This window comes from Chelon labrosus (assembly GCF_963514085.1).
Source record: "Chelon labrosus genome assembly, chromosome: 6".
NCBI classification, from domain to species: domain Eukaryota; kingdom Metazoa; phylum Chordata; class Actinopteri; order Mugiliformes; family Mugilidae; genus Chelon; species Chelon labrosus.
Window position 1 is genome coordinate 30,516,077 of NC_140342.1, and position 72,089 is coordinate 30,588,165.

The window sequence follows — 72,089 nt, forward strand, 5'->3', positions numbered from 1 at the left end:
GATTTGCTTTTCCTCCACTTGAATCTTCAGTCTAGACTCTTGATCAGTTACTTTTCCTGTAGCAGAGTGAGAGATCAGGAACTCTGGAGGTTTTCCTGGATATTGTCGATACCAGAAGAAATAATTACTACTTGACAGTTCAGGGTATTTGTAGGACAGAGTAACAGTGGTGCCTTCTAAACTGGACTCTTCATTGTTGTTTGGAGTGAGGTCTTCATGGCTGACACCTAAAGGAAGAGATAACTCTGTTATATCATGTTATAAATGTTTCAATACATCATTTACATCCATTCAACATTTTAATTTAACATCATTTTCCTGTATAGTGTAGCATACCTGTGAGAATGAAAAGAAACAGAGAAAACGTCCAATAGTCCAACGACAGCATGTTGAATAAAGGAAATGTTTCTGGTTTGTGTTTTTAACTCTGTTGAATCTGGAAGTTTCTCTCTCTTCTATAGTTCAGTAACAGCTCAGCTCCTCCCTGAATCTCTCCATCTCCTCTTTCATCTGTATTTTCTCTTCTCTCAGTTCCACTTCCTCCTGTTTAACAGACTGCTAGCAGCAGTTTGAATCTCTGTTAGGAGGGCAGGTTATTTTCATTTCATCACCATTATTAAACATATTAAGCCAAGTTTACTTGAAAATAAGAAGACCTACTGTTGAAGTCAGAAGTTTCCATAAACCTTGGTTGAAGTAATAAAACAGATTTTTTAACTACTCTTTTCATGTAAACAAACTGTTTTAGTAAGTCAGTTAGAACGTCTACTTTATGTTTTACTCAAGTAATGTTTTCAGCAAGTGTTTACAGATTTCTTCACTCAGAATTATCCATGTCACATTTCCAGTCGGTCAGAAGTTTACATGCACTCAGCTGACTGGTCCTTTAAATGGTTTTGAGAATGATGTCATGACTTTTGAAGCTTCCAATTGGCTCATTGACATCATTTGAGTCAACTGGAGGTTTACCTGTAGAGGCACTTTAAGGACCGCCTTCAAACTCAGTGCATCTTTTTTTCATGTCAAGTGAAAAACAAAAGAAATCATCAAAGACCTCCTCATCCTGAGGAGCAATTTCCATACACCTGAAGGAACCACGTTCATCTGTCAAACAGTACTACTCTCCATGGGACCATGCAGCCTACAGGAAGGAGGTGGAACACCTGGAGGGTTGGTGCAGAGAAAACAACCTCTGCATCAGCGTGAAGAAAACCAAGGAGATGATCATGGACTTCAGAAGGGGCAGACACCTCCCCTGCACATTGGAGGGCCAGCGGTGGACGTGGTCTCCAGCTACAGGTACCTGGGCGTCCACATCACTGACGCCCTCACCTGGAGCACCAACACTTCCTGCCTGATTAGGAAGGCACACCAGCGCCTCTATTTTCTCAGGAGGCTGAGGAGCACCGGACTTGGGACCTCAGTCCTGACATCCTTCTACAGATGTGTGGTGAAAAGTACAAATGAATCACAGAACAACAGCAAAGGATCTTGTGAAGACTCTGGAGGAATCGGGTACAAAAATGTCCTACATCAACATAATCTGAAAGACTGCTCAGCAAGGAAGAAGCTGCTATGGTTTGAAGCTGCACTTGGAGACAAAGATTTTAGTTTGTGGAGAAATGGTTCCTGGTCTGATGAAACAAAAACTAACAATGACCATAATGACCATGATTATGTCTGGAGGAAGCTGAAGAACACCACCCTAACTGTGAAGCATGGGGGTGTCAGCATTATGTTGTGGGGGTACTTTGCTTTCGGGGGGGGGGGGGGGGGGGGGACTTCAGAAAATAGATGCTATCATGATGTATTAGTGGCCAACACGAAGCCCTGACCTCGATCCAATAGAAAGTTTGTGGTGACAACTGACAAACTCTGTGTGTTATCAAGAAGGCCTACCAACCTGGTTCAGTTACACCAGTTCATTGAGGAGGAATGACCTAAAATTCCTACGACTTATTGTAAGAAGTTTGTTGACGACTGCGTGAAACATTTGACTCATTAAACAATTTAAAGCTAATTCTACCAAATGCTAACAGCATATGTTCTGACCCACTGGGGATGTGATGGAAGATGTATTTCTGCTTTAGGTTATTTCTCTCCACAATTATTCTGACATAAGCCCAGTGGTACAATACAAGATGATGTAGGATGTCATTCTATTGGAATCCATATTTAGACGTGGACTTGGATAAACTGTATTGATCCACAAGGGAAATTGCTTGGTCACAGTAGCTTATTGCACATAAAAAACACTCTTAAGAACCATAAGTAAAAGAAAGATAACATAAAGTAACCCTAACCCTAGTAAAATAAAATAAAAAAATAGTAAAACAAATTTTTTTTACAAGAAATAGAGACAGAAGAATATACATTATATACTTAGGGATGATAGTAAGGTGCAGTAGTGTCCATTAACATGACTAACATGGAGTTATCTGTTACAGAAAGGTGAGTTGTTGTCCAGCTGGACTGAGAATGGTATGAATGACGTCCTGTAGTTCACTGTGGGAGTGGAGCTGGATCAGTCTGTTAGAGAAGGAGCTCCACTGTCCCTCTATTGTCAGGTGGAGTGGATGAGATGGATTGTCCATGATAGAGAGCAGTTTGTCCAATCTCCAGCAACTTGCTGCATACGTTAAAAGACCTAAGCTTCCTCAGGAAGTAGAGTCTACTCAGTCCCTTCTTGTCCACAGCATCACTGTGGTCCCTCCAGTCCAGTCTGCTGTTCATGTGGACTCCCAGGTACTTATATTGGTCCACTACTTCCACCTCCAGACGCTGGATGGTAATGGGCTCCACTGGTGTCCTCTTCCTCCTGAAGTCAATGACCAGCTCCTTGGTCTTGTCCACATTCAGGAGTAGGTAGTTTGCCTGAGACCACTCCACAAAGTCTCCGATCAGTGTCCTGTACTCCTCCTCATGTCCATCTCTAAGACACCAACCACTGCAGAGTCATCAGAGAACGTCTGCAGGTGTCAGGACCCAGAGCTGGACTGGAGATCAGAGGTGTAAAGAGTGAACAGAAATGGAGACAGGACAGTCCCCTGTGGTGCCCCCACATTACTGACAAAAGTATCAGACAGGGAGCCCCCCAGCTGAACTAACTGGGGCCTGTCAGACAAGTAATCAGTAATCCAGGAGACAGTGGAGGAGCTGACACCCATCCTGAGCAGCTTGTCACTCATCAGAAAGGACTGAATGGTGTTAAAAGCACTGGAGAAATCAAAGAACATGATCCTCACAGAGCCCTTCTCTGGGGCCCTATGAGTGTGACTCCCTCTAGTGGATGTTGTGGAGTATTCTGTTGTCTTTGCTCCAAAGGTTTTTGTTCAGAGTTTTGGTGTTTCCTGTCACTGTGGGCGTCAGAGCACAGTAGTACACAGCAGAGTCTGACACTGCAGCAGAGGAGATCTCCAAAGGAACTGATCTGGCTTGGAGCTTAGCATCAAATATGTGTTTAGGAAAATCTAGAGCATTACTTTCAGATCCAGAATCTCGTCGTAAAATATACTTGGGGAAACCATTCGCTTCTTGTTTGTACCAGAATAAATACAGATATGTTGCGCTGGTTTCAAAAGTACAGTTGAGTGTCAGAGTGTCTCCTTCAGTAGCAATGACATCTCCTGGTGGCTGGATCACTGTGTCTTCTCCTTTACACTCTGGGGAAGAACAGAACATGCAGAGGAAGAGATGAATCAATAAAGATGATTGATTGAAGGAGAACAATCAGCTTTAAATGTCTTCAAGTGTCTGAAGAGGAAACATGTTGAGCTTTCTATCTTACCAAAGAAAAGAGCAGCAAGAATAATCCACAGCCAATGTTCCATCTGTACAACAAGGTTTAAATCAACAGGAGAAACTAGCTGATGTTCAACATTCAGTCTGACAATTGTTCTCTTCACAGCAGCAGTTATTATTGACACAATGGTTGAACACAGTGCAGAAGTAGTGCACCGCCTACTTGATAATGTCGCCCTCTAGTGGAGATAAAAATTTGAGTTCAACAGTGTGAAAAAAGGCTTCCAGCAGCTTGTCAGTGTGTCAGCTGGTGTTTTTGTTCACACTGTGGGTTTCCTGTCACTGTGGCCTCAGATCACAGTCGTACAGATCAGAGTCTGTCACTCCAGCAGAGGAGATCTCCACATCCATTTGTCTTCTCCATGGACAGGAGCACCCTCCCCAATCTTTGGAAACATTCCACTGTCATCCCTATCCCCCCGAAAAGTAAATCCAAACCTTAGAATGACCTTCGACCCATAGCTCTCACGTCTCTCGTGATGAAGGCCATGGAGAGGATCATAACATACCACATCATCAGAGCAACAGACCCCCTGATTGACCCATTCCAAAGACATTCATCATGGACAGTATCCGCAAACATCTGGAGCACCCCGACTCTTAGGCCAGACTACTTTTTGCTGATTTGTTCTCGACATTCAACACCCTGCAGCCCCACATCCTGGCCACAAAACTTTCCTCTCACTTCCACCTAGACGACCAGTTAATTCTGTGGATCGTGGACTTTCTCACCAACAGGTCCCAGAGAGTACTGGTCACCAACACCTTCTCAGACCTCTGTTTCACTTGGACTGGCTCCCCCAAGGGCTGCATGCTATCACCCCTCCTCTTCATCCTATACACTGATGACTGCAGATCCACACAGCCCAACTGCCACCTGGTCAAGTACGCTGACGACACAGTTCTCCTGTCTCTGCTGTTGGGACTCTCACATTACCACGGACCAGCTCTTTAGGAGTTCATAGAGTGGTGTGACAGCTCACGCCTGGAACTGAATGTCAGTAAAACCAAGGAGATGGTGGTGATTTATTCCAAGAAGCAGAGGGACCTGACTACAGCAGCCACCACCATCATCCATGGGAAGCCAGTGGAGCTGGTCGAGGAGTTCAGATATCTGGACACCATCTTTGACAACCTGCTGAAATTCTCCACCAACACTGAAGAGACCCTAGGTGCCAGCAACGTCTCTACCTCCTGAGGAAACTCGGCTCCTTTGGAGTCAGCAAAGACATTCTGCAGACTTTTTATTCCAGTTTTATTGAGAGCATCATTACCTTCTCAATAACCTGCTGGTTCCACTCCATCAGCCTCCACAGCAGAAACTGATTGCAGAGCACTGTTTCAGTCTACTCTAAGATCATTGGCCTGCCTGTAAGAACTCAAACACACATTCATGACCAACAGACACTCATCAGTAAAAATCATCAAAGACCCCTCACACGTCCTCCACTCAGCGCATCAGTGTGTCCCCTCTGGACGATTAGCCTGGCTCCGCCTGCCTACGTACTTCCGCTCATTTACATTCCCTACAGTACTCCGTCTGGAATAGCTTGATCCGCTTACGTTTACTCCGGCCAACTGGTTGGCGAACCAGTCAGCGAACAGAGGGCGGGTCTGAGAGCGATTACGTTTCAGTTGCGCGCGAGTTTGAAATGTTTACACAAACAATGGCGACGGAGACGGATATACTCGAAGCCTTTCGCTCCGTTGTGGATATATGGGGGATGGTAGAGTAACGATTTGTTTACTTGTTGCGTTCTTGAAAGCGGAAGTGCGAGGCAGCAGAGCCTGAAGGCTCCGGCGCATAACATACGTCATTACCAAACGTTAGTGATTGGTTAAAGGAACTCCAATGATTTTAAACCTCAAACTGTGCCCTCCCACCAGGAAATAGACGTTTGCCAATGGATCTAGGCCAGACTCTCTGCGAAGTCAGAGTCTGGTATCCAGGCTACTGGGCGATGGCTCCGCTGACCCGCCTGCAGAACTCAGAGCAGAAAAGCCACCTTCGTCACAAAAGCCATCCTCCTCCTCAACTCCTCCCCACAATCTCTCAATCTGACTCTCTCCCTCTCTCTGACTCTTCTCCAGCTCACACACAGCCATAGTACAGTCAACCTCCCTATGGCATGGTAACTTGTATATACTTTGTATTTTGTGTCCTGTTTCTGTTTCTTTGCTCCTTAAAATGTCTGTACTTGCACGTTCAGCTGCTCACTTGTGCTTTAAACAATAGTGCCAAATTTAAAGTAGTAGATAACAACGCAATAAAAATTCATAGTGCAAAGAGTAGGTCTCAGACTGAATTAAACACCAAAGACTAAAAATCAAATCAAATCAAGCTTCATTGTCATTTTGACATACATACAACTGTAAAACAGAGAGAATTAAATTGCGTTTCTCTCCGAGATCTTTGCAGACTTAGCAAAAATATCCAAAAACATGCTCATTAGGTTAATTGGTGATTCTAAATTGGCCGTAGGTGTGCATGTGAATGTGAATGGTTGTCTGCCTCTCTGTGTTAGCCCTGCGATGGACTGGTGAACTGTCCAGGGTGTACCCCTGTCTCTCGCCCAATGACAGCTGGTATAGGCTCCAGCAGACCCCCGTGACCCTTAACAGCGGGTATAGAAGATGAATGAATGAATTAATTGCTTAAGTTGAAATAAAATGAGTACAAGGTGCATGGTGCCCTTTCCGAGACAAATCAGTAGTTTAGCAGTCTAACAGCTTGTGGGAGTAAACTGTTCATCAGTCTGTTAGTCCTGCTGTTGATGCTCTGGTACCGTTTGGCAGCAGTTCAAAGAGTTTATTGAGAGGGTGGGAGGGGTCTCTGATGATGTTCCATGCTCTGGAAAAGTTCTTGAACAGGAGGCAGCACTACCCTCTGCAGGGCCTTCTTGTCTGCCACCGTTGAGCTGGAGTACCAAGAGGATATACAGTAGGTTAGCACTCTGTCCACCACCCCTCTGTAGAAGGTTGTGAGGATGCAGGTGAGAAATGAAGCCTGCTTCAGTTTCCTCACAAAGTACATCCTCTGCTGGGTCTATTTCATGATTGTGGTGGTATCTGCTGATCACGTGAGGTTCTCTGAGAGATGAACTCCAAGGAGCTTGATGTTGTTCACTCTCAACTGTAGATCCACTGATGCAGAGGGGTGTTTGCTCAGGTCGAGCCTTTCTGAAGTCGACTATCATCTCCTTTGTTTTGTCTGTGCTGAGCTCCAGGTTGTTGTCTCTTCACCAGCCCTTAAGATGTTTCACCTCATTTCCATGGATGAGTCCCACTACTCTGGTATCATCTATAAGCTGATCAGATTGTGTTGGAGGTTCTACTCACAATGCAGACTGACTGTGGTCTTTCTGTCAAGAAGTCCAGCACCCAGTGACAGGTGGTGGTGTTCAGGCTGAGGAGAAGGAGTTTCTCCATCAGTCTCTGGAGGATGCACCAACTTCTCTGAAGAGTTAAGTTATAGGGCAATTATAGTTACTATCGTCAGCCTACTTTATTACTTATGACTCAGGTTGTTGTTTCCCTAAATTTGATTTCTCTAAGCTACATGAATCTTTTTAATGAAGCAGTCACAGCTATGAATACGGTTTTGGCCCATTATCCAAAACCTATAGGCCTTCATGGTCCTTGTCAGCTGTACGTGGTGTCTTTTTTTTTTTTTTTTTTTTTTGGGTGTTGTTTTGTTTTTGTTTTGTTGTTTTTTTGTTTTTTTTTTACTTGACTGACCTGTTGCTTTCATTGGTTCCTCTGGCATAATGGAATCAGCTAAGGGTCTAAAAATTATTCATCTCAATATTAGAAGCCTTGCTTCCAAAATTGATTGGATAACTAGAAGTTGTCTGATAGTTGCATGAGAGTGTGACAGATTGTCCTTCTCTTCCACTGACTTCATCTTCTACAGGAGAGATTGTGTCTCCAGCTGTTAGTCCTGGAAAAAGTAGAGAACATGAAGCCATTAGACTAACATTGTCCATGAGGCTGAGAGGAGAAGACAGTGGAAAATGTCTCCTGTACAGTGTTACTCTGTGGACATTGACAAGAAAATCAACTGTAGAACTCTGTCAGTTCAATTTACAAGATGATGAAAAGATGATTTTCATTCTATCAGAGCAAAGAAACAAGAAGAGTTGTGAACTGCAGTCTGTATATCTGGTTAATGCAGCAGGTTGAACAAAAGTTGAATCCCTGTTCTTAAACTCACCTATAATGTGAGATAGAAGCAAAAAGAGGTAAAGCAACATGTCTTTGGAGTTATTAAAGCCAGACAGACAGCACATCAACAATGTTCTTCCACCAGAGTAGAATGAGGAAGAAATAATGTCATTGGATGAGCTGATGATGTGGAGTGGGCGGGGCCAGTTACAGTTGACTTCAAGTCAACCAATCAAATTCTTCTCTGCTTCAACAGCAGCTCTGTCTCAGATGTGAACTGCTTCATTTCTCTGTTGTCTTTGTCATCAGTCCAATGAGTCAGAAATCAGTAGTTTAACAGAGTGTGACTCCCTCTAGTGGATGTTGTGGAGTATTCTGTTGTCTTTGCTCCAAAGGTTTTTGTTCAGAGTTTTGGTGTTTCCTGTCACTGTGGGCCTCAGAGCACAGTAGTACACAGCAGAGTCTGTCACTGCAGCAGAGGAGATCTCCAGTTCTACTCGTCTCTGTGTTTTGTGAATGCGAGCTGAGAAATCTGAAAGAGTTGGATGAACTGATCCAGCCTCATTGATGTGGAGTAGGAACTCTGGTCTGGATCTCTGGTATTGTCGGTACCTCTGGATATTGTAGATAGTACCCTCATATTTACAGGTCAGATTGATGCTTCTTCCCTCTGCAACAACTTCTTCACTACTTTCCTGGTTTATGCTGTTCATTGAGCCCAGGGCTGAAAAAAAGAGTTGTTCATGTCAGTTAGTCTGGGAGAGATTCAAACATCAAGAGACTCAGTGGAGGTTATTCATTGTTTCCTTCTCTTCTCTGCTTCTTAATCAGATAAAGGTTTAGCTATGAAATGACCAAATATCTTGTCAGTTCAGTAGGTGAAATAAGACTTCCATCTCTGATCAAACACTCACCTATAAAGTGAATCAAAATACACAGGAGCAGGTGAAGCAACATGGCTTTGTAGGAGAATGGAAACAGTAAAGAGGCTCTCTGCTGCACAGCCCTTCACCTCAACATCAGCATGAATGTGCTTTGACTTCTGCACACACAATCTGATTGGTTGACTACATTATCAGTGGGTGGAGCCAGAATTTATTGTTATTTTTTTTTTTTTTTTACAATGAAACAAAGAGTTTTTTTGCCCCTCATAAAATTTGACATTTTGTCATAAAATTGATTCAGAAAAGTCCTGAAAGTAGACAGACACCCCAATCAAAGAAATGAAAAATAAATGTTATACTTTTGTATTTGTTTATTCAGGAAAATGAGCCAATATTACATATCAGAGAGGAGCTCCTCTAGGATCCAATCAGAGTCCATGCGTTCAGAAGTGTTTCCATCAATGTAATGAGACTCAGGTGTGGTTCAGTTCCTGGTTAGTTTCAATAAATCAGGGATTTGTCTCAGTCTGATCTTCACAACACATGTTTGTGGACAAAGGAGCTTTCTGAGGAGCTCAGAGAAAGAGTTGTTGTTGCTCATCAGGCTGGAAAAGGTTCCAGAACCATCTCCAAAGAGTTTGGAACCCACAAATAATCCACAGTCAGACAGATTGAAGACGACTGTTCCCCTCCACAGGAGTGGTCCACCAACAAAGATCACTCCATAATAGTCTGAGAGGTCCCAAAGGAACCCAGGGGAAGCAACTCCTGAAGCAAGCAGTTGATGTGAGGAAACCCACCAACATCTCAGAACTGAAGTGATTCTGTTCCGAGGAATGGGCTAAAATTCCTCCAAGCTGCTGTAGACCACTGATCAGCAGGTACCAGAAACATTTACTTGATGTTATTGCTGCACCAGGAGGTCACAGCAGAACCTAGGAACCGGTCTGCATGTTTGGTGTTTTTATTGTTTTTAACCCTTGGCTCTGTACAGATTGAGTCTCTGCTGATGTATGATCGCCAGACTCCCCTAGATATTTGACAAAATGCCAGTGATCTAGGTGCATTTGATTATGGTTGTTATGAAACTTTGCCCCCGCTACTGGCTGGGATTCCTACTCACCTTTACTGGGCCTCGGCCATCCGGCGGTAAATGAGGCAGCCATCTAGTAAAGTTGAAAGTCTGGCTGACGCTCTCATCATCCATTCTCCGCATGTTTCCTGGATCCCATCAATGCCAGTGTGGTACCTATCACTGGCTTGGTTGAGGGATGCAGCCCCTGCCCTCCTCAGTTTTCTCAGCGCTGGGTGAATCACTGGCTCCTGAAGACGCTTTCCCGGGATCCCCGATCCGCCAAACCACAGACTCCAGCTCCTCCCAGGATTGGCCTGGTGAACACCAGATTGCTGGCAAACTAAACCTTTATCCTGATGGATTTCTACAGCTCCCGTGGATTTCCTCTGTGTGACAGAGACTTGGATGGGTGCCGGTAACTGCAGCGTTCTGGTTGAACTTTTACCAACAGGTTGTTCTTAGTTCAACTTCTGGCAGACATGGGGTCGTGGTGGAGGAACAGCTAATCTTTACATAAATGCTTTTAAATGGAAGCAGCGTTCTGTCTCATCTTCAATCTCCAGCTTTGAAGCCACCTTATTTGAGGTGGGTTGCTCTGACCCGGTGCTGTACGCTGTCATTTACCGACCCCCCAAATACCATAAGGACTTCGTTAATGACTTCTCTGACCTTTTGGCTGAAATTATGTGTGATTGTTTCCTTTTTATTGGAGATTTTAATATTCATGTGTGTTGTCCTGATAAGGTGAAGGACTTTTTAAACATTATTGACTCTTTTAATTTGGTGCAGTGTGTGTCTGGTCCCACATTAGACCTTGTTCTCTCTCACGGTCTTTCTGTGTCTAACCTGGAGATCTGTGACAATGTGATTTCTGATCATATGCCTGTAGTGTTTGAAACTGCCTTCTCTTGTGCTGCAGTTACACTTGGTGCTCCTGCTCAGTTCTCTTCTTCTTTTTGCCCAGCTAAACCTGAGCCCTGGTTTAATGACAGAACTTGAGCAGCTAGACAGGAGTGCTGCAGAGCTGAACGCAAGTGGAAGAAGGACAAGCTGCCGGTTTCTTTCCAGATCCTGAAGGACTGTTGGAGACATTACCAGAATATTGTTAAAGAGGCCAAAAGGGAACACTTGGTAAAACTGATTGAGTCCAACCATCACAACCCAGGTGTGTTATTTAAAACCACTGACACTGTTCTTAATGCCCCACAGCCTGTTTGCACTGAGACATCCCCTGAAATGTTCAATAGCTTCCTGAACTTTTTTATTGATAAGGTTGCTACTGTGATGTCTCTCATCTCAGCTCCTACATCTGACCCCTCTGACCCTGTTCTTTGCTCTGTTGTGTTTGATGAGGTTGAATCGGTGTCTCAGTTGTTTTTAGAAGATGTGGTTGCCCATATTAAGCCACCAGGATTTCCCTGTGACACTGTCCCTCCTCACTTCTTTAAAGAGGTCTTTCCAAGTATAGGGCAGTCAGTTCTGTCCATTATTAACAGCAGCCTGTCCTCTGGTGTTGTTCCACTAGTTTTAAACATTCGGTGGTGCAACCCCTGATTAAGAAACCTGGCCTCCATCTCAGTGTGCTGGCCAAGTTCAGACCCATCTCCAAGCTGCTTTTTATCTCAAACATCGTGGAGAAAGTTGTGCATGCTGCTGGACCTGACAGCAGCCTTTGACCCTGTGGACCATAACATCTTAGTGGCTCAGTTACGACACCTAGTGGACATTTGTGGTAGTGCTCTGGATTGGCTCAGGTCTTATCTGGCAGACAGGACTATGTGTGTCAGCCTTGGTGGTTCTGAGTCCTGCTCTGCTCCACTGTCATATGGGGTTCCACAGGGTTCAGTTTTGGGGCCCCTGCTTTTTTCATTGTATCTACTGCCTCTGGGTTCCATCTTTAGAAAGCATGGTATCTCCTTTCACTGTTATGCTGACGATAGTCAGATATATGTGCCACTAAAGACGAAGGCTGCCTTCTCACTCAAACCACTCCTGTTGTGTCTTGAAGACATTAAAACCTGGATGGTCTTGAACTTTTTAAATTTTAATGAAAATAAAACAGAAGTGATGGTGTTTGGTCCCAGTGGTTTTTGTGAACCCCTCCCATTCTGTCCTCCCTCCACTGTCTGTCTGTGCATTTTAGAGTTCATTTTAAGATTATTTTATTTGCCTTTAAATCTTTAAATGGTCTGGCTCCACCTTACCTCTCTGAGCTTCTCCATCCTTACACTTCTGCTGGGTGTCTCAGGTCAGCTGATCAGCTGCTCCTAGAGGTACTGAGGTCTAAGCTCAGAGGGGACAGAGCTTTTTCTGTTGCTGCTCCCAAACTATTAGAACCATCTACCACTGCACATTAGACAAGACCCCTCACTGTCCATTGTTAAAACTTGTCTTAAAACCCATTTTTATTCCTTGGCTTTTAACCCAGCGTGAGACCCTGTTTTTGTTTAGTGCTTTTAGTGTTTTTATTGTATTTAATCGTTTGCCATGTGTTCTCACTCTGACCTATGTACAGCACTTTGTTTCGGCTGTGGTTGTTTTCAAAGTGCTCTATGAACTGAGTTGAGTTGAAAAGAAAGGGCTGAATGGTGTTAACAGCAGCAACCTTTTACAGCTGTCTCAGTGGTCAGCAGTATCACCTGGATTCAGGTCATGCAGTTTCTTTTCTGTGGCCTTTGGCAGAGTGTCCTTCACCTGTTAGTGAATATCAGAGAGTAGAGAAGACAGATTTACACAATAACACAACATTTCATCCTCACACTGACTAGTGTCTTTTAACAGGTCCAACTCCTGTTTCCATGGTTTATGGAAAGAACATTTCATAAGGACAGAGACCTCTCTGTGTCTCTGTCTCCATCCCCCCTTTTGACACATGGTTCTGACCATGAGTCCATTTAACATAGTGAGGATGTTGATGTTCTATCACCACTACAATGAATCTAGAGTAGACTGTATCCTAACCAAACATAGAAGTTTAACAGAGTGTGACTCCCTCTAGTGGATGTTGTGGAGTATTCTGTTGTCTTTGCTCCAAAGGTTTTTGTTCAGAGTTTTGGTGTTTCCTGTCACTGTGGGCCTCAGAGCACAGTAGTACACAGCAGAGTCAGACACATGAAGCTTCTGGATCTTCAGAGGAACTGATTTGTCTTGGAGCTCAGCATCAAATCTGTCTTTAGGGAAATCTGGAGAATTGTCATCTGCTCCATAGCTATTACGGTGCATCACATACTTTGGAAAACTATTTTCTTCTTGTTTGTACCAGAACAAATAGGGGTTCGAGTCACTGGTTTCAAAAGTACAGTTGAGTGTCAGAGTGTCTCCTTCAGTAGCAATGACATCTCCTGATGGCTGGATCACTTTGTCTTCTCCTTTACACTCTGGGGAAGAACAGAACATGCAGAGGAAGAGATGAATCAATAAAGATGATTGATTGAAGGAGAACAATCAGCTTTAAATGTCTTCAACTGTCTGAAGAGGAAACATGTTGAGCTTTCTATCTTACCAAAGAAAAGAGCAGCAATAATAATCCACAGCCAATGTTCCATCTGTACAACAAGGTTTAAATCAACAGGAGAAACTAGCTGATGTTCAACATTCAGTCTGACAATTGTTCTCTTCACAGCAGCAGTTATTATTGACACAATGGTTGAACACAGTGCAGAAGTAGTGCACCGCCTACTTGATAATGTCGCCCTCTAGTGGAGATAAAAAGTTGAGTTCAACAGTGTGAAAAAAGGCTTCCAGCAGCTTGTCAGTGTGTCAGCTGGTGTTTTTGTTCACACTGTGGGTTTCCTGTCACTGTGGCCTCAGATCACAGTCATACAGATCAGAGTCTGTCACTGCAGCAGAGGAGATCTCCACATCCATTTGTCTTTGACCATCACTCACTTTAACAGACAGTCCAGAGACTGGATCTGATATCAGTGTTCCTGTTCCTGAGTGACACATCAGGAACTCCACATAATTTATAGGATGGATAACGTTCTCAGGGCTGTCTCATTTAATCTCTATATAACTTGAATTTTATTCCATAAATCTGGGTGATGTATGTTAAGCTGTGATTGTTCTAACTGTCAATTGACTGTCTATGTCAATTTTAATTTATATGTTAGGCGTTAATAAAAACACTGAATGTATAGAATATAGAGTAGTCAAACCACGTAAAATTATATAAAACTTTAACAACAACAACTTTAACAACAGTGCCAAATTAAATGTAGTCGATAAAAACACAATAAAAATTCACAGTGCAAAGAGCAGCTCTCAAACTGAATTAAACAAAAAATATTAAAAATCTGATCAAATCAAGCTTCATTGTCATTTTGACATACATACAACTGTAATGCAAATTGCGTTTCTCTCCGAGATCTTTGCAGACTTTGCAAAAATAGTCAAAAACCACAGTTCAAAAAGGTTTAAAGACTCACTTAAGTTGAAAATAAAATGAGTACAAGGTGCATGGTGCCCTTTCTGGGTCAAACCAGTAGTTCAGTAGTCTAACAGCTTGTGGGAGTAAACTGTTCATCAGTCTGTTAGTCCTGCTGTTGATGCTCCGGTACCGTTTAGCAGCAGTTCAAAGAGTTTATTGAGAGGGTGGGAGTGGTCTCTGATGATGTTCCATGCTCTGGAAAAGTTCTTGAACAGAAGGCAGCACTACCCTCTGCAGGGCCTTCTTGTCTGCCACCGTTGAGCTGGAGTACCAAGAGGATATACAGTAGGTTAGCACTCTCTCCACCACCCCTCTGTAGAAGGTTGTGAGGACGCAGGTGAGAAATGAAGCCTGCTTCAGTTTCCTCACAAACTACATCCTCTGCTGCGCCCATTTCATGATTGTGGTGGTATCTCTTGACCACGTGAGGTTCTCTGAGAGATGAACTCCAAGGAGCTTGATGTTGTTTACTCTCAACTATAGATCCACTGATGCAGAGGGGTGTTTGCTCAGGTCGAGCCTTTCTGAAGTCGACAATCATCTCCTTTGTCTGTGTTGCGCTCCAGGGCCCGTATTCCTAAAGATTCTTATAAGAGTTGCTCCTAGTGGCCAAATTCTAAAAACATTCTTAGAATCAGGGTGTTTTCTTAGAGTAGATCCTAGTAAAGATAAAAGGTATTCCTGAAGAATCTCAGCTCCTCAGAGAGCTCCTAAGGTGAGGTCTGTTCAGAGCAGGGAGGAGGACTTTTAGGAGGTTTAGGAGTTTCTGAAGCAGAGGAGAACATGTCTGAAAGAAGAGGCAGGAGAGATATTCTCCAAACACTGAATGACAATCAAGCTTGTTACAATCACAATATCACCGGAAATGAAAGTCATCATAACACTGAGGTATTTAGCAACAGGACAAATCCAACAATGCAACAATGCAGCAGTGATGACTTGGAGCCAAATCTAAGTCTCAGAACACTTTTATTCTCATTGAACAGTTGATCCAGAAACTGTTGTATTTGTGTTAGATCTGAACACCAACCATCACTGCTTCTTCTAGGCCAGTTAGCAATCACAGAAACTGATGAAAGCTGAGACATTTTACCCTCGTTGATACCAGATGATGAAACATGACCAGCAGGTAAATGAATGGAAGCAGATAAATAGAACTATCAGCATGTGAATACTGTGGTATTTAATCACATGTTGTAGGATCATTTTAAAGTACTATTTATTTATTTTTATGTAGAATATTATTTATAATTATACAGTCTTCATAGAGATTAGATTCTATTATTAAGTCTATTGATCTGACGTCCATTCTAGGCCCATTATCACCAAAAGTGTATTTTTATCTAGCTTTTAGGATCAACCAATCACACCTCTTGAAATGAGACTCATACCTAGCAACGGGGTCAACCACACCTCCTCACTAAGATAAGAGTTTCTGTCCATTCCTTGATCAAAGTTCTCTGAGAATGTTCTGGAATCAGTCCTAAGCTAAGACTCCTAGCTAGGAGCTTTAAGGCTAAGTTAGGAGCTCTGAGAGGATTCTAGGAATCTGTAGGAATACAGGCCCAGGTTGTTGTCTCTGCATCAGCCCTCAAGATGTTTCACCTCTTCCCTGTACATTGCCTCCTCAGTTCCATGGATGAGTCCCACCACTGTGGTATCATCTACAAACTTGATGACCAGGTTCTCCTCCTGACTGGAAACACAGTCGTGAGTCAGCAGTGTAAACAGTAATGGACTGAGTAGACAGCCTTGGGGTGAACCAGAGCTCAGTGATTGTGTTGGAGGTGTTATTCACAATGCAGACTGACTGTGGTCTTTCTGTCAAGAAGTCCAGCACCCAGTGACAGGTGGTGGTGTTCAGGCTGAGGAGAAGGAGTTTCTCCATCAGTCTCTGGAGGATGATAGTGTTAAACACTGAGCTGAATTTAAAACACATGATTCTTCCATAAGTGTCTTTATATTCCAGATGGGTGAGTACAGTGTATAGAGTGGTGGATATGATGTCCTCTGTGGAATGACTGGGACGGTAGGTAAACTGGTACTGATCCAGAGATGCAGGTAGGCTGGATGTGATGTGTGGTTTGATCCTTTCAAAGGACTTCATCACTGTGGACGTTAAAGTGACAGGACACTCTTCATCCTCTTCAAAGCCATCCTAACTTCATCCTCACTAATCTTTCTCCTCTCCATCTCTTCTTTCCCTTTAGTTTTCCTCATTCATCAGTTCTTCAGAGTACTCCTTCCATCTCCTGTCTCTCATCAACACATTTCCATCACTATCTTTAATCACTCTAACCTGCTGCACATCCCTCCCATCTCTATCCTTCTGCCTCATCAACCGGTACAAATCCTTCTCACCTTCCTTACTGTCCAACCTCTCATACATGTCCTCCTTCTGTTTGACCTTTGCCACCTCTATCTTCACCTCTCACTGCATCTCCCTATATTCCTGCCTTCTTTCCTCCATCCTCTCACTGTCCCACTTCTTCCTAGCCAACCTCTTCCTCTGAATCCTCTCCTCCTCTTCCTCATTCCACCACCAAGTCTCCTTGTCATCTTTTCCCTTCCAGATGACACACCTTCCTACCTGTCTCCCTGATCACTTTAGCTGTAGTGACCCAGTCATCTAGAAGCACCTCCTGACCCAGAGCCTGTCTCAACTCCTCCCTAAAAACCACACAGCTCTCTTCCTTTCTCAACTTCCACCACTTTGTCCTCATCTCTGCCTTTGCTCCCTTCATCTTCCTCACCACCAGAGTCTTCCTACATACCACCATCCTGCCCATGACTTCCTCATCACCACTATTCTCTTCACCATCATGTCCATTCAAATCCTCCAGAGGGAAAACTCTGCATCAAATCCTCTAACTCAGTCCAGAACTTGACCTTCTTCTTTTCCTGACACCCTACTTGTGGAGCATAACCACACACAACGTTCAGCATCACACCTTCAGTTTCCAGCTTCAGACTCATCACCCTATCTGACAATCTCTTCACCTGGAGGACATTCTTCACAAACTCCTCCTTCAGGATCATCCCTACTCCATCTCTCTGCCTTTACCTGTAATGGTACCAACATTCAGAGTTCCTACTTTCAGTCCTAAACTCTTGTCTTCCTCCTCTCCTTCTTCAACCAACAGTAGCCCAGTTTCCACCAGTACCCTGTAGGTCAACAGCACCAATGGTGGTGGTTGTTAACCTGGGTCCTGACTGATCTGGTGTGGAAGTCATGTTTGTGATTCACATGTTTAATTAGACAAAGGTTTTACATCAGATGTCCTTCCTGACACAACCCCCTCTATTTATCTGGACTTTGGACAAGAAGTAGACTGGCTTGTGACCCTCAATGGCTGGACTGTTATGTGATCTATCAATACTGGAGTCAAATATAAAACACTGAATGTATCATCTAAATCACAGGTGTCAAAGTGATCCGTGAAAGGGCCGCTGTGGCTGCAGGTTTTCATTCCAACCATGCAGCAGCACACCTGACTTGGCTCAATCAATCAACTGGACTGCCTTCATGCAGTCATTTCAGGTGTCCTCTTGCTTGATTGGAACAAAAACTTGCCAGCCACACCCACTGCATGGGTGCTGCATGGTTGGAATGAAAACCTGCAGCCACAGCGGCCCTTTCACGGATCACTTTGACACCCCTGATCTAAATGATTCAAACAATAAGATATAAACAACATGGACTGTAAAGACCAATGTACAATAACCTTAATACAGAAACATACGCTGCCTTGGAGTTTTTATTTTGGATGTAAAATGATTCTGTTCATAGTCTCCATGGTGTTTAGTGTTTGAACCTTCAGTTGGTTTGTCACTGATGTGGATTTGCTGCTCATGTGAATCCTCCCACAGTGTTTCATTAGCAGCTGTAACCACAGTGACTCTGATAAAACAGGAATTATCAGAATCCATCTGATATGAAGCTGTGGTTTGAATACCACTTCCCTCCTCTTTGAAGAGTAGTCACATATCTGTGTTCAGGTTTTTGTACAGCCTCTTCTACACTTTGTATCACTGTGTTTCTAGAGCACAGTAGTAGAGAGCTGTGTCTGCCAGGGTAAGGTCTGTTATGGTCAGTTCAGTTGATGAATCTGATGTTTGGGATTTATAGCGTTTATCAGGAATATAATCATCTCTGAGAATAAACTGAGGAGCCTGAAGGTCAGAATGATGTCTGTACCAGTAAAGGTAAGCACCACTGTAACTTGTCGGATAGTTGCATGAGAGTGTGACAGATTGTCCTTCTCTTCCACTGACTTCATCGTCATCAGGAGAGATTGTGTCTCCAGCTGTTAGTCCTGGAAAAAGTAGAGAACACGAAGCCATTAGACTAACATTGTCCATGAGGCTGAGAGGAGAAGACAGTGGAAAATGTCTCCTGTACAGTGTTACTCTGTGGACATTGACAAGAAAATCAAGTGTAGAACTCTGTCAGTTCAATTTACAAGATGATGAAAAGATGATTTTCATTCTATCAGAGCAAAGAAACAAGAAGAGTTGTGAACTGCAGTCTGTATATCTGGTTAATGCAGCAGGTTGAACAAAAGTTGAATCCCTGTTCTTAAACTCACCTATAATGTGAGATAGAAGCAAAAAGAGGTAAAGCAACATGTCTTTGGAGTTATTAAAGCCAGACAGACAGCACATCAACAATGTTCTTCCACCAGAGTAGAATGAGGAAGAAATAATGTCATTGGATGAGCTGATGATGTTGAGTGGGCGGGGCCAGTTACAGTTGACTTCAAGTCAACCAATCAAATTCTTCTCTGCTTCAACAGCAGCTCTGTCTCAGATGTGAACTGCTTCATTTCTCTGTTGTCTTTGTCATCAGTCCAATGAGTCAGAAATCAGTGGTTTAACAGAGTGTGACTCCCTCTAGTGGATGTTGTGGAGTATTCTGTTGTCTTTGCTCCAAAGGTTTTTGTTCAGAGTTTTGGTGTTTCCTGTCACTGTGGGCCTCAGAGCACAGTAGTACACAGCAGAGTCAGACACATGAAGCTTCTGGATCTTCAGAGGAACTGATTTGTCTTTGAGCTTTGCATCAAATCTGTTTTCAGGGAAACCTGGAGCATAATATTTTGTTCCAGACTTGAATATGCGCATCACGTACTTTGGAAAACTATTTTCTTCTTTTTTGTACCAGAACAAATAATAGTTTGTGTCAGTTGTGTCAAAAGTACAGTTGAGTGTCAGAGTGTCTCCTTCAGTAGCAATGACATCTCCTGGTGGCTGGATCACTTTGTCTTCTCCTTTACACTCTGGGGAAGAACAGAACATGCAGAGGAAGAGATGAATCAATAAAGATGATTGACTGAAGGAGAAAACATGTTGAGCTTTCTATCTTACCAAAGAAAAGAGCAGCAAGGATAATCCACAGCCAATGTTCCATCTGTACAACAAGGTTTAAATCAACAGGAGAAACCAGCTGATGTCCAACATTCAGTCTGACAATTGTTCTCTTCACAGCAGCAGTTATTATTGACACAATGGTTGAACACAGTGCAGAAGTAGTGCACCGCCTACTTGATAATGTCGCCCTCTAGTGGAGATAAAAAGTTGAGTTCAACAGTGTGAAAAAAGGCTTCCAGCAGCTTGTCGGTGTGTCAGCTGGTGTTTTTGTTCACACTGTGGGTTTCCTGTCACTGTTTGTTTCATTCACACAGATATTTACTGAAAGTGCACTTTCTGCTCTTCTCACCATTGTTATTTCATTAAACGTAGATCGGTAGATAGGTTTTTATGTGTCACAGGCAGAGTTATACATAGTACAATGCACAGTGAAACGTATTCTTGTACCTGCTGTTACTGAGCTGTTTGAGGATCTTCTTGGCCCTTAACCTGCCACATTTGTATAAATGTCCTGCAGGTTGGGGAGGGGAGTTCTGATGGTCCGCTCCGGTGAATGGACCACCCTTTTGAGGGCCAGGAAGTCCTGTCTCGTACAGTTTCCCATCCAGGTGGTGATGCTCCCACACAAGATGCTCTCTATGGTGCAGGTGTAAAAGTTTCTGAGCACCTTGAGAGGGAGCTTAAAGTCTCTGAGGCATTTGAGGAGGTAGAGACGCTGTCTGGCCTTCTTCACCATGATGTTCAGATGGTGAGTCCATGACAGGTCCTGTGAGATGGTCACTCCCAGGTATCTGAAGGTGTCCACTCTTGCCACCTCAGAGCCACAGATAATAAATGGATGGAAGTCCCTCTGCTGTTTCCAGCTGAAGTCCAGTGGATTTGTAGCAAAATCGGCGATTGCTCTTCTGAGCGAGCTGAGCATACGGGGAAAAAGCCAGAGGACTGCGGTATGTAACATGTCTCGGGCAGCAGAGAGAGCGAGCGAGTGGCTATGGGTTCGTAGAAAGCATGCTAGCTGGGGAGCTAGATAAAGGTAAGCATGGCTGCGTGACGTTGGTGTGCTTGCAAATTATTATAGATGTGGTCGATTGGTTCGTGTTTCATTTGTTTGTTTGTGTCGTGTTTCAGCCCGCATTAACGGGGCGATTCACGGTGGATTTGTTTGTTTGGTTTGTGGTTCAGTCCGCATCAACGGGGCAAACCATGGTTGTTTCATTTGTTTCGTGATTCATAAAGGACTAGGCTAATTATCGAAATATTAGTTGTTGTCTAATATTAATGGTGAGAAAAACAGGTTTTGCAGTGGCAGCGTGGAGGGGGGTGACTCCAGGACGCTGGAATTTACTGTTAAGCCTTCTTGAGGTGTCGTGGGCCTAACTTAATGAAACATCGGTGAAGGGAGGTGCCCACTTGAAAACCCCATTGACATGCTGCATATTGCTGTTGTTGTTGTTTTGTAGCTATGGTTAGCTGCTGAGCGGGCCATACAAGCCAGCAGCGTTAGGTTAGCTTATGTTTCATAATGATTGAATTATCCTCTGCTGCTCTGTGGGCCTACAAGCCAGCAGCATTTACTTAGTTTATTTAGATTTTAGGTTAAGCTAGCCAGTAGCATTTTGGGTAACACTTTATAATAACCATCCGTTATAGCTAGTTAATAGATCATTAGTAAACTGTTAATTAATGAGTTATTAATGAATTGTTGAATGTTTAACAGTTTGTTAAGGTTTTATAATGAAGCCTTAGATAGTTAATAGATCATTAATAAACTGTTAGTTAATGCGTTATAAATGACTTGTTAATTGTATGTTAATGTTTATAACTATACCTTATAAATTAGTAATAGATCATGAACAAGCTATTAGTAAATTATTTATTAATGACTTGTTAAGTATCAGTTAATAGTTTATATATGTTATTGGGACGTTATTCTAAAGTTGCAACTATTCCTCATTTATTAACTGTTAGTAAATTAGGAATAGTTGCAACTTTAGAATAACGTCCCAATAACATACATAAGCTAATAACTAATACTTAACTATTATATTAACTCACACTTTACAGATCAGTTGTTAACAGTTTGTTAACCATCTACTAATACCAGTGAAACTTTGTAGAACAGCAAATGGGTGGAACACTTTCAAGGTACAGAAATTTGATGTGATATTTAAAATATCAAATTTTTGTACCTCAACCTTGTTCCACCCATAGGCTTTTCTGTGTACTGTATTTTACCAAAGAAACACAACAGATGAAATGTTGAACCTTTTGTTTAATGTACAGAAACACACATACTGAGCCATCACATGGCAGAACAGCAGTATACAACAGTATACAAACCTATGAGGCTTGGGCACTTTTTGTGCTAAACACTGGATAAACAGAATTTCAAAGGGACATTTAATGTCCATACATCACAGCAATGTCATGGATTATCCGTCCTAACGGCCCTTTGCGATGCTTACGGGCAAGCCACTCATGCCATTCAATAACTCTGAGATGGTCTACCAGTAACTCTTCTGTACGATTCCCCCTGAGTCTCCACACATTTTCCTTAACCGTTCTCCAGGCCCTCTCTATGTGCTGAGTGTGTGCACCTGTTTGGGCATTGACATATGACACACTGTGATTAACAGTGAAATGGGTGTAACCTAGCTGAGGTAAAGCATTCCGATAACCCCAGCCACTCATCACTTATAATTGTAGATCCCACTTTAACATGGTGAGCTATAAGTGGCACCAGATCTCTCCTTCTTCTTCTCTCGACTTAGTGAAGAACAGGCTTTGCATGTCTTCTCCCTCTCCGGTTCACACCTAGCATCCCAAACACCCACTTCTTCCTCTTCCAGCCGCCAGCCATTCATCCCCGTCCGTACTGTTGAAAACATAAAATATTAGGAATTATTCTTCTTTAAACAAAATGAATAATCTGTCATTCAATGTTAATTTGCATTACTATCTTGATAATAGTGCTTGCTGCTTGCCTTTCTTTTGTGTCTGAAGTGGCTCTCATCAACGGTGACAAACTGCCGCTGCCCCCCAATGTACTGGCCTCTTGCTAGCTGATATCTGTCCATCGCAGTAGTGCACACATCTCGCAGCTTTTGAGCCATCTTGGACAGGGTTGCTGAGCTTCGAGAAATGTCATCATTGATCATGTCCACTTGACGTAGATGCAGGCCTTGTGCAAATCTGATAGAACAAGGCAAATAATTATTATACCACAGTTCTTTTTGTCTTTTTGGTTTGATACACAAAGTTTGCATCTACTGCACCCCAGGATATGACAATTGTCCACTACTGTGTAGACAAAAACAGCAGTAATGATAGAAATTATGTTTTGTGGTATTTTCTACAGAGCTCTGTCAATACATTTGGGACTAATAATACTGTAGGATATTTGTAAAATCCTATTTCTGATATTAATTGCCAGAGCCTATAGATTGAGAGCCACTTGCCATTGAGCTTCAAGAGTCAGGATCAGACACTCATGTTGCTCCAGGCCTAATGCTGACCAACACAGCATCCCATAAGTAACAGCAATTAAACATATTTCCATAATTAAACTGTTAAGAATTCAAGCTTTTAGCAAAATAAATCACAAAAGTGAAATAACTCCAAGCACCTGTTATCATGAGTCTAGAGATGCTCCATAACATAATAATCACATGCTTTACTACATAGTCTCCAGTTATTGTTTATGCCAGCATAGTTATATATATTTCTATTGAAATAAACACTTTTCATCATAGACGGACAGACTAAAATCATATACCTATGCCATAGCGTACCTGTACACAAAGCGCATCCAGGTGAAGAGGGAGACCTTTGAATGGCTAAATATAGATTTGTGTCTAATTGACCTCTTCAGTGTCCTCCCTCTGTGGTTATGGTGTTTGCAAACCCTGAAGATATATACAAATAAAGATAAGAATGACACAGGCCAGGGTCGTGGCTAGAGCAGTGATTCTCAAACATTTTCATGTCAACGACCCCCAAATTAATGTGTATTTGGCCATGGACCCCATCTGAAAATATTTTGTGCCAGGAACACCCATAAAATGTGTGTTAACATGTTTCAAAAGCTCACAACGTTTTGACGTGTTGCGATCTTGTAGATTAGTATTAAGTAGTGTATTGTACATCTAGAAATTAATGTTAACATGAATAAAGATATATTGGGCACTCTTATCAGCTCACAATTAAATAGATTTCATTTTCACTAGAATTCTGGACCAAAATACCCATGTATGTTGTCATTTCATGCAATAAAAATAAACTTACCATGCATAGTTGTCCACGCAAACTGATTCCTTGAATTTCATCTTGTGTTTGCATTTTTGGCATCTCATCCGTCTTCTTAGAAGCCTTTTCTTCTGCATCCATTTGATTATTTCTCGGTGTCTTCTTTTAGATTTAGTTCTGCCTTCAATAAGCTCTCTTAGCTCAGTGGCTAAACCAGGCATTATTTGGCTACGATATTACAATATGACCTGATTAGGGCCTACCTATTTTCTTATCCTCGGTTCTTTCCACACACATCACACAAGCTTCCCGAGTCTCTGTGACTAGCTCCCGCCAGATTACGTTTGAATTGTATTATAGGTGGTTTGCTGACGAGGGTGAAACAAGCCAATCATAATTGTATTCACGGGCTGGAGGAGGAGCCATCCGGCCTCCTCCATCATATTGGCTGGTTGTCAACTTGTCAATTACCTCGCATCGCCACTGTTGAGTGACAACCGGTGACAACCTAGACAGACACGCCCATCCTTCACTCACTCAGCAAGTTCATTATTGGATGGGCAGCTAGCATTAGCATTGATTTCAAAGAATGAATACACGGTCTGGTAAAATGTCCGATACCAGTGTTCCCAGCAGCGATGCGCAAAATACCGAGATAAATCCAGGTACTGTCATGAGAAAGAGAAAGAAGTCAACAGCGGGTACTTCCAGTAAAAAGAAAACTCCACCTGTGGACCCTGCTGTGCACATGGACAACAATGGTGACGGTAAGCAAGACTGCCTGTTATCTTTTCATTAAAGATGTTTGATCAGAATAACACAGACTGATAGATTTGTACTACATAATTCAACCAGATTAGTGAAGTGTCCAATGATTAATTGTGTGTGCGCACGCGTTGTCTTTTCCTGGTTTTGAAAGCTATTACAGTAAAGTCATGTCATTTTCTGAATTTACCAGACTGGTCTAGCTGGTAAAACTTAGTCGAGAATAACTGAATTGGCTGCAAAATAGTCAAACAAGACTCATCATACTGGTGTGATTGTATGCATCAAAACTTTAATTCAAGGCTTAGGCAAAATATCAAGATATATCGTACCGTGACATAACCTAAAAATATCGAGATATTTCAAAAAGGCCATATCACCCAGCCCTATGTATATATGTACAGTATATAATGATAGTCTGTACATATCCATTCATATATTCACTGGTGATGGATGATAGTTATACAATTATGTTCACTCATTCAGAGATCCAGTGCAGATATCTAGAGCCAGCTGCTCATTATTTTATTTTACCTTCACCTGGCTTTTATGATTAGAGCTTTTTTAATTCTCTATGCTATCGTTCCAGATGCTGAGGCAACTGTAGCTCCAACAGCATTTTTACATTTTAAGAAGAAGCAGCTTAAGCTCCGTGAGGCCAAGAAGAAGCAGCACACAGTCACAGAAAAAATCAGTGACCTGACTAAGGAGAGAGACTCCCTCTGCCAACAAGTTGGTCAAAGTAAGTAGACCCAACACTTTCTTGGGAAAACATGTTTGCACACCTGACAGTGATACCGGGTGCTTTGTAAAATATATATACAATTGAGTGGAAGAAAGGCCAATATTTCAGGGTGACAAGACCTTCATCAGAGCATGAGCGTGTTATTACCCAAACAATACACATGTACAGTTAATTCCTGGAAGATAATATTTGTAGCATTGATTGACAGCAGACACATCTGTCCAACTGATGAGATCACGATTTGATGAATCAGTGAAACTGAAAGTCTTAATAAATGTAAATGTTGATAAGAATGTATGTGAGTTGACTTGTATCATCATAGTAATGCGTTTGGTATTGTATTTTCTATTATGTTGTAGATACAGATGACGGTGGGACAGCTGACACATCTTCCTCGGCCAACTCGTCTCCTGGTGCATCTTCTTTCTCTTCATCCTCCAGTCCATCCAACTCCTCTTCATCCTCTTCATCCAGCTCCTCATCCTCATCAACTGATTCTTCCGATTCAGACAAGAAATCGAAGAAAAGACGCAAGAAGAAAAAGAAGCACCACCACCACAGTCACAAAAGAAACTACGAGAGGAAGAAAAAAAGGCAACATGGCAAGCAGAGAGGTAAGTGTAAAGAGAGGAAGACAATAAGGCTGCTCCCCTCATGTGTGTCAGGCATGTAGACATCACAACGTCTGTCTGAGTCTCTGTCTCTCTGTCTCTCTCTGTCTCTCTCTGTCTCTCTCTGTCTATCTGTCTCTCTCTGTCTATCTGTCTCTCTCTCTCTATCTATCTATCCATCTGTCTGTCTCTCTCTGTCTCTCTCTCTCTCCGTCTGTCGTTCAATTCAATTCAGTTCATGTATAAAGTTTATTTTCCAAAATGTACTTCCTGGTGGGTAGATTATCTTGGACCCTCCAATTTCTCTGTGCCCATGTAATCTTCGTTACTTTTTGCAACCACTTTGCATCTATGTGTGTGTTTCCCTGTGTCGATTCACTACTTGTATGTTTGTTATACTTTAACTTTAACTTTTTCTATCTGTTTCAGCACGTCATCCTGAGGAGGTCATCAAGAGATACAGGAAAGTCCTTAAGGCGTACAAGAAAGGAAGAAAGCTGAGTGTGGCATATCGAAAGGTCGGTGTCGACCGAAACACCGTCGTCGCCAATGCCCCGATCTGTGAGCTGGCTGTTGTAGCCCCGAAGAAATACAAGGAGCTGCTGGTTGCTCATACACCACAGCAACGACTGCAGGACTTTGCAAAAAAATGTCTGGAAGTGTTGATCAATGATCCAAACCTTTTGAGGGATGTTGAACATCAAAAGAAAAAGGGGAAACTGATTCCTCTGTCTAAGAAAGCTTAGGTGTTGTGTCACTGTGGGATGGTGCCCTTGAGCAGTTCGGTTGTAGCTCGGGTCTGGTTTGCTAAGTATAGAGGGTCCAAGTTGTGCTAAGACATGTTCATATCAATAATGCCAATGGCTTGATTTTGATTTATTTTGTTTTAATGTCCTGCACAAAAAGTGCCCAAATCTCATGGGTTTGTATACTGCTGTTCTGCCATGTGATGGCTCAGTATGTGTGTTTCTATACATTAAACACAATGTTCAACGTTTCATCTGTGGTGTTTCTTTGGTAAAATACAGTACACAGAAAAGCCTATGGGTGGAACGAGGCTGAGGTACAAAAATTTGATATTTTAAATATCACATCACATTTCTGTACCTTGAACTTGTTCCACCCATTTGCTTCTTCTGCAAAGTTTCACTGGTATTAGTAGATGGTTAACAAACTGTTAACAACTGATCTGTAAAGTGTGAGTTAATATAATAGTTAAGTAATAGTTATTTGCTTATGTATGTTATTGGGACGTTATTCTGAAGTTGCAACTATTCCTAATTTACTATCAGTTAATAAATGAGGAATAGTTGCAACTTTAGAATAACATCCCAATAACATATATAAACTATTAACTGATACTTAACAAGTCATTAGTAAATAATTTACTAATGGCTTGTTCATGACCTATTACTAATTTATAAGGCATAGTTATAAACATTAACATACAGTTAACAAGTCATTTATAACTCATTAACAGTTTATTAATGATCTATTAACTATATAAGGCATCATTATAAATCCTTAACAAACGGTTAACAAACACTCAACAAGTCATTAATAACTCATTAATTAACAGTTTACTAATGATCTATTAACTAGTTATAACGGGTAGTTATTATAAAGTGTTACCGCATTTTGGTTAGCTTATATTTCACAAGGTTTGAGTTAGCGTCAGCTGCTGAGTGGGCCATACAAGCCAGCAGCATTTACTTTATTATTTATTTAGACTGTAGGTTAAGCGTCATATTATATGACTGTAGGTTTCTTAGGATTTCTCAGCTGGACAGGGCCTCCAAATGTGTTTTGCCTGGGATTTTGGCACAAGGGATTGTTACATCTAATCCTGTGTATTAATGAATGTCCAATCAGTTCCTTTGTTTTGCTGACGTTCAGCAGGAGGTGGTTCTCCCGGCACCAGTCCTCCAGGTGGGACACCTCCCTCCTGTAGGCTGTCCGTCGTTGTGGGAGATTAGTCCTACAACAGCGGTGTCGTCAGCAAACTTGATGATGATGTTGTAGTCTGAAGTGGCCTTGCAGTCGTGTGTGTACAGCGTGTACAGTAGAGGGCTGAGCACACAGCCCTGGGGGGATCCAGTGTTGAGAGTCAGGGGGGCTGAAGTGTGGTGACCCACTCGGACCACCTGTGGTCTGCCGGTCAGGAAGCTGTAGATCCACCTGCACAGGGAGGAGTCCAGGCCCAGGTCTTGCAGCTTAGAGGCCAGTCTGGAGGGGACTATGGTATTGAATGCTGAGCTGTAGTCAACAAACAGCACTTTGTCCATATGGGAGAGGGTCTTGTGGAGGAGGAAGGTTATGGCGTCATCTGTAGATCTGTCTGGCCTGTATGCGAACTATAGTGGATCCAGGGTGGTGGGCAGTGTGGAGGTGATGAATGTCTTGATCAGTCTCTCAAAACATTCCATCACCACAGATGTGAGGGCTATGGGCCTGAAGTCATTGGAGCTGCTGGGGTGTGGTTTCTTTGGGACAGAGACTATTATGGATTTCTTAAAGCAGGTTGGGATCACACACTGAGTGAGAGGTTGAATATCACTGTGAACAGAGGAGCCAGCTGATCAGTGCAGGTTTTGAGGACACTTCCCCTAATCCCGTCTGGTCCAGCCACTTTCCTGGTGTTCACACTTTTAAACACCCTCCTCACGTCCAGCTCCGTCACAGTGAGTGTGTCCTCCCCTCCGGCTGGGAGCGCAGCAGGCAGTCGGTTTCCTGATGACTCAAAGCAAAAAAGTTGTTGAGTTCATCAGCAAGAGAAGCGTCGGCTTGTAGTCCGTGATGGTGCGTAGTCCCTGCCACAGTCCCCTGGAATCAGACTGTCCCATCAGTTTCTCCAGTCTTTGGCCGTAGCAGTGTTTAGCCTCTTTCACCTCTCTGCAAACACTGTAAGAGGCCGACTTATATTCCTCCTTGTCCCCAGAGGCGAGTCCAGAGTTGCAGGCAGCGGTGCGGGAACGCAGAGCATCGTGGATCGATCCACCCACGTCTTCTGGTTGGGAAAAGCTCTAATGGTCCTCCTTGGCGTGGTATCATCCACAACTTTTCCGATAAATCCCACAGCCGCTTCTGTAAACTCCTCGATGTCTCCACCCACACTGCTGTGAAACATGTCCCAGTCGGCTGAGTCCAGCGCACCCTGCAGAGCGGCCTCCGATTGATCTGTCCACCGCATCACTTCTCTCACTGCAGGGGGTTCCTGCTTCAGCCTTTGTTTGTATTTAGGGAGAAAAACAGCGGCATGATCCAATTTTCCGGGGGGGCGGGGGTTGGTCGCTTTGTAGCCTTCTTTGAATGGAGAGCAGCAGTGGTCTAGAGTCCGTACTCCTCTGGTGGGGCCGTCGATGTGTTGAGTGAACTCCGGTATCACCTTTTTCAAGTTAGCACTGTTAAAGTCCCCGACTACAATGAGGGCCGCTTCACGATGGTTAGTCTGAAGGGTGGAAATCACCTCATGTAGCTCGGACAGTGCAGCGTCCGTGTCCGCCTGGGGTGGAATACAGACGCCGCTGATGATGACCGAAGTAAACTCACGGGGCAGGTAGTGGGGATGACATTTTATGGTTAGGAGCTCCAGGTTAGGCAAGCATGAGTGTTTGAGAGGGACAACATTTCTGCTGTCACACCAGTTGTTGTTAACCATAAGGCACACTCCACCTCCCTTTGATTTCCCCGACTCACTCGTTCTGTCTGTGCGGTGAACTGTAAGAACTCCGCAGGTTGAATGGCGAGGTCCGGTACAAGAGGAGTTAGCCATGTCTCAGTGAGGCAGATGATTTTGCAGTCCCGTATGTCCCTTTGGTACTGTATCCTTGCCCTGAGTTCAGCTTGTCCAGCTTGTTCTCCAGTGACTGGACATTGGCTAGCAAAATACTAGGCAGTTGTGTGTGGTGTGCTCTTCACATCAGCCTTTCTCTTGCACCAGCTCTTTTCCCCCAAGGCCGTCTGCGTGACCTGGGGCTCCCGCGTCCTCCTTTGTTTGTGTCGGCTCCCTGGCACAGGATGTCTTGGGGCCACGACGGTTCTATAGAAAGTGGTCGTATAAAAAAGTTTGAGTCCTGTAGTCCAATGTTTATGAGTGCCTATCTGTCATAAGTGATATGACACAGGGTAGGTGAGCTAAATAAGTTAAAAATAAAAGCAAAAAGCACTATGTACAAAGAAAGTGTCGGAGCAGGTACGACGGCCGCTGACTTCACCGGCGCCATCTTGCTAGTTGATTAAATCCATGACTTTATAAATCACTGGCCAATCACTATCAATGGTATTGTTGGACTGAAGTCTTGTCTTTACAGTAGACTTGGATAATGATATGCCTACCTCTCATAGAGTGTTCTTCACTTGTCTGGATGTTGTGAAGGGTTTTTCTTTACCATGGAAAGGATCCTGAGATCATCCACCACTGTTGTCTTCTGTGGATGTCCAGGTCTTTTTATGTTGCTGAGCTCTCCAGAGTTTCCTTTTTTCTCACAATGAACCAAACTGTTGATTAGTCCACTCCTAATGTTCCTGCTGTCTCTCTGATGGATTAGGTTTCTTGTTGCAGACCTTTTTTCACCTGTTTCAACAAATGATATATGTTCACAGCAACAGTTTCCAAATGAAAATGTTAAACTTGGAAACAACTCCAGACATTTAACTTGACTGGTTGATGAATAAACAATCAAGGAATATCAGACTGATCAGATTGAAGCAGGAATCTGCAGAATATTCACCTCTATACAAGTTGCTATTGGGGCAACTTTCACTGATTCAGCAACTTATATCTTCCTGATTTTTGGTTCACTGCAGTTGATTTCATTCCTGTAAGGATTGTGACTATTAGTCTATCTCCAGTAATGTCTTCTTCTCTCTCCTCAATACATTTTTAAAGAAGTGCAATGATTACAATATTTGAGAGTGACAGACTACAGTAGAGGCTGTAATAAGGGTTGAGATAAATGGCCTTGCTTTTATATAGCGTTTTTCTACCTATTGGTACTCAAAGCTCTTTACAGTCATAGACACATCTACCCGTTCGCTCACACAAGCACACGTTCACACACCAGTGCCACGCAACTTGGGAGAAACTTGGGGTTCAGTGTCTTGCTCAAGGACACTTTTGCATGTGGCACATTCTGGGGATCGAACCGCTAACCCTCTGGTTCGTGGACAAACCGCTCTACCTACTGAGCCACAGCCGCCCTTATTCACATGAGGATAACTGACACACAGAGATAAAACTACCATGAATCCTTCCACAGTGTTTCATTAGCAGCTGTAACCACAGTGACTCTGATCAAACAGGAATTATCAGAATCCATCTGATATGAAGCTGTGGTTTGAATACCACTTCCCTCCTCTTTGAAGAGTAGTCACATATCTGTGTTAAGGTTTTTGTACAGCCTCTTCTACACTTTGTATCACTGTGTTTGTAGAGCACAGTAGTAGAGAGCTGTGTCTGCCAGAGTTAGGTCTGTTATGGTCAGTTCAGTTGATGAAGCTGATGTTTGGGATTCAAAGCGTTTATCAGGAATATAATCGCTCCCACTCCAATATTTAGCTCCTTTATAGAGAATAAACTGAGGAGCCTGAAGGTCAGAATGATGTCTGTACCAGTAAAGGTAAGCACTATCTCTATCTGTCTGATAGTTGCATGAGAGTGTGACAGATTGTCCTTCTCTTCTACTGACTTCATCTTTATCAGGAGAGATTGTGTCTCCAGCTGTTAGTCCTGGAAAAAGTAGAGAACATGAAGCCATTAGACTAACATTGTCCATGAGGCTGAGAGGAGAAGACAGTGGAAAATGTCTCCTGTACAGTGTTACTCTGTGGACATTGACAAGAAAATCAACTGTAGAACTCTGTCAGTTCAATTTACAAGATGATGAAAAGATGATTTTCATTCTATCAGAGCAAAGAAACAAGAAGAGTTGTGAACTGCAGTCTGTATATCTGGTTAATGCAGCAGGTTGAACAAAAGTTGAATCCCTGTTCTTAAACTCACCTATAATGTGAGATAGAAGCAAAAAGAGGTAAAGCAACATGTCTTTGGAGTTATTAAAGCCAGACAGACAGCACATCAACAATGTTCTTCCACCAGAGTAGAATGAGGAAGAAATAATGTCATTGGATGAGCTGATGATGTTGAGTGGGCGGGGCCAGTTACAGTTGACTTCAAGTCAACCAATCAAATTCTTCTCTGCTTCAACAGCAGCTCTGTCTCAGATGTGAACTGCTTCATTTCTCTGTTGTCTTTGTCATCAGTCCAATGAGTCAGAAATCAGTGGTTTAACAGAGTGTGACTCCCTCTAGTGCATGTTGTGGAGTATTCTGTTGTCTTTGCTCCAAAGGTTTTTGTTCAGAGTTTCGGTGTTTCCTGTCACTGTTGTATGTAGTTGAATGTAGTTGGTACAGTGATGAATGAAAGTGACATTGATGTAGAACAGTAAACTGGTATATAGCAGCATTTTAAAGCAGTAAATGATCATACAAATGTATCCGTAATACTGCAAATGTGTCTCTGGAGTACAGGTGTACTGTGGAGTAGGTCTGGATGTTGCAGTATTATTAAAGAGAGGTTGAAGGTGTGAAGGATTTGATAGCTCTTCTAGTCTATTGGTTCTGGTTTGATGACTGTCTCTTTCCAGAAGGCAGCGTGGTAAACGGTCTATATCCAGGGTTGGTGTGATGTGTCTGTTGTCCAGTGTAGATGTCTCTGAGGAGGGGTAGTGGTGAGCCAATGGTCCTCTCTGCCATCCTCACTACTCGCTAAAGGTCCTTCATGTTCTCTGTGCAGCTACTGTGACTGAGGACAGTCATCAACAATTCAATTGGGGAGACATACACAGCAGTTAACATGCTATACAGTAAGAGCACAGAATTGCATGACTAGTAGTAGATAAGAAGTTAGAGGACAAGAGCTCTGTGCCAGAGAAAAGAAAGTGGAGGATGAGAGAGAGGAGAGAGAAGAGGATATGTGTTTGGTGCCTTGTCCCCCAGCAGCTTAGACCTATAGCAGCATACTTAAGTGATGGTTCAGTCCAAATCTAACTATACGCTTGATCAAAAAGGAAAGTCTTAATCCTTAAAAGTAGAGAGGGTGTCTGTTCCTGAACCCAAGCTGGGAGCTGGTTCCTCAGCACAGTACTATAGAGTGGTGATCTGACTTAGTGGAGCTTTAGTATCAGCTCCAACCAGGACATACACCCTCACTCTGACACTGCCTAGAGTCATTAAGGTAGTTCATAGGACACACATATCCAAGGTTAAATTGTCTAGCATCCACCCTGGAGAGTTACACATAACAAGTAAGGCCCTACATTTAATTTTAGATTGAACTGAAAACAGTGGAAAGATGTAATATTTGGAGTATTGTGTTCTCTCTTCTTGCTGTTGTAGCAGCAGCATTTTGAATCAGTGGCAGTTCTCTGATTGTCTGATTGTGGAGGCCAGTAAGGAGTTCATTACAGTGGTCCAACCAACAAGACATAAAAACATAAGTTACCACCATGATGAGTTTGATTCAGTTCTGATGTGAACACTGACACTTAGAACCTGTAGCTCTGTTAGATCTTAGAGCTGCATTCAACACCACTGATCACAATATTTAACTGATATCAGAGAGTAGAGAAGACAGATTTACACAATAACACAACATTTCATCCTCACACTGACTAGTGTCTTTTAACAGGTCCAACTCCTGTTTCCATGGTTTATGTAAAGAACATTTCATAAGAACAGAGACCTCTCTGTGTCTCTGTCACCATCCCCCCTTTTGACACATGGTTCTGACCATGAGTCCATTTAACATAGTGAGGATGTTGATGTTCTATCACCTCTACAATGAATCTAGAGTAGACTGTATCCTAATGAACCATAGAAGTTTAACAGAGTGTGACTCCCTCTAGTGGATGTTGTGGAGTATTCTGTTGTCTTTGCTCCAAAGGTTTTTGTTCAGAGTTTTGGTGTTTCCTGTCACTGTGGGCCTCAGAGCACAGTAGTACACAGCAGAGTCAGACATATGAAGCTTCTGGATCTTCAGAGGAACTGAGTTCTGGTTGATTTTAGCATCAATTCTCTTTTCAGTTTGACTATTATCTTTTGCCCCAGAGTACCGTTGTAGAATAAATTTGGGGACGTCATTTTCTTTTTGTTTGTACCAGAATAAATAGGCATTAAAGTTTGCACTGGTTTCAAAAGTACAGTTGAGTGTCAGAGTGTCTCCTTCAGTAGCAATGACATCTCCTGGTGGCTGGATCACTTTGTCTTCTCCTTTGCACTCTGGGGAAGAACAGAACATGCAGAGGAAGAGATGAATCAATAAAGATGATTGATTCAAGGAGAACAATCAGCTTTAAATGTCTTCAAGTGTCTGAAGAGGAAACATGTTGAGCTTTCTATCTTACCAAAGAAAAGAGCAGCAAGAATAATCCACAGCCAATGTTCCATCTGTACAACAAGGTTTAAATCAACAGGAGAAACTAGCTGATGTTCAACATTCAGTCTGACAATTGTTCTCTTCACAGCAGCAGTTATTATTGACACAATGGTTGAACACAGTGCAGAAGTAGTGCACCGCCTACTTGATAATGTTGCCCTCTAGTGGAGATAAAAAGTTGAGTTCAACAGTGTGAAAAAAGGCTTCCAGCAGCTTGTCAGTGTGTCAGCTGGTGTTTTTGTTCACACTGTGGGTTTCCTGTCACTGTGGCCTCAGATCACAGTCGTACAGATCAGAGTCTGTCACTGCAGCAGAGGAGATCTCCACATCCATTTGTCTTTGACCATCACTCACTTTAACAGACAGTCCAGAGACTGGATCTGATATCAGTGTTCCTGTTCCTGAGTGACACATCAGGGACTCCGCTAGTTTTCCTGGATATTGTTGATACCAGAAGAAGTAGTCAGTGGTCTCAGCAGGTCTGGAGTATCTGTAAGACAGAGTAACAGTGCTGCCTTCTGAACTGGACTCTTCAATGTGCTCATCTCCTCCCTGAATCTGTCTGTCTCCTCTTTGATTTGTACTTTCATCTCTATTTTTAATAATCATCATTAATTATTAGTGAGTTAGTTAAAGGTAACTGTAGTAATTAAAATAACTCTCAAGGTTGGTAAACACAGGAAATAAGTTTTTATTCTTCTACATGAGACAGTCTCATTTCACCTGTGAATAACTTGAAGAGAGTTGTTTATTAAAACATGTATGTTCTGGAAAGCTGTGATTGTTGTAACTGGTGTTTTTAGACCAGAGAGAGTAAAATTACTGTTAATTCCTGCTGAGTTGATAAAAACTCTGATGAAATGTTTTCCTTTTTCTGTTAACAAGATGAGATGGAACTACAACTAACTATGAAGTTAAAGGAGTCTCATCTAAGTACTTCACTAGTTGCGGTTTATGACTACATGAAGTTATTAGTTTTAGACTTTTTCTGACACATATTTAAACAGTGCACAATAATAGCATTTAGCATTTAACTAAAACTGCCCATAAATGTAGTTCCTGGAATTAATCCTTTTTTGTGTATGCGTTCAAATACAAAATAATACAGGAAACAAATCAAGTCCGATATTTATTGTCTAAGAATGGAAATGTTATTTAGCTTCTCAATGTGTTCACCCTTAAAGGTTTAACCTCATAATGTTTGTACTTGAATGACAACAACAATAGTTCTGAGTACCGTCCTCTGGAATGACCTGGCAGACGAGTTATCTCAGGAATATGTGTTCAGATATCGTACTGCTTCTGAACATCTGTGTTTATTTCACTTTAAGTTGAAGTTTCAGAAAATAAAAGCTGTGTTTTGTGTTTTAACTTGAGCTCAGCTACGTCTTTTATCTGTGATATCTGATCCAATCTTATTAATGATCCGGAACAGCACAGCAGGCTGATATCCAACTCTGGAAAGAAAGATGTAGAACTGAACCAGTGCTAAGAGATCAGTGTTGATCCAGCCTGTTACCTGGATTCACATTTCTGCTGCAGATAGAAGCTTCATTAAACTGGTAACACTCTAATTAATGTGTTGTCTAAACACGACGTATAACATTTATGTTGTTAGTGTAAGTTTGACTAAATCTAAGAATTAAAAGTTGATAAAGATGAAACGACTTAAAATACTAAAGATAAAAATGACTAAAATGTGACTAAGACTAAATCAAAGATAACTGTCTAAACTAACTCTGTATCCAGGTTTGTCTTGTATCCTAACATCAACTCCAGATGACCTTTGAAAAAAAAAAAAAACTACAAGTGGAGGACTGGGCTCTGGTTTCATGGTCTAGAATAAAGGACGGTGAACACAAATGGAAAAAAGGTGTTGAAATTAAAAAATATATATATATTTCTAATGAAGTCTGTCAGACCAGTTATTATTTTGCTATACATACTATATATGTTGCTGTTGACTAGGTCAGGTATCTGATGTCTTCATGTTGGTTGGTAGTGATATTTCTTTGTTTGGTTAGCTTCTAAGCTGGCCATACAAGCCAGCAGCATGTGGTTAGCTTATATTTCACAAGGTTTGAATTATTCTCTGCTGCTCTGTGGGCCTACAAGCCAGCAGCATTTGCTTAGTTCATTTAGATTGTAGGTTAATTGTCATATCACATGACCGTAGGTTTGTTAGGATTTCTCAGTTGGACAGGGCCTTTAAATGGGTTTTACCTGGGATCTTGGCACAAGGGATTGTAACATCTAATCCTGTGTGTTAATGAATGTAAAACCTTTAGGTCAATAACTTTAATGAATCATCCACACCTTTGTTTTTTTATTTTGGATGTAAAATTGTTCTGTTCTTAGTCTCCATGGTGTTTAGTGTTCAGTTGGTTTGTCATTGATGTGGATTTGCTGCTCATGTGAATCCTCCCACAGTGTTTCATTTGCAGCTGTAACCACAGTGACTCTGATAAAACAGGAATGATCAGAATCCATCTGATATGAAGCTGTGGTTTGAATACCACTTCCCTCCTCTTTGAAGAGTAGTCACATATCTGTGTTCAGGTTTTTGTACAGCCTCTTCTACACTTTGTATCACTGTGTTTCTAGAGCACAGTAGTAGAGAGCTGTGTCTGCCAGGGTTAGGTCTGTTATGGCCAGTTTGCTTAATGAATCTGATGTTTGGGATTTATAGTGATTATCAGGAATGTAATTATCCCGACTTTTTGATTTAGCTCCTTTCCAGAGAATAAACTGAGGAGCCTGAAGGTCAGAATGATGTCTGTACCAGTAAAGTACAGGACCACCTGAACTTGTCTGATAGTTGCATGAGAGTGTGACAGGTTGTCCTTCTCTTCCGCTGACTTTATCTTCTACAGGAGAGATTGTGTCTCCAGCTGTTAGTCCTGGAAAAAGTAGAGAACATGAAGCCATTAGACTAACATTGTCCATGAGGCTGAGAGGAGAAGACAGTGGAAAATGTCTCCTGTACAGTGTTACTCTGTGGACATTGACAAGAAAATCAAGTGTAGAACTCTGTCAGTTCAATTTACAAGATGATGAAAAGATGATTTTCATTCTATCAGAGCAAAGAAACAAGAAGAGTTGTGAACTGCAGTCTGTATATCTGGTTAATGCAGCAGGTTGAACAAAAGTTGAATCCCTGTTCTTAAACTCACCTATAATGTGAGATAGAAGCAAAAAGAGGTAAAGCAACATGTCTTTGGAGTTATTAAAGCCAGACAGACAGCACATCAACAATGTTCTTCCACCAGAGTAGAATGAGGAAGAAATAATGTCATTGGATGAGCTGATGATGTTGAGTGGGTGCGGCCAGTTACAGTTGACTTCAAGTCAACCAATCAAATTCTTCCTGAGGAATCAAAAAACCTCAACTGCATCCTGAACAGAAACTCTGTGTTGTCAGTGAAACATGTTCAAGTAACTAAATGAGGTCAAGTTAAAGTTCTCAGCTTTCACTCTAAAATACTGTAGATAATGCTCAGAGTCAGGTTTGGTGTTTCTAGACTGTGATGAACTCTCATCATCTTTCTGACTGTTTTGCTTCTTGTCTCTTTAAAGATGTTCCTAAAAGCCTCAAGGCAGCTTCATAATGTTTGTTAAAACTAGTCACAATCATCTGAATCTCCTGAACCTTTCCACCAGAAGTTGACAGATTTTAGATTTTTGAGTCAGACTCTTCTGTTCAGGAGATCAAACCAGCACCATATCATTCAGTGAAATAACAGAGAAGTTTATTAAAATGAGAATCAGAACATTTGGTAATAGTTTTATTTTAAAGTAGCTACAGGGACATATCTTAACCTCCAGGGGCATCATAATGTCTAAAAGCCATGTCACCATGTTTGGTTTGAACTCTGAGCACCACTAGCTGACTACTCCCTGCAGATCTGACAGACCTACCAGGTTATTACTCAGCAAACATGTCTGATATGCAACATATTTAATATTTGTTCTGGTCTTTGGTCTGTGTTGTGAAGGGGATTGTTTGGGATTGAGTTTGGAAGTGTTTTCTGTCTCTGTATGTTCATATTAGTTTTTTAGCACCGCTGTGATTGGTACTCGTCATCTCAGTATCATGTATACAAAGACAGTAAAGTGTTTTTCTTTCTTTCTTTTCTTTCTGACACTTTGGACCCAAACTAGCAGATGGTGTGTGGGGCTTTAAATTAATTTGTATATTTAGCTGAATACAGTGAAAGGATCTAAGATTTGGTGTTTTAGCAGCAGCATTGTGAATGACTTGCAGCATTCTTATTGTCTTGTTGTGGTGGACAGGAAGGAGTTTATTACAGTAGTCCAACCTACAAGAAATAAAAGGGTGAACCAGCTTTTCTAAATCTCACTTGGACACCAAGTTTGTCATTTTCATTTTGTTCTCAGATGCCATGATGATGATTCTGATCCAGCTTTGATGTGACCACTGAAATGTAGATCCTCATCAGTGACGACTAAATCTGCCTCAGCAATATCAACACATTTTATCCACTATGCAGAGAGTGACTGCTGGAAAACTGGTTTAGTGCCAACTCAGTGACATTTAAGATCTATGTTTGAAATGACATATCTCTAAACTTGTTGAGAAGACTGTTTTAAATCAATTATGTGACCATTTAAGAAGGAGTGGTTTGTTTGAGGACTTTCAGTCAGGTTATGGTTAAAGTCACTAATCATCTCCTCATTGTTTCAATGGACTTGTCTCTATAATCATCCTGCTGATCTCAGAGCTGCATTTGATCCATTGATCACAATATTTTACTAAGACTCCAACATGTTACTGTGATTAACTGAGGAAACACTACATAAATCTCTTGCTATGCAGATGACACCCAGCTATATTTATCTATGAATCCAGATGAAACTGATCAGTTAGTTAAACTCCAAGAATAAAGGATTGGAAAACTTGTAACTTTCTACTTGTAAACAAAACAGATGTCATTGTGTTTGTCTCTAAACACGTCAGAGATTCACTATCTAATCAGACCGTTTCTCTGGATAGCATTAGCTTGGCCGCTTCCAGGGGTGCGGCCAGCCAATGATCCCGTGCTCAACCTTTTGTTTGTTTGTTTGTGCTTTTGTGTTTTTAAGCTTTAGTGAATACTTTGAGCAGTTCTTTTACCTAGCGTGGACGTCACTTGTTGGAAATGTTGCCGCATTCTGCATTTTATTGTTACGATGAGGATCTCTTCACTCTGGATACTTTTTTGCCTGTCTGCGTTTGCACCTGGGATCTCTTTCACAAGCCGACAAGACTTCCTCACCTACACTCGAGAACACCTGCTCTTACTTCGTTCCACAGGTGGGGCCCTGTCAGTCCTTCTACCTGCAGACTGTGAGGAAATTCCGACAGCCACATAAATATCTGGAGATGAGGAAGAAAGAGAAAAATAAGCGAGGCTTGCGTTAAGAGCTAAGCATGACTGTGAATTCAGACAGAGTAATGTTGTGTGTCTAATGGAAACATGGCTTAAAGACCACCATGAAACTCCAAGCCCTGTGGGGTACACCACTATAAGAGCTGACAAGAACGAGCGCCGCACATGTAAATCCATAGGAGGAGGGCTGTGTTTGTGGATAACAGCTGGGCTACACAATACTGCATATGGGAGCAAGTGTGTACACTGGACTATGAAATAGACCAAGTAAAAATGCAGTCGATTCCGAGACAAGACCAAGACCTTGAAAATGCGGTCTCAAGACCGGTCTCGAGTACTACAACACTAATTGAGAGACTGTTTAATGAAACAAACTGGGACATCTTCTTTGACTCCTGTCAGGATGGGGACAAACTCACAGACACCATCACATCATATATTACTTTTGTGAGGACCATGTGTCTGAAACAAAGACTGTAAAGATATTCCCAAATAATAAATCCTGGGTCTCTAAACAACTGAAAACCTGTCTCAATGAGAAGAAAGTTGCTTTCTGTTCTGGCAACATGGAATTAATGCAGGAAAAAAAGAGACAATTGAGAGGGTATATACTTAAGGCAAGAACTGAAAATAGGAAGAAAATAGCAAATTCTTCAGTGGTAACTTAAAACAAGCCTGGGACGGTCTAAACACATTGATGGGCAAAACCAGTAAAAGAGGAGATAATTCTGAAAATAACAGTCAAGGTTTTGTTGATGAACTGAATCGGTTCTTCAGTAGATTCAATACTGACGACTGACAAGCCTGAATGGGACAGGATCTGTAAAAATAGACAGTCATCACAGTTGATGCAGTTGCTAAAAGTCTTTCTAAGTTGAAACCAAATAAGGCCGTAGGTCCAGATGGCCTGAAAGCTCGTCTTCCTAAAGACTGTGCCCACCAATTAAAAGGAGTTTTCTCAAGGCTGTTCAATTCCCTCCTAGTCACGGGGTGCCCAAATCCTGGAAAGTCTCAGTAGTAAGGCCTATACCAAAAACGCCAGGTGCAAGCAAGCCTGAAAACTTTTGATCAATTGCTATTACCTGCACTCTGTCAGATTCAGTCTCAAAGCAGCTTCCACTTCCTAAAGGATATGCAAGGGTTTTGTTCTTAGATTTCAGTGCAGCTTTTAATTCTATTAAGGTGCATATTCTTCTAAAAAGGCTGCTGGATCTAAATGTTGATAAGGGCCTGATTCTTTGGATCAGAGACTTTCTCTCCTGCCGCCTTCAAAGGGTGTGTGTTAATTTACAAATTAATTCACCCTTAATGATTAAATATGCAGATGACATGGCCTTAGTGGGCTTGTTACTGAGAACGGACTCTTCTGGTGAGACCTCCTATCTTGCTCACATTAAGGCTTTTGAAGCATGGTGCTTAGATAGCCAGCTGGAAATCAATGTTTCTGAAACAAAGGAGTTGGTTATCTGCACAAAACCAGATCTGACAGTAGTGAAGGTTTCACTTGATGGTCAACTTGTTGAAACTGTGGAAACTTTGAAATACCATGGCACAGCTCTGGACTGCCAGATAAACTTCTCAGAAAACACAGACTGTTTTTTAGAAATGTTCACAGCGGCTTCACCTTCTGAGAAGACTGAGCTGTCTTGGGGTCAGTCCAGTGATTCTGGAACTTGTGTATACTGCACACATAGAGAGTGTCCTAACATTTCATCTCTCTGCTTGGTTGGGACACTTAAGCTGTAGGTGCAAGAACAAACTAAACAGGATTGTGGCAATGGCAAGAAAAATTGTGGGAAAAGCCCAAAAGTCTGTGAGCCACATCTATATTGAGAGGACGGGAAGGAAAGCTAAGAGAATCCTGGCAGATAGCTCCACCCTCTTCTTAATCAGTCTGGGAGGCGCTAGAGAGCCCCTCTGGTCAAGGTTTTTTTTTAAAACTATTTTATCCCATAATGCCATTGGCATCGTTAACACAACTAAGTGACCAATCCACATGTAGTGACTCAAACTGCCATCCACTGTCTTACTGTATTTATTATTATGTCAATGTAATGCTGTGTGAATGGATTTATGTCAACTTTTGTATTTTAGATTTAGATTTAGATTAAGATTCAGAAAACTTTATTTGTCCCCGGGGGGCAGTTTTAGTACTGTCTGTCTTCTGTGTGGGTGAGCCCAAGACAAATTTCCACCCAAATGGACAATAAAGTTCTATTCTATTCTATTCTACTCTACTCTATTCTATTCTCCAGTTCTACTGCAGAGAAACTTGAAGTTATATTTGACCAGGATATGTCCTTTAATTCATAAAACAAGTGGCCAGGACTGCTTTCTTTAACTTCAACAGTATTGTCAAAATTAGGAACATCCTGTCTTAAAGTGATGCTGAAAAACTACTTGATGTATTTGTTACTTGTAGGATGGATGAGTACAGAAATGGATGTAGTCTGATTACATCCACACCTCCACCCTGTTCTTTGTATCGCCAGTAAAACATTATGAGGAAACACATTGGGTCTGAGCCTGGTTTCAGAACAATCATGTGTAACAGCACTATTATAGGTATAATCTAGTGATCTTTAGTGAACAGAGTCTGGTTTTACTGCTGCATGACTCCCTCTAGTGGATGTTGTGGAGTATTCTGTTGTCTTTGCTCCAAAGATTTTTGTTCAGAGTTTTGGTGTTTCCTGTCACCGTGGGCCTCAGAGCACAGTAGTACACAGCAGAGTCAGACACTGCAGCAGAGGAGATGTTCATAGTGATTTGCTTTTGCTCCACTTGAATCTTCAGTCGAGAGTCTTGAACTTTTACTACATGTCCCAAAGCAGAGTGAGAGATCAGGAACTCTGGAGGTTTTCCTGGATATTGTCGATACCAGAAGTAATCATCACCAGTTGACAGTTCAGGGTATTTGTAGGACAGAGTAACAGTGGTGCCTTCTAAACTGGACTCTTCATTGTTGTCTGGAGTGAGTTCTTCATGGCTGACACCTAAAGGAAGAGATAACTCTGTTATATCATGTTATAAATGTTTCAATACATCATTTACATCCATTCAACATTTTAATTTAACATCATTTTCCTGTATAGTGTGGCATACCTGTGAGAATGAAAAGAAACAGAGAAAACGTCCAATAGTCCAACGACAGCATGTTGAATAAAGGAAATGTTTCTGGTTTGTGTTTTGAACTCTGTTGAATCTGGAAGTTTCTCTCTCTTCTATAGTTCAGTAACAGCTCAGCTCCTCCCTGAATCTCTCCGTCTCCTCTTTGAGGATGTTGGTGTTCTATCACCTCTACAATGAATCTAGAGTAGACTGTATCCTAACCAACCATAGAAGTTTAACAGAGTGTGACTCCCTCTAGTGGATGTTGTGGAGTATTCCGTTGTCTTTGCTCCAAAGGTTTTTGTTCAGAGTTTTGGTGTTTCCTGTCACTGTGGGCCTCAGAACACAGTAGTACACAGCAGAGTCAGACACATGAAGCTTCTGGATCTTCAGAGGAACTGATTTGTCTTGGAGCTCAGCATCAAATCTGTTTTTATGGAAACCTGGAGCATCATGTCCTTCTCCAACCTTATCACGACGCAAAAGGTACTTTGGAAAACCATTATCTTCTTGTTTGTACCAGAACAAATAGTATGTTGGATCACTGGTTTCAAAAGTACAGTTGAGTGTCAGAGTGTCTCCTTCAGTAGCAATGACATCTTCTTGTGACTGGATCACTTTGTCTTCTCCTTTACACTCTGGGGAAGAACAGAACATGCAGAGGAAGAGATGAATCAATAAAGATGATTGATTCAAGGAGAACAATCAGCTTTAAATGTCTTCAGCTGTCTGAAGAGGAAACATGTTGAGCTTTCTATCTTACCAAAGAAAAGAGCAGCAAGAATAATCCACAGCCAATGTTCCATCTGTACAACAAGGTTTAAATCAACAGGAGAAACTAGCTGATGTTCAACATTCAGTCTGACAATTGTTCTCTTCACAGCAGCAGTTATTATTGACACAATGGTTGAACACAGTGCAGAAGTAGTGCACCGCCTACTTGATAATGTCGCCCTCTAGTGGAGATAAAAAGTTGAGTTCAACAGTGTGAAAAAAGGCTTCCAGCAGCTTGTCAGTGTGTCAGCTGGTGTTTTTGTTCACACTGTGGGTTTCCTGTCACTGTGGCCTCAGATCACAGTCGTACAGATCAGAGTCTGTCACTGCAGCAGAGGAGATCTCCACATCCATTTGTCTTTGACCATCACTCACTTTAACAGACAGTCCAGAGACTGGATCTGATATCAGTGTTCCTGTTCCTGAGTGACACATCAGGAACTCTGCTGGTTTTCCTGGATATTGTTGATACCAGAAGAAGCTAAATTTTTTTTGTGATTAAGAATCATAATTAATTATTAGCTAATTAGATCAATACTGCTTTAATCATTTATAGGATGGATAACATTCTCATTTAATGTCTATACAACTTGAATTTAGTGTTTTCGTACTACATGAAAACACCATAAAAAGTCACAGTGCAAAGAGCAGCTCTCAAACTCAATTAAACACCACAGAATAAAGCTCAGTTTAAATAAGGGATTTATGAACAGGCAGTGTCTGGGACAGCCTACAGAGGTAAACTGTTCCAGAGTTTGAAGGCTGCAGCTGAGAAACAATGATCTCCCCAGAGCTTCAACCTTGTTCTTGGGACAACCAGAAGACCTGAGTGACCTTAATGGGACATGTGGTTGTAGGAGATGACAGAGATATGCTGAAGATAGACCATTCAGTCATTTCTCTAGATCTATAAAGACACAATGCAGCTCCTTCTGCCCTTCTCTCTACTTCTCCATCAGCATTCTAAAGGCAAATATTACATCTGCTCTTTCCCAGCATGAAACCATACTGCTGCTCACAAATGCTCACATCTCCCCTTAGCCTAGCTTCCACTACTCTTCTCCACATCTTCATTGTATGGCTCATCAGCTTGATACCTCTGTAGTTCATCACCACTCTCTCACCTTTGGGAAAACTCTGCATCAACTCCTCTAACTCAGTCCAGAACCTGACCTTCTTCTTTTCCTGACACCCTACTTGTGGAGCATAACCACACACAACGTTCAGCATCACACCTTCAGTTTCCAGCTTCAGACTCATCACCCTATCTGACATTCTTCACAAACTCCTCCTTCAGGATGATCCCTACTCCATCTCTCTGCCTTTACATGTAATTTAATTGAATTTAATTACAGCCGTAACCGATCACACGTGTACTCTCATGGAACGGGATTGCTCCTCCTAGCGTCATGTGAGTAAGCGTATTGCGTCATTTCCTGCTTCTGCACCGTGTGGTAGTGCTGATTACAGACTGTTAGCTTCGCTCAAATTCCAAAAAACGTTCTGTTTATAGCGGGGAATTCTTATGTATCTTCAACCACCTGTCCTCTATAGCTACTTTTTGGACCACACTCAATCTCTCTTCTGACCAACTTTGTCTGCTAACGTTAGCGATTTAACTATGGCTTCTCCCTCTGCTTCCCCTTCTCTCTCCTGCATCTCGTGCCACATGTTTACTTACTCCTCTGCCTCCTTTAGTGGTAATGATATGTGTAACAAATGTAATTTATTCGTAGCACTGGAGGCGAGGCTTTCCGAATTGGAAGCACGGCTCCGCACCATTGAAAGCCGACCAGCAGCTAGCCAGGGCCCTGTCGCCGGTGCGGACCGACCAAGAGTAGCTCCTGTTAGCATAGCTCCAGTTAGCTGTCCCCCAACAGCTCCCAAGCAGCCGGGAAACCAGGGCGGCTGGGTGACGGTTCGAAGGAAGCATAGTCCCACTCGGCCCATGGATCACCACCAAACCCTTCACGTCTCCAACCGGTTTTCCCCACTCAGCGACACGCCCGCTGAGAAACCAGCTCTGGTGATTGGCAACTCTATTTTGCGGAACGTGAAGATAGAGAATCCAGCGACCATAGTTAGATGCATTCCAGGGGCCAGAGCGGGCGACACTAAATCTTACCTCAAACTGCTGGCTAAGGCTAAGGTTAAATACAGTAAAATTGTTATTCACGTCGGCAGTAATGACACCCGGTTACGTCAGTCGGAGGTCACCAAACTTAATGTGGAATCGGTGTGTAAGTTTGCTAAAACTATGTCGGACTCCGTAGTTTTCTCTGGTCCCCTGCCCAACCTGACCAATGATGACATGTTTAGTCGCACGTCGTCATTCCATCGCTGGTTATCTAGGTGGTGTCCAGCAAACAACGTGGCCTTCATTGACAATTGGCACACTTTCTGGGGAAAGCCTGGTCTGATTGGGCGAGATGGCGTCCACCCCACTTTAGCGGGTGCTGCTCTCATCTCTAGGAATATGGCCGATTTTATTAACCCCCCGAAACCATGACAACCCAGAGTTCAGACCAGGAGGCGGAGTTGTAGTCTTACACACTTCTCTGCTGCTTCTCTAGGACTGTCTCACACCCTAAACTCTATAAACTCTATAGATGTTCTGTCTGCTCCCAGATTATTTAAACCAAAAAAAACAAAAGAGGAGTTTCTCATAGGAACCTGATACAAATCAGTACAAGTTCACTAGTAGAACAGAAGAATAGGAAAATTAAATGTGGTCTTTTAAATGTCAGATCTCTCTCATCTAAATCTCTTTTAGTGAATGATCTGATAACTGATCATCAGATTGATCTATTTAGTTTGACTGAAACGTGGCTACAGGATGATGAATATGTTAGTTTAAATGAGTCTACGCCACCCAGTCATAGTAATTATCATATTATCACAGGAGGAGGAGTGGCTTCTACTCTGATTTATCTATTAATTCTAGACCTAAGGAAAGCTTTAATTCATTTGAAAGTCTTACTCTTAGTCTTGCTCATCCAGACTGGGAAACACAAAAACCAATTATTTTTGTTGTGGTGTATCGCCCACCTGCTCCTTATTCTGAGTTTTTAACTGAATTCTCTGAGTTTTTATGTGATCTAGTTCTTAGAACAGATCAAGTCACTATAGTGGGTGACTTTAACATCCATGTTGATGTTGTCAGTGACAGCCTTAGCTCCTCATTTACATCATTATTAGATTCAATTGGCTTTTCTCAGAATGTAAACAGATCAACTCACAGTTTTAATCACACCTTAGATCTTGTCCTAACATAGAAACTGAAGGTTTGACAGTATTTACTCATAACCCTCTTTTGTCTGATCATTTCCTCATAACTTTTGAATTTACAATAATGGATTACACAGGAACTGAAAAGACATTTCATTACAGTAGTTTATCTGATGATGCTGTAACTAGATATAAAGAATTAATTCCTTCTTTATTTACCTCAGTGCCATGTGCCAATGTTGTGGACAACAGCGACCACAATTTAACCCCTGCACTAATAGATTATTTTGTCGATGGCACTGCAGCATCGCTTAGTTCAACTCTAAACTTAGTTGCTCCTCTGAAAAAGAAGGTCATGAATCGGAGGAGGCTAGCTCCCTGGTATAATTCACAGTTGCGCTGTTTAAAACAGGCAGTCTGAAAGATGGAAAGAATTTGGCATTCCACTAATTCTGAAGAAGCTCGCATAGCCTGGAAAGATAGTTTAACAACTTCTAAAAAAGCTCTCATTAGTATTAGAACAGCATATTATTCATCATTAATAGAAGAAAACAAGAACAAGCCCAGATTTGTTTTCAGCTCATGATTCTTCTATTTATACAAAAGTAAGTTACGGAGTTCCTCAGGGTTCTGTGCTAGGACCAATACTCTTCACGTTATACATGTTGCCATTAGGCAAGATTATTAGAAAACATGGCATAAACTTTCATTGCTATGCAGACGACACCCAGCTATATTTATCCATGAAACCAGATGAAACTAATCAGCTAGTTAAACTCCAAGCATGCCTTAATGACATAAAGGCTTGGATGACCTGTAATTTCCTCCTCTTAAACTCAGACAAAACAGAAGTTATTGTATTTGGTCCTAAGCATCTCAGAGATTCATTATCTAATCACGTGGTGTCTTTGGATGGCATTACCTTGGCTTCCAGTACTACTGTGAAAAACCTTGGTGTTATATTTGACGAGGATATGTCCTTTAAATGTCACATAAAGCAAGTGACCAGGACTGCCTTCTTTCACCTGCGTAATATCGTCAAAATTAGGAACATCCTGTCTCAGAGTGATGCTGAAAAACTAGTTCATAATTTGTGTCGTCCAGACTGGATTACTGTAATTCATTACTGTCTGGCTGTCCAAATAGCTCTTTAAAAAGCCTCCAATTGATTCAAAATGCCGCAGCAAGAGACAGGAATTAACCAGAGAGATCATATTACTCCAGTTTTAGCTTCTCTTCACTGGCTCCCTTTAAAGTCTAGAATAGAATTTAAAATCCTCCTCCTTACATACAAGGCCCTTAAAGGCCTAGCTCCATCGTATCTTAAAGACCTTATTGTACCATATCATCCCAACAGATCACTTCGGTCTGAAAGTTCAGGCCTACTTGTGATTCCTATCAGGCTCCTCTCCTGTGGAACCAGCTCCCAGTTTGGGTTCGGGAGGCAGACACTCTCTCTATTTTTAAGGTCAGGCTTAAGACTTTCCTTTTTGATCAAGCTTATAGTTAGGGCTGGACTAAACCATCCCTTAGTTATGCTGCTATAGGCCTAGGCTGCTGGGGGACGATGCACCAAACACATGTCCTCCTTCTTTTTTCTCTCTCCTATCTTGCATCTTCCACTTTCTTTTCTCTGGCACAGAGCTCTTGCCCTCTAATTTCCTATCTACTACTAGTCATGCAATTCTGTGCTATTACTATATAGAATGTTTACTGCTGTGTGTCCCTCCCCCCCTCCCCTCCCCTCCCCTCCCCTCCTCCTCCTTCTTCTTGTGAGTATCTCTGGCCTGGAGTGGTGTGTTTCCTGTGGAGCTCTATACTACATCTGTTGTCGTGGTCTCATCAGCCTGCCCAGTCTTCATGGAATCCTGCAGTTATCCACTCCTACCTAAATGAACAATTCTCCAACGTGCCTATGATTCCTCTTACATTTTGAAAATGTCATGCAACATCATCAGTTTGTATCATAAGATTCCACATGTACGCTTTAGTTAAATATGTGTATCTATGACAGATGTATGTTGATCTTGCAGTTTTCTTCTCTCTTTCTTCTGTCTGTACCCGGCTGGCCTTAGGCAGATGGGTCCCTCCATATGAGCTGGGTTCTGCTCGAGGTTTCTTCCTGTTAAAAGGGAGTTTTTCCTGCCACCGTTGCCTTCAGGCTGCTCTGGGGGTTTCAGGCCGGGTTTTTGTAAAGCGTCTTGAGACGATTTGTATTGTTATTGACGCTATATAAATAAAATTGAATTGAATTGAATTAATCATACCGTTCCTACATTCAGTCCTAAACTTTTGTCTTCCTCCTCGTCGTTAGTGTTTGAACCTTCAGTTGGTTTGTTGTTGATGTGGATTTGCTGCTCATGTGAATCCTCCCACAGTGTTTCATTAGCAGCTGTAACCACAGTGACTCTGATAAAACAGGAATTATCAGAATCCATCTGATATGAAGCTGTGGTTTGAATACCACTTCCCTCCTCTTTGAAGAGTAGTCACATATCTGTGTTCAGGTTTTTGTACAGCCTCTTCTACACTTTGTATCACTGTGTTTCTAGAGCACAGTAGTAGAGAGCTGTGTCTGCCAGGGTTAGGTCTGTTATGGTCAGGTCAGTTGATGAAGCTGATGTTTGGGATTTATAGCGATTATCAGGAATATATTCATCTGAGCCGCCTTTTCCTCTTTTCCAGAGAATAAACTTAGGAGCCTGAAGGTCAGAATGATGTCTGTACCAGTAAAGTGCAGCAACACTGTAACTTGTCTGATAGTTGCATGAGAGTGTGACAGAGTGTCCTTCTCTTCCACTGACTTCATCTTCATCAGGAGAGATTGTGTCTCCAGCTGTTAGTCCTGGAAAAAGTAGAGAACATGAAGCCATTAGACTAACATTGTCCATGAGGCTGAGAGGAGAAGACAGTGGAAAATGTCTCCTGTACAGTGTTACTCTGTGGACATTGACAAGAAAATCAACTGTAGAACTCTGTCAGTTCAATTTACAAGATGATGAAAAGATGATTTTCATTCTATCAGAGCAAAGAAACAAGAAGAGTTGTGAACTGCAGTCTGTATATCTGGTTAATGCAGCAGGTTGAACAAAAGTTGAATCCCTGTTCTTAAACTCACCTATAATGTGAGATAGAAGCAAAAAGAGGTAAAGCAACATGTCTTTGGAGTTATTAAAGCCAGACAGACAGCACATCAACAATGTTCTTCCACCAGAGTAGAATGAGGAAGAAATAATGTCATTGAATGAGCTGATGATGTTGAGTGGGCGGGGCCAGTTACAGTTGACTTCAAGTCAACCAATCAAATTCTTCTCTGCTTCAACAGCAGCTCTGTCTCAGATGTGAACTGCTTCATTTCTCTGTTGTCTTTGTCATCAGTCCAATGAGTCAGAAATCAGTGGTTTAACAGAGTGTGACTCCCTCTAGTGGATGTTGTGGAGTATTCTGTTGTCTTTGCTCCAAAGGTTTTTGTTCAGAGTTTTGGTGTTTCCTGTCACTGTGGGCCTCAGAGCACAGTAGTACACAGCAGAGTCAGACACATGAAGCTTCTGGATCTTCAGAGGAACTGATTTGTCTTTGAGCTCAGCATTAAATCTGTCTTTCGGGAAATCTGGAGAATTGTGACCTTCTCCAAACTTGGGACGTTGCAAAATGTACTTTGGGAAACCATTATCTTCTTGTTTGTACCAGAACAAATAGGGGTTTGAATCACTGGTCTCAAAAGTACAGTCCAGTGTCAGAGTGTCTCCTTCAGTAGCAATGACATCTTCTTGTGACTGGATCACTTTGTCTTCTCCTTTACACTCTGGGGAAGAACAGAACATGCGGAGGAAGAGATGAATCAATAAAGATGATTGATTGAAGGAGAACAATCAGCAGCTTTAAAGAGTTACCTAGCCAGAGAGTCAGACACACAGATGGAGATTAAACATGATTTTCACTCATCATTGTTTGAACCATAGAAGGTGTTTTTACAAGGTAACAAAATGATGACAGAAATGATCTGCTCTGATTTTCTGGATCATGAATATTGAAAGAGATTTTCATCTCTGTTCTAACACTCACCTATGATATGAGAGAAAAGTAAAAAGAGGTAAAGCAGCATGTCTTTAGTTGTTGGCTTAGGGTTAGAGGTCGTGTTAGTCAGACAGCAGATGAACAATGTTCTTCCACTGCAGCAGAATGAACCAGCCTCTCTGCTGCACAGCCCTTCTCCTCAACATCAACATGAATGTGCTTTGACTTCTGCACACACAAACAATCTGATTGGTTAACTTCACCATCAGTGGGTGGAGCCAGAGTAAACCTTTTATTTTTAGTTGAGTCAGATTATTTCTTCATCCAGAGCAGCTCTGCTTCAGACAGATATTTACTGAATGTCCACTTTCTGTTCTTAGTTAAGTGAGTTGATGGTCACTGAGTCTTTGAACCTATCATTCGTTAATACACAGGATTAAACCTACAGCTTTATGCAGTCCTCTGTTTTTCAGCTTGTTCAGAAGAGCAATAGACAATTTTGCCACAAATCCATGGCAGCCCTCCTCCACTGGCCACACATGTGTATGTATGTAGAGGTGGACAAGTCTTCATACCTGCTCAGTGAGAGGATTTAGTTTGGAAACCAGATGTTTACATAGACTGTGTTTAAAGACACTTAAAACCTTTTTCCTCACTGTCTGAAGTTAAATCAGACTAAACCTCTCCTGTTCTAGGTCAGTTAGGATTACTAAAATTATTTCTATTTGCTAAATGCCACAATAATGAGAGAGAGAATTTCTTAGAGAATTTTTTATTACTTTCTTCAAAGTCAAAGGGTTACATACACAAAGATTACTATGTCTTTAAACAATGAAGGAAAGCCCTGATGATGATGTCATGGCTTTGGAAGCTTCTGATAGGTTAACAGACAACATTTGAGTTAATTGGAGGCACACCTGTGGATGTATTTTAAGGCTACACCTCAAACACACTGCTTCCTTGTTTGATATCATGGGAAAATCAAAATAAATCAGCCAAGATGTCAGGAAGAGAATTGTGGAGCTCCACAAGTCTGGTTCATCCTTGGGTACAATGACCAGATGCTTGAAGGTGCCACGTTCATCTGTTCAAACAATCACATGCAAGTATAGACACCACGGGAATGTCCAGCCATCGTACCGCTCAGGAAGGAGACGGGTTTTATGTCCCAGAGATGAACGTGTTTTGGTCCGAAACGTGTGAATCAACCCCAGAACAAAAGCTAAAGACCTTGTCAAGATGATGGCTGAAGCTGGTAAGAGAGTGTCATTATCCACAGTGAAACCTGTACTGACATGGACTGAAAGGCCACTCAGAGAGGAAGAAGACATTACTCCAAAAGCAAGCACTTGTCCCCATTGCTTCTTCTTCCTTCCTGCAGTGGCAGTGAAAGTGTCTTTGACTGGTGCATGGGCTTAATTAGACTGGTTGTTGTCATCTGTTGGTGTTTATAATGTCATTTTTAGCAATAAACCAACTACGTACATGTGTTAACTCTGATGTTGGTCTCCACTTTGCTGAATCCCTTGATCCAGGTCGTATTAATAGTAGACAGGTAAATATAATAAATGTAACCACACATAGACATGATTCATAAAATGGACAACTGTTCTTAATAAGCTGTAGAGATACTGAACAAAATAAATGACTTACAGAGTTGAATTTGAACTCGGTTAGAAATCTGAAGATTTCATGTTACACTCAATTATGATGAGACTCCATGATATGAATAGTAGTATCCTCCATTAGTGCTGAATGAAAGTAAATTTATTTTTAGTCACTGTTCCATTGAATTCAAGTTAATTCAGTTTTATTCATGAAGCTTCTGTAACATCTCATTCTCTATGTATGTGAACGTAGACTGTATCCTAACCAACCATAGAAGTTTAACAGAGTGTGACTCCCTCTAGTGGATGTTGTGGAGTATTCTGTTGTCTTTGCTCCAAAGGTGTTTGTTCAGAGTTTTGGTGTTTCCTGTCACTGTGGGCCTCAGAGCACAGTAGTACACAGCAGAGTCAGACACATGAAGCTTCTGGATCTTCAGAGGAACTGATTTGTCTTTGAGCTCAGCATCAAATCTGTCTTCAGGGAAATCTGGAGCATTTTCTTTCGTTCTTGAAAAACGTTTCAGCATGTACTTTGGAAAATCATTAACTTCTTGTTTGTACCAGAATAAATAGGGGCTTGGATTACTGGTTTCAAAAGTACAGTTGAGTGTCAGAGTGTCTCCTTCAGTAGCAATGGCATCTCCTTGTGACTGGATCACTTTGTCTTCTCCTTTACACTCTGGGGAAGAACAGAACATGCAGAGGAAGAGATGAATCAATAAAGATGATTGATTCAAGGAGAACAATCAGCTTTAAATGTCTTCAAGTGTCTGAAGAGGAAACATGTTGAGCTTTCTATCTTACCAAAGAAAAGAGCAGCAAGGATAATCCACAGCCAATGTTCCATCTGTACAACAAGGTTTAAATCAACAGGAGAAACTAGCTGATGTTCAACATTCAGTCTGACAATTGTTCTCTTCACAGCAGCAGTTATTATTGACACAATGGTTGAACACAGTGCAGAAGTAGTGCACCGCCTACTTGATAATGTCGCCCTCTAGTGGAGATAAAAAGTTGAGTTCAACAGTGTGAAAAAAGGCTTCCAGCAGCTTGTCAGTGTGTCAGCTGGTGTTTTTGTTCACACTGTGGGTTTCCTGTCACTGTTTGTTTCATTATTTCCTTCCAGTCTGGATTACAGTCATTCATTATTATCAGGTTGATTCAAATAGCTCTCTAAAAAAAAGATTCCAAGATGGCGCCGGTGAGGTCAGCGGCCGTCGTACCTTTTTTACACAACCATTTTCTTCCGACCCGGTGTGGCCCCAGGACATCCTGCGCCAGGGAGCCGACACAAACAATGGAGGACACGGGAGCCCCAGGTCACGCAGACGGCCTCGGGGGAAAAGAGCTGGCGTAAGAGAAAGGCTGATGTGAAGAGCACACCACATGTCACTGCCTAGTATCTTACTAGCCAATGTCCAGTCACTGGAGAACAAGCGTGAGCAAGAGACACAAGGTGAAACCAATGATCTAATCAACAGAGAAACACAAGGAGTAAAACAGGAAATCAAAAACTCAACAAAGTAAAACAGGAAACAGGGAGACAAGAAACATGAACAAAACTCAAAACGTGAACACAGAAACAGAACCATGACAACTTCAGGCCCAGAGCCCTCACATCTGTGGTGATGAAATGTTTTGAAAGACTGATCAAGACATTCATCACCTCCACACTGCCCACCACCCTGGATCCACTACAGTTTGTATACAGGTCGGACAGATCTACAGATGACGCCATAAACCTACTAAGCTGCATGACCTGGGCCTGGACTCCTCCCTGTGCAGGTGGATCTACAGCTTCCTGACCGGCAGACCACAGGTGGTCCGAGTGGGTCACCACACTTCAGCCCCCCTGACTCTCAACACTGGATCCCCCCAGGGCTGTGTGCTCAGCCCTCTGCTGTACTCACTGTACACACACGACTGCGAGGCCACTTCAGACTCCAACATCATCATCAAGTTTGCTGACGACACCGCTGTTGTAGGACTAATCTCCCACAACGACGAGACAGCCTACAGGAGGGAGGTGTCCCACCTAGAGGACTGGTGCCGGGAGAACCACCTCCTGCTGAACGTCAGCAAAACAAAGGAACTGATTGTGGACTTCAGCAGGAAACAGCAGAGGGACTTCCATCCATTTATTATCTGTGGCTCTGAGGTGGAAAGAGTGGACACCTTCAGATACCTGGGAGTGACCATCTCACAGGACCTGTCATGGACTCACCACCTGAACATCATGGTGAAGAAGGCCAGACAGCGTCTCTACCTCCTCAGACGCCTCAGAGACTTTAAGCTCCCTCTCAAGGTGCTCAGGAACTTTTACACCTGCACCATCGAGAGCATCTTGTGTGGGAGCATCACCTCCTGGATGGGAAATTGTACCAGGCAGGACTTCCTGGCCCTCAAGAGGGTGGTCCTTTCAGCGGAGAGGACCATCAGAACCCCCCTCCCCAACCTGCAGGACATTTACACCAAATGTTGCAGGTTAAGGGCCAAGAAGATCCTGAACCAGCCCAGTCACCCCGGACACTCTCTCTTCTCTCTACTGCCATCAGGCCGGCGTTTCCGTTGCCTGAGGACAAAGACTGAGAGGCTGAAGAAGAGTTTTTATCCTCATGCCATCCGCCTGCTCAACTCTGAGCCTTAACTGGACTTAAATTATCACTGCACTTTATTCATGTAGCTTCTTAATCCTGTAAATTTATGTACATATACAACTACCCCCCCACCCCCCAAGTTTACCAGTCTATATTTTTATTCAGTCTATATTTTTATTCAGTCTATATTTTTATTCAGTCTATATTTTTATTTTTATTTTTTATTTTATTTCTCTATCGGTGTACATTACATTTATATTGCTTACCTTGTGTGCAAACTACTGTTTACTGTAGTACTTATATATTTTTTTTACTACTGGCTGCAGGTACAACAATACATTTCACTGTGCATTGTACTATGTATAACTGTGCATGTGACAAATAAAACCTATCTATCTAAATCTATCTATCTATCTAAAAAGCCTCCAGATGATTCAAAATGCTGCAGAGATAGCACTGATGGGAATCAACCACAGAGATAATATTACTCCAGTTTTAGCTTCTCTTCATTGGTTCCATGTAAAATCCAGAATAGAATTTAAATCCTTCCAGGAAGGCAGTTGACTGACACTGGCTTGAGCACTGGTAGCATAGCATGGAAAGGTTTGTCATTTACTTTCCAAAGTAAATAAAAGAAACTATGACGTGGCATCAGAATCACTTTCTAAAAGCTGCATCTGTATCTTCAGGCTCAACTTACCTCAAATGAAGTTGCCTATAGAGTTGCTCAGAGATAAAAACAGCTCACTGTAACAGTGGAATGAATACTTTGAATACTCTCTGCTATGGATATGGTCTCAACGATGGTTGAGTATTCTTATCTACGAAGGAGGCCTTGCAGAAAAAGCTTTGGGAACCACTGCTATAGTGACACCTTTATAAGAAGGTTTCCAAATGACACAAACAAATCACAGATACAACTTTTCACCTTGTTATAGATCTGACAAATGATTAGTTATACCATCCACACATGTTTATTTTATTGAGAAAGTAAAGCCCAGATAGAAGCAGAACTGTCACTAGTAGAGTTCTATGCAGCTACAATAGACATGTGGTCCATCAGGAACACTGAGCCCTACATTAGTCTGATGTCCATTTATCATCAAAGACTTCCCAATGAAAAGTCACAGAGAGTCATAGAGGCAAGAATATCACAGTGAGGATGAGAGGAGCAGTAACTGCATGGGGTCTAGATGAGAGACGTCAAGTCTGGACAACAACAGACAATGCTGCTGTTATGGAAAAACTGGTCATACATGAGAGATGCTTCCTTATGTTTAAGGTTTTATTACAGATTGCAATCTGGAGAGACACTTTGAACAGGTTCAAGTATGGACCTCTGCATGTCTGCCTCCTTCCTGCATGCATGCTACCTATATACCTCTCCCCTCGCTTGCAGACTGAGGAAGTGCGCCTCTGGACCCAGAGCAGGTGTTGCCGCTGGCTCAAGATGTAGCACCCCTGCATGCTCTTCTAAGAAGTCAGAGAGCGTGTCTTATGCGAGGAAAGAGACATTTAACAGCACAGCATATTACATTTTCCATAATAAGCATAAACAAAAATACTTTAGTTTGTTCTTGACATAGACACACTACAGGTTACTAACATTTGGATAAAGGGTACATGTGTAAGTTATATCATGAATACATATATTTTCCCATTATGCTGCAATCATGGTGACCATCCCTACATATGTACTCTATAATTTAACATGTTCCTGTATTTTATCACGTCAACAATATGTTCCAGATCCAGTATTGAGCAGCCCTTGTGTTTCCTCTTCTCTCAGTTCCACTCCCTCCTGTTTAACAGACTGGTAGCATCATGTTGAATCACTGTGAGGAGGACAGGTTATATTGTTGTTATCTGTAGGTAGTTTAAATACTGGTGAAAAACTGATTGTATTTAGGGCTGAAAGTGTCTGTTTGGGATTTGAATCTGTTTAATAGAATAATACATGGACTGACACAAGCAAATATTTTAAAATTAATCTGACTTTGATGATTTTATTTTGGATGGAAAATGACTTTTGACTCTATTGAATAAGAAACTTGGATATTAAAGTGAAGATCCAGAGTTTATTTCTTAGTTGACATGAAATCCTTGTATTTAAACCATCATGTAGCTGTTTTCTTCCTGATGTGGATTTGCTGCTCATGTGAATCCTCCCACAGTGTTTCATTAGCAGCTGTAACCACAGTGACTCTGATCAAACAGGAATGATCAGAATCCATCTGATATGAAGCTGTGGTTTGAATACCACTTCCCTCCTCTTTGAAGAGTAGTCACATATCTGTGTTCAGGTTTTTGTACAGCCTCTTCTACACTTTGTATCACTGTGTTTCTACAGCACAGTAGTAGAGAGCTGTGTCTGCCAGGGTTAGGTCTGTTATGGTCAGTTTAGTTGATGAATCTGTTGTTTGGGATTTATAGCGTTTATCAGGAATATAGTCAGCCCCACGACGATCTTTAGCTCCTTTGTAGAGAATAAACTGAGGAGCCTGAAGGTCAGAATGATGTCTGTACCAGTAAAGTACAGGACCACCTGACCTTGTCTGATAGTTGCATGAGAGTGTGACAGATTGTTCTTCTATTCCACTGATTTCATCTTCTACAGGAGAGATTGTGTCTCCAGCTGTTAGTCCTGGAAAAAGTAGAGAACATGAAGCCATTAGACTAACATTGTCCATGAGGCTGAGAGGAGAAGACAGTGGAAAATGTCTCCTGTACAGTGTTACTCTGTGGACATTGACAAGAAAATCAAGTGTAGAACTCTGTCAGTTCAATTTACAAGATGATGAAAAGATGATTTTCATTCTATCAGAGCAAAGAAACAAGAAGAGTTGTGAACTGCAGTCTGTATATCTGGTTAATGCAGCAGGTTGAACAAAAGTTGAATCCCTGTTCTTAAACTCACCTATAATGTGAGATAGAAGCAAAAAGAGGTAAAGCAACATGTCTTTGGAGTTATTAAAGCCAGACAGACAGCACATCAACAATGTTCTTCCACCAGAGTAGAATGAGGAAGAAATAATGTCATTGGATGAGCTGATGATGTGGAGTGGGCGGGGCCAGTTACAGTTGACTTCAAGTCAACCAATCAGATTCTTCTCTGCTTCAACAGCAGCTCTGTCTCAGATGTGAACTGCTTCATTTCTCTGTTGTCTTTGTCATCAGTCCAATGAGTCAGAAATCAGTGGTTTAACAGAGTGTGACTCCCTCTAGTGGATGTTGTGGAGTATTCTGTTGTCTTTGCTCCAAAGGTTTTTGTTCAGAGTTTTGGTGTTTCCTGTCACTGTGGGCCTCAGAGCACAGTAGTACACAGCAGAGTCTGTCACTGCAGCAGAGGAGATGTTCATAGTGATTTGCTTTTGCTCCACTTCAATCTTCAGTCTAGAGTCTTGAACATTTCCTGCTGTTCCTGAAGCAGAGTGAGAGATCAGGAACTCTGGATGTTTTCCTGGATATTGTCGATACCAGAAGAAATCATCACTAGTTGACAGTTCAGGGTATTTGTAGGACAGAGTAACAGTGGTGCCTTCTAAACTGGACTCTTCATTGTTGTCTGGAGTGAGTTCTTCATGGCTGACACCTAAAGGAAGAGATAACTCTGTTATATCATGTTCTAAATGTTTCAATACATCATTTACATCCATTCAACATTTTAATTTAACATCATTTTCCTGTATAGTGTAGCATACCTGTGAGAATGAAAAGAAACAGAGAAAACGACAGCATGTTGAATAAAGGAAATGTTTTTGGTTTGTGTTTTGAACTCTGTTGAATCTGGAAGTTTCTCTCGCTTCTATAGTTCAGTAACAGCTCAGCTCCTCCCTGAATCTCTCCGTCTCCTCTTTGAGGATGTTGATGTTCTATCACCTCTACAATGAATCTAGACTAGACTGTATCCTAACCAACCATAGAAGTTTAACAGAGTGTGACTCCCTCTATGGGATGTTGTGGAGTATTATGTTGTCTTTGCTCCAAAGGTTTTTGTTCAGAGTTTTTTTATTTCCTGTCACTGTGGGCCTCAGAGCACAGTAGTACACAGCAGAGTCTGTCACTGCAGCAGAGGAGATCTCCAGATGAACTGATTTGTCTTTAAGCTCAGCATCAAATCTGTCTTTAGGGAAATCTTGAGCATTAGCTTTTGTTCCTGTTGTATCACGCCGCAAAACATACTTCGGGAAATAATTTTCTTCTTGTTTGTACCAGAACAAATAGGCAACATAGTTAACATTAGCCTCAAAAGTACAGTTGAGTGTCAGTGTGTCTCCTTCAGTAGCAATGACATCTCCTGGTGGCTGGATCACTTTGTCTTCTCCTTTACACTCTGGGGAAGAACAGAACATGCAGAGGAAGAGATGAATCAATAAAGATGATTGATTCAAGGAGAACAATCAGCTTTAAATGTCTTCAACTGTCTGAAGAGGAAACATGTTGAGCTTTCTATCTTACCAAAGAAAAGAGCAGCAAGAATAATCCACAGCCAATGTTCCATCTGTACAACAAGGTTTAAATCAACAGGAGAAACTAGCTGATGTTCAACATTCAGTCTGACAATTGTTCTCTTCACAGCAGCAGTTATTATTGACACAATGGTTGAACACAGTGCAGAAGTAGTGCACCGCCTACTTGATAATGTCGCCCTCTAGTGGAGATAAAAAGTTGAGTTCAACAGTGTGAAAAAAGGCTTCCAGCAGCTTGTCAGTGTGTCAGCTGGTGTTTTTGTTCACACTGTGGGTTTCCTGTCACTGTGGCCTCAGATCACAGTCGTACAGATCAGAGTCTGTCACTGCAGCAGAGGAGATCTCCACATCCATTTGTCTTTGACCATCACTCACTTTAACAGACAGTCCAGAGACTGGATCTGATATCAGTGTTCCTGTTCCTGAGTGACACATCAGGAACTCTGCTGGTTTTCCTGAATATTGTTGATACCAGAAGAAGTTAAATTTCTTTTGTGATTAAGAATTATAATTAATTATTAGCTAGTTAGATAAATATTGCTGTAATAATTTAATGGATGGATAACATTGACGTTCACATTTTTTCCATAAAACGGGGTGATCTCTGTTGTGGAACACTGTGATTGTTCCAGCTGTGAGGAAGAGGTAACATAAATGCTTAATTAAAAGGTCTAGATAAATCCATTAAAAAGTCAGAATGCAAAGAGCAGCTCTCAAACTGAATTAAACACCACAGAATAAATCTGAGTTCAAAGAAGGGATTTAAAACCAGGCAGTGTCTGGGACAGCCTACAGACAATGATCTCCCCTGAGCTTCAACCTTGGACAGAGAATCCACAAGGGACAGTACTGTCTCCATTCCTCTTCTCCATCTACACTTCAGACTTCCTGTATAACACAGACAGCTGCCTCATCCAGAAGTTCTCAGATGAGACCGCCATCGTTGGACAGGTATTGGATAGAAACGACCTGGAATACAAGAAGGTGGTCGAGGACTTTGTCGACTGGTGTGAACGCAGTCACCTTCACATCAATGCCACCAAGACAAAGGACATGGTGACTGACTTCTAAAGGAAGGCAACACAAACCGCACCAGTGAACATCCAGGGATTGGACATCGACATCATGGATGGATATAAATACCTGGGTGTTCACCTGAACAATGAGTCCTCCCTCGGCGTCACTGGCACTGCACTCTCCTGGCTCAAATCATACCTCTCAGTCCGACAACAATTCATCCACATCAACAACTGCACCTCCTCCACTGTTCCTCTGTCCCAAGGTGTCCCCCACGGTTCGGTGCTTGGTCCTCTCCTCTTCATACTTTACCTGCTCCCCCTTGGCAACATCATTCGCCACCACGGTCTCCATTTCTACTGTTATGCTGATGACGTCCAGCTTTATATCTCCACCAACTCCATCACTCCCACCACTCTTTCCATTCTCTCCAATTGCCTCGCTGACATCAAATCCTGGATGCAGATCAACTTCCTCAAACTAAATTGTGACAAATCAGACCTAATCATTATCGGCCCCAAATCCCTCAACAACACCACAGACAGTTTCCGCCTCACCATCGACAACTCCACCCTGTCTCCATCCCCCAACAGCCGCAACCTTGGAGTCATCTTTGACAGTAACCTCTCCTTTGATCATCACATCAATCAAATCACCAGAACTGCCTTCTTCCACCTCAAGAACATTGCCCGACTCCGTCCATCACTCTCCTTCTCTGCTGCTGAAACCCTCATTCACGCCTTCATCACTTCCAGAATTGACTACTGCAACAGCATCCTCTATGGCACACCATCCAAAACTTTAAATAAACTTCAGTACATCCAAAATTCTGCTGCACGTCTGCTCACCCACACCCGCTCCCGTGATCACATCACTCCTGTCCTCCAGAAACTCCACTGGCTCCCAGTTCCACAGCGTATTCAGTTCAAAATCCTCCTCCTCACACACAAAGCCCTCCATAACCAGGCCCCCTCCTGTCTCACTGACCTGCTCCATCGCCACAATCCATCCCGCAGCCTCCGTTCATGTGACGCAAACCTCCTTACTCCACCACTCAAGACCAAGCATCGAACCTGGGGCGACAGAGCCTTCTCTGCAGCTGCCCCCTCCCTCTGGAACTCTCTCCCCAAACACATCCGCGACTGTACCGACCTTCCTACCTTCCTACCTTCAAATCTCTGACAAAAACACACCTTTTTAAAATCAACACATAAGTCATTTGCCGAGAGCAACATCCAAAGCTGACGCACCGGCGACAATGTTTGTGACTTGAAAATACGTGTGTGCTCGTTCATTGCAGAACGTACATTAAAGATTGCTCGACCACTTGTTGATCGGTGTAAAAAGTAGCTGTTGATAAAAATGTGGACCAAAAATATGATTCAATTTGGACTATGCAGAGTTTTGATTTTTCAGTTGGGTGTGTTTTTTATTTTATTTTTTATTTTAAAAATTTAATGTGCACAAATTTAATTTTGGTAGCCTCACAACCTCAGAGCAGACAAAGTTGTGCGCACCCCCTGCTGTAGAGGTTGGGAACCACTGCTGTAGAGGTCCTGTATATGTCCTGTACTAGTCCTGTAGAGGTCCTGTAGAGGTCCTGTAGTGGTCCTGAAAAAGGTCCTGTACAAGTCCTGTAGAGATCCTGTTGAGGTCCCGTAGAGGTCCTGTAGAGGTCCTGTAGAGGTCCTGTAGTGGTGGGAAGGTTTTTATCAGCCATTGCAGATCCTTTCTGTCCTGAGCAGTTTCCAAACCAACACTGTGACTGAGGAGGTGATGAAGCTCTGAACTGTTCTTCTGTAGAAGTTGCTGAGGATTGTGGTTGACAGATCAAATGTCCTCAACCTTGTCAGGAAGGCCAGTCTTTGTCTTTATTGAGACTTTATTGGGACATCTTTAAGAGCTGCTGAGAGTTGTGAGACCAGGTGAGATCCTCTCTGATGGAGGTTTCCACCCTCTCCACCTCTGTCTCACTGATGTATAATAGGAGGTGTTGCTCCTTCCTCCTCCTCCTGGGATCAGTAATTATCTCCTTGGTCTTGTCTGCATTTGGGGACAGATTATTTTCCTGAAACCAGTCCACCAGACCTGTCTCTTCTCTTCCAGAGATCAGTCCAGTGAAACTTTACAATGCTGGTGTTGGTCTGGGAGGCCATGCAGTCATAGGTGGAGACGGTCTACATCAGTGGACTGAGCACAGGACCCTGAGGGGTCCCTATGATCACAGTCCTGATGTCTGATGGTTCTCACTCTGACTGATGGAGGTCTGTCAGGAAGTTCTACACCCAGTTACAGAGGGAGGGGGTCAGTCCAGGGATCAGGAGCTTTTCATAAAGTCTGTATGGTATGACTGTGATCAGTGATTAGCATTTTGACATATGTGTCCTTACCCTCTAAGTGTGTGAGGACAGTATGGATGGTGGTGTTGACAGTTGATCTGTTCCATCAATTAACAAACTGTAATTGATCCACGGTGGCAGGGATGGTCTGTTTTATGTGCATCATGACTAACCTCTCAAAGCACATCATAACAGTTGGGGTGGGGTCAACAGCACGGTAATCATTCAGGCAGGTTACATGATGTTTCTTTGGGAGGGACACAATGGTGGTGGACTTAAAACAGGTAGGCACTGAGGACGGGGTGAGGGACAGATTAAAGATGTCTGTGGACACATCATCCAGCTCTGATGAACATTCCCTGAGGACATGTCCAGGGGTGTTATCTGGACCAGGTGCCTTCTTTGGGTTTGTTCTCCTCAGAACCAAGCACACCTGCCCCAATGAATTAAACACAGACCTAAATATAATGTTTATCATCTCTACATGTTCTCTAGACTGTGTCATCACACAACACTGTTTTATAACAGAGTGTGACTCCCTCTAGTGGATGTTGTGGAGTATTCTGTTGTCTTTGCTCCAAAGGTTTTTGTTCAGAGTTTTGGTGTTTCCTGTCACTGTGGGCCTCAGAGCACAGTAGTACACAGCAGAGTCAGACACATGAAGCTTCTGGATCTTCAGAGGAACTGATTTGTCTTTGAGCTCAGCATCAAATCTGTCTTTCGGGAAATCTGGAGAATTTTGACCTCCTCCCAATTTGGGACGTTGCAAAATGTACTTTGGAAAACTGTTTTCTTCTTGTTTGTACCAAAACAAACAGGGGTTTGTGTCACTGTTCTCAAAAGTACAGTTGAGTGTCAGAGTGTCTCCTTCAGTAGCAATGACATCTTCTTGTGACTGGATCACTTTGTCTTCTCCTTTACACTCTGGGGAAGAACAGAACATGCAGAGGAAGAGATGAATCAATAAAGATGATTGATTGAAGGAGAACAATCAGCAGCTTTAAAGAGTTACCTAGCCAGAGAGTCAGACACACAGATGGAGATTAAAGATGATTTTCACTCATCATTGTTTGAACCATAGAAGGTGTTTTTACAAGGTAACAAAATGATGACAGAAATGATCTGCTCTGATTTTCTGGATCATGAATATTGAAAGAGATTTTCATCTCTGTTCTAACACTCACCTATGATATGAGAGAAAAGTAAAAAGAGGTAAAGCAACATGTCTTTAGTTGTTGGCTTAGGGTTAGAGGTCGGGTTAGTCAGACAGCAGATGAACAATGTTCTTCCACTGCAGCAGAATGAACCAGCCTCTCTGCTGCACAGCCCTTCTCCTCAACATCAACATGAATGTGCTTTGACTTCTGCACACACAAACAATCTGATTGGTTGACTTCATCATCAGTGGGTGGAGCCAGATGTAGCAGACAGGATAGGCGTGTTCGACTTCATGCAGATCTGTGCAGATCTGACTTGACGTGATGCATGCTGGGTTGAACAAGTTCATTTTAACCAATCATATTCGAGGTCTATGAGCATGAACAACCCAGCATGCATCACGTCAAGTCAGATCTGCACGGATCTGCATGAAGTCGAACACGCCTGATGTCTCCATCTGTCTATTCAGGTCTGTTGATGTGCTTTTGATTGATCTGTTGCCAGCCAATTAGCTGCAGAGTCACTATAAAACAGGAAGTTGATTGATGAGCTCTTCCTGACTCTGAGTGCATACATCTCTTGTTCCAGGTGTCCTGACCTCCATGAGTGTTGCAGGTATGAGACATTTATCCTCCACTGACTTCTGTGTCCTGTGTTTTTAGTTACCATAGTTGTGCTTGTAGGTAGTGATGGCCAATCGAGGCTTTGTTGAAACCTTGACACGTGATTCAAAAAAATGTTAATTTCTCGAAGCTTCAGTGACACAGTGCTCTATTAGGACATCTAGTGGACAATAAAATGTAGTGCAATGGGGACGTGTCTTACTGGTTCATGCTTGTATGGGACTTGATTTGCCATGCCCATTCCTGTTCAGACCAGGAGGCGGAGTTGTAGTCTTACACACTTCTCTGCCGCTTCTCTAGGACTGTCTCACACCCTAAACTCTGTAAACTCTATAGATGTTCTGTCTGCTCCCAGATTATTTAAACCAAAAAATAACAAAAGAGGAGTTTCTCATAGGAACCTTATTCAAATCAGTACAAGTTCATTGGTAGAACAGAAGAATAGGAAAATTAAATGTGGTCTTTTAAATGTCAGATCTCTCTCATCCAAATCTCTTTTAGTGAAGGATCTGATAACTGATCATCAGATTGATCTATTTAGTTTGACTGAAACATGGCTACAGGATGATGAATATGTTAGTTTAAATGAGTCTACTCCACCCAGTCATAGTAATTATCACATCCCTAGAAGCACAGGTAGAGGAGGAGGAGTGGCAGCAATCTTCCACTCTGATTTATCTATTAATCCTAGACCTAAGGAGAGCTTTAATTCATTTGAAAGTCTTACTCTTAGTCTTCCCCATCCAGACCAGAAAATACAAAAACCAATTATTTTTGTTGTGGTGTATCGCCCACCTGCTCCTTATTCTGAGTTTTTAGCTGAATTCTCTGAGTTTTTATGTGATTTAGTTCTTAGAACAGATAAAGTCATTATAGTGGGTGACTTTAACATCCATGTTGATGTTGTCAGTCACAGCCTTAGCTCCTCATTTACATCATTATTAGATTCAATTGGCTTTTCTCAGAATGTAAACGGATCAACTCACAGTTTTAATCACACCTTAGATCTTGTCCTAACATAGAAACTGAAGGTTTAACAGTATTTACTCATAACCCTCTTTTGTCTGATCATTTCCTCATAACTTTTGAATTTACAATAATGGATTACACAGGAACTGAAAAGACATTTCATTACAGTAGATGTTTATCTAATGATGCTGTAACTAGATATAAAGAATTAATTCCTTCTTTATTTACCTCAGTGCCATGTGCCAATGATGTGGACGACAGCAACCACAATTTAACCCCTGCACTAATAGATTATTTTGTCGATGGCACTGCAGCATCGCTTAGTTCAACTCTAAACTTAGTTGCTCCTCTGAAAAAGAAGGTCATGAATTGGAGGAGGCTAGCTCCCTGGTATCATTCACAGCTGATCAGTTCAAAGCAGACAATCTGAAAGATGGAAAGAATTTGGCATTCCACTAATTCTGAAGAAGCTCGCATAGCCTGGAAAGATAGTTTAACAACTTATAAAAAAGCTCTCAGTAGTATTAGAACAGCATATTATTCATCATTAATAGAAGAAAACAAGAACAACCCCAGATTTCTTTTCAGCACTGTAGCCAGGCTGACAAAGAGCCACAGCTCTGTTGAGCCATCTATTCCTTTAGCCCTCAGTAGTAATGACTTCATGAGCTTCTTTACTAATAAAATTGTCGGCATTAGAGAAAATATTCAAGGCATCCTTCCAACAGCTGTTAAAGATGCAAGTACAGTGACATTAGAAACTTTTGTAAGACCTCATCAATATCTGGAATCCTTCTCCCCAGTAGATCTTCTTGAGCTCTCTTCAACAATTACAGCATCTAAACCATCAACCTGTCTTCTAGATCCAATCCCAACTAAATTGCTCAAAGAAGTTTTTCCAATAATTAACACCTCCATATTGAACCAGATAAATTTATCTTTATTAACAGGATATGTGCCTCAGTCTTTTAAGATTGCTGTAATTAAGCCCTTACTCAAGAAAGCCACTCTAGATCCAGATGTTTTAGCCAACTATAGACCAATCTCCAACCTTCCTTTTATTTCCAAAATTCTAGAAAAAGTTGTTGCTAATCGGTTGTGTGACCACTTAAACAAGAATGGTCTGTTTGAAGAGTTTCAGTCAGGTTTTGGAGTTCATCATAGTACAGAAACAGCTTTGGTTAAAGTTACCAATGATCTCCTCATGGCTTCAGACAGTGGACTTGTCTCTATACTTGTTCTGCTAGATCTTAGTGCTGCATTTGACACTATTGATCATAATATTTTACTACAGAGACTTGAAAGTGAGGTCAAGATTAAAGGAACTGCATTAGACTGGTTTGAATCCTATCTATCTGACAGATTCCAGTTTGTTCATGTCAATAATGATTCCTCTACTTATACAAAAGTAAGTTATGGAGTTCCTCAGGGTTCTGTGCTAGGACCAATACTCTTCACGTTATACATGTTGCCATTAGGCAAGATTATTAGAAAACATGGCATAAACTTTCATTGCTATGCAGACGACACCCAGCTATATTTATCTATGAAACCAGATGAAACTAATCAGTTGGTTAAACTCCAAGCATGCCTTAAAGACATAAAGGCTTGGATGACCTGTAATTTCCTACTCTTAAACTCAGACAAAACAGAAGTTATTGTATTTGGTCCTAAGCATCTCAGAGATTCATTATCTAATCACGTGGTGTCTTTGGATGGCATTACCTTGGCCTCCAGAACTACTGTAAAAAACCTTGGTGTTATATTTGATGAGGATATGTCCTTTAAATGTCACATAAAGCAAGTGACCAGGACTGCCTTCTTTCACCTGCGTAATATCGTCAAAATTAGGAACATCCTGTCTCAGAGTGATGCCGAAAAACTAGTTCATGCATTTGTGTCGTCCAGACTGGATTACTGTAATTCATTACTATCTGGGTCCAAATACTCTTTGAAAAGCCTCCAGTTGATTCAAAATGCCGCAGCAAGAGACAGGAATTAACCAGAGAGATCATATTACTCCAGTGTTAGCTTCTCTTCACTGGCTCCCTTTAAAGTCTAGAACATAATTTAAAATCCTCCTCCTTCCATCCAAGGCCCTTAAAGGCATAGCTCCATCGTATCTTAAAGACCTCATTGTACCATATCATCCCAGCAGATCACTTCGGTCTGAAAGTGCAGGCCTACTTGTGGTTCCTAGAATTTCAAAAAGTAGAATGGGAGGTAGAGCTTTCAGCTATCAGGCTCCTCTCCTGTGGAACCAGCTCCCAGTTTGGGTTCGGGAGGCAGACACTCTCTCTATTTTTAAGGTCAGGCTTAAGACTTTCCTTTTTGATCAGGCTTATAGTTAGGGCTGGACTAAACCATCCCTTAGTTATGCTGCTATAGGCCTAGGCTGCTGGGGGACGATGCACCAAACACATGTCCTCCTTCTTTCTTCTCTCTCCTCTCTCGCATCCTCCACTTTCTTTTCTCTGGCACAGAGCTCTTGCCCTCTAATTTCCTATCTGCTACTAGTCATGCAATTCTGTGCTATTACTATGTAGAATGTTTACTGCTGTGTGTGTCCCACCCCCCTTCCCCCCCCCTTTCCCCCTCTTCCCCCCTCTTCTTGTGAGTATCTCTGGCCTGGAGTTGTGCGTTTCCTGTGGAGCTCTATACTACATCTGTTGTCGTGGTCTCATCAGCCTGCCCAGTCTTCATGGAATCCTGCAGTTATCCACTCCTACCTGAATGAACAATTCTCCAACCTGCCTATGAGTCCTCTTACATTTTGAAAATGTCATGTAACATCATCAGTTTGTATCATAAGATTCCACATGTACGCTTTAGTCAGATATGTGTGTCTATGACAGATGTATGTTGATCTTGCAGTTCTCTTCTCTCTTTCTTCTGTCTGTACCCGGCTGGCCCTAGGCAGATGGTTCCTCCATATGAGCTGGTTCTGCTGAAGGTTTCTTCCTGTTAAAAGGGAGTTTTTCCTGCCACCGTCGCCTTCAGGCTGCTCTGGGGGTTTCAGGCCGGGTTTTTGTAAAGCGTCTTGAGACGATTTGTATTGTTATTGACGCTATATAAATAAAATTGAATTGAATTGAATTGAATTAATCATACCGACATTCAGAGTTCCTACATTCAGTCCTAAACTTTTGTCTTCCTCCTCGTCGTTAGTGTTTGAACCTTCAGTTGGTTTGTCGTTGATGTGGATTTGCTGCTCATGTAAATCCTCCCACAGTGTTTCATTAGCAGCTGTAACCACAGTGACTCTGATCAAACAGGAATTATCAGAATCCATCTGATATGAAGCTGTGGTTTGAATACCACTTCCCTCCTCTTTGAAGAGTAGTCACATATCTGTGTTCAGGTTTTTGTACAGCCTCTTCTACACTTTGTATCACTGTGTTTCTAGAGCACAGTAGTAGAGAGCTGTGTCTGCCAGGGTTAGGTCTGTTATGGTCAGGTCAGTTGATGAAGCTGATGTTTGGGATTTATAGCGATTATCAGGAATGTATTCATCTGAGCCGCCTTTTCCTCTTTTCCAGAGAATAAACTGAGGAGCCTGAAGGTCAGAATGATGTCTGTACCAGTAAAGGTCAGCAACACTGTAACTTGTCTGATAGTTGCATGAGAGTGTGACAGATTGTCCTTCTCTTCCACTGACTTCATCTTCATCAGGAGAGATTGTGTCTCCAGCTGTTAGTCCTGGAAAAAGTAGAGAACATGAAGCCATTAGACTAACATTGTCCATGAGGCTGAGAGGAGAAGACAGTGGAAAATGTCTCCTGTACAGTGTTACTCTGTGGACATTGACAAGAAAATCAAGTGTAGAACTCTGTCAGTTCAATTTACAAGATGATGAAAAGATGATTTTCATTCTATCAGAGCAAAGAAACAAGAAGAGTTGTGAACTGCAGTCTGTATATCTGGTTAATGCAGCAGGTTGAACAAAAGTTGAATCCCTGTTCTTAAACTCACCTATATGTGAGATAGAAGCAAAAAGAGGTAAAGCAACATGTCTTTGGAGTTATTAAAGCCAGACAGACAGCACATCAACAATGTTCTTCCACCAGAGTAGAATGAGGAAGAAATAATGTCATTGGATGAGCTGATGATGTTGAGTGGGCGGGGCCAGTTGCAGTTGACTTCAAGTCAACCAATCAAATTCTTCTGTGCTTCAACAGCAGCTCTGTTGTCAGATGTGAACTGCTTCATTTCTCTGTTGTCTTTGTCATCAGTCCAATGAGTCAGAAATCAGTGGTTTAACAGAGTGTGACTCCCTCTAGTGGATGTTGTGGAGTATTCTGTTGTCTTTGCTCCAAAGGTTTTTGTTCAGAGTTTTGGTGTTTCCTGTCACTGTGGGCGTCAGAGCACAGTAGTACACAGCAGAGTCTGTCACTGCAGCAGAGGAGATCTCCAGATCGACTTGATTTCTCTCCTCGTTCAGTTTAGCAGTCAGTCCAGGGTGTGGAGGTTCTGCTGTCACCACGTTGGGAGGTTTTGTATCAGTGATCAATAGAAGGAACTGAGGAGCTGATCCAGGATCCTGTCGATACCACTGGAGATCATTAGCTTTAACTGAATAGTTACAGGACAGAGTAACACTACTGCCCTCTGATGAAAAGACTTCAGCTCTGGTGGCAGTAATATCATCTCCCCAGCTGTTACCTAGAGATGAAACAACATGTTATATCTACAGTCCTGTTCAACAGTCACATGTCCATCCTTTAAAAGACTCAGTGATGCTGGTAACAGTGTCTTCATCAGTTCTTAGTGATGAAGTGATCACATCTTTATAATGTAGAATGTGTGAAATGTTCAATATTGAACTCCAGCTGAAAGAAAATCCAAAGTGGACGAGTAATGCTTTGAAAGAGTCTTTGTGTTTCAGGTGTTCTTGTCAGAAACATACGTACCTATGAGAGCTGAACAGACCAGAATCACAGCCAGTTTTTCCATGTTGACAGATGTGAACTGTTGTAACTGATGTTCAGTGTCAGTTAGTTGTGAGTGGTTGTGTGAGTTGTGTTTGGTCTGATGTTCACAGCTGCAGTCAAACAGTTGTTCAGCCACCTCTGCAGTCGGTAGGAGGAGACTAGTTCATTCTGCTCAGCACAGTTCTATAGAGTGGTGATCTGACTTAGTGGAGCTTTAGTATCAGCTCCACCCAGGACATACACCCTCACTCTGACACTGCCTAGAGTCATTAAGGTAGTTCATAGGACACACATATCCAAGGTTAAACTGTCTAGCATCCACCCTGGAGAGTTACACATAACAAGTAAGGCCCTACATTTAATTTTAGATTGAACTGAAACCAGTGGAAAGATGTAATATTTGGAGTATTGTGTTCTCTCTTCTTGCTGTTGTAGCAGCAGCATTTTGAATCAGTGGCAGTTCTCTGATTGTCTGATTGTGGAGGCCAGTAAGGAGTTCATTACAGTGGTCCAACCAACAAGACATAAAAACATAAGTTACCACCATGATGAGTTTGATTCAGTTCTGATGTGAACACTGACACTTAGAACCTGTAGCTCTGTTAGATCTTAGAGCTGCATTCAACACCACTGATCACAATATTTAACTAATATCAGAGAGTAGAGAAGACAGATTTACACAATAACACAACATTTCATCCTCACACTGATGAGTGTCTTTTAACAGGTCCAACTCCTGTTTCCATGGTTTATGTAAAGAACATTTCATAAGGACAGAGACCTCTCTGTGTCTCTGTCACCATCCCCACTTTTGACACATGGTTCTGACCATGAGTCCATTTAACATAGTGAGGATGTTGATGTTCTATCACCTCTACAATGAATCTAGAGTAGACTGTATCCTAACCAACCATAGAAGTTTAACAGAGTGTGACTCCCTCTAGTGGATGTTGTGGAGTATTCTGTTGTCTTTGCTCCAAAGGTTTTTGTTCAGAGTTTTGGTGTTTCCTGTCACTGTGGGCCTCAGAGCACAGTAGTACACAGCAGAGTCAGACACATGAAGCTTCTGGATCTTCAGAGGAACTGATTTGTCTTTGAGCTCAGCATCAAATCTGTCTTTAGGGAAATCTGGAGCATTGTGTTTTGTGCTTGAAAAGCGTTTCAGCATGTACTTTGGAAAACCATTAACTTCTTGTTTGTACCAGATCAATGTGGGAGCTGGGTCAGTTGTGTCAAAAGTACAGTTGAGTGTCAGAGTGTCTCCTTCAGTAGCAATGACATCTCCTGGTGGCTGGATCACTTTGTCTTCTCCTTTACACTCTGGGGAAGAACAGAACATGCA